This window comes from Salvelinus alpinus, chromosome 20, assembly GCF_045679555.1.
Source record: "Salvelinus alpinus chromosome 20, SLU_Salpinus.1, whole genome shotgun sequence".
Taxonomy (NCBI): domain Eukaryota; kingdom Metazoa; phylum Chordata; class Actinopteri; order Salmoniformes; family Salmonidae; genus Salvelinus; species Salvelinus alpinus.
This window is the reverse complement of record NC_092105.1, coordinates 43,705,077-43,777,165: the sequence shown is the minus strand read 5'-3', so window position 1 is coordinate 43,777,165 and position 72,089 is coordinate 43,705,077. Positions and strand designations below refer to the sequence as shown.

General features: G+C 41.9%; 1 protein-coding gene across 1 annotated transcript; it reads left to right on the top strand.

Moving 5' to 3' along the window:
• The first annotated feature begins 24,489 nt into the window (after positions 1–24,489).
• On the top strand, positions 24,490–50,732 carry LOC139546951 (protein Wnt-10a-like). The gene is made up of 4 exons (XM_071355942.1): positions 24,490–24,948; positions 26,347–26,612; positions 29,495–29,868; positions 45,818–50,732. The coding sequence occupies exons 1-4, from the start codon at positions 24,887–24,889 to the stop codon at positions 46,277–46,279; spliced, it is 1,164 nt and encodes a 387-aa protein (XP_071212043.1). The 5' UTR covers positions 24,490–24,886; the 3' UTR covers positions 46,280–50,732.
• Positions 50,733–72,089: the final 21,357 nt, after the last annotated feature.

Genomic DNA, 72,089 nt, shown 5'->3' with positions numbered 1-72,089 from the left:
GCCTACAGTAGGTAATGTCCATTATGCACATCATCAAGATTAAGTGATTTCCCCCAGATTAAGTGATTTCCCCCAGTGTCCCATCCAAAATCCCTTCTACAAGTGCTCTGTTTTTATACATTTCTGACTGGATTTGTTTCTGCAGCTGACTGTCTATACCTGTAGCTGTTGTTACGGTATGCTGCAGATTTTTTCATTTCCAGTAACAGTTCTTGTGAGACACACCATCCTCGTGCTCTGGTGGATTGTCATACATTCTCCGCCATTTCAGTGATGATATCTTATGGCCATCCTTACTATTCAGAGACCTGGGTGATGGTTTACTTCGCTCATGAGAAAAAATAACACATGTAAAGGCAATATAATGCCTTTACACTCTAACTATAAATAAGCCAGTCTCTCTGCACCTTTTTTCTTCTGTTTGGTGACTTACTGTACTGTAAATAGTTGTGGAATGGCTTGCCTTCTGAGTCTGGGGGCATGATTTAATACAGTTCTGTCTCCTCACCACACCTGTTGGCTAGTCTGTGAACGATAGCTTCTCCTTCATGGTCTTGTACTTTCTCTGGCCACAGTGCTGGATCATCTAAAACCTCAACTTCCTCACTTCGAATCTGTCCATACTCTTCCTTTCCCTTACTACTTGCTTGTTCAATCTCTTCTGTCACTCCTTCACCGGCACTGCTGCTACTCTTTAACTCCTCTTCCTCCTCCCTGCTCTCCTCTGCATCAGAGTCTGTCTGACAGCTTTCTGCTGACATTCTGCCAACCTGCAACTCTCTGGGCACTAGGAAGTGAGTTAACAAAGGGGAATTTTAGGTTTAATGTTCGCTCCTACAAAGGATACCATACTAAACATCTACTACTGAAAGAAAAAAAAAACGTTTTAATGGTATACATATCAAATAGAATACGTATTTAAGTGTGTCTAAGTCATCATGTGGCGAACTTTACAATTTAAAAATGGTCTAGTTATGCTGCTGCTGCTCCAAAACAACTGCCTCCCCTCCAAGGTCCGCTGTTTCAACTTCATGTAGTAGACACACGTTGGGATCTTTGTCTACAGCAGTAGTAGCAGTAGCATCTACGGTATGGATAGGTAGGCTACATGTTAGGTTTTAATTTTAGTCTAGCTAGCGAACAAATATCACGCAAATAGTGGGGAATGCAGTTACAGTTGAAGTCGGAAGTTTACATACACTTAGGTTGGAGTCATTAAAACTCGTTTATCAACCGCTCCACAAATGTCTTGTTAACAAACTATGGTTTTGGCAAGTCGGTTAGGACATTTACATTCTGCATGACGCAAGTCATTTTTCAAAAAATTGTTTACAGACAGATTATTTCACTTATAATTCACTGTATCACAAATTCAGTGGGTCAGAAGTTTAGATACACTAAGTAGACTGTGCCTTTAAACAGCTTGGAAAATTCCAGAAAATTATGTCATGGCTTTAGAAGCTTCTGATAGGCAAATTGACATAATTTGAGTCAATTGGAGGTGTACCTGTGGATGTATTTCAAGGCCTACCTTCAAACCCAGTGCCTCTTTGCTTGACATCATGGGAAAATCAAAAGAAATCAGCCAAGACCTCAGAAAAATTATTGGAGACCTCCACAGGTCTGGTTCATCCTTGGAAGCAATTTCAAAACGCCTGAAGGTACCACGTTCATCTGTACAAACAATAATACGCAAGTATAAACACCATGGGACCACGCAGCTGTCATACAGCTCAGGATGGAGACGCGTTCTGTCTCCTAGAGATGAACGTACCTTGGTGCGAAAAGTGCAAATCAATCCCAGAACAACAGCAAAGGACCTTGTGAAGATGCTGGAGGAAACAGGTACAAAATAATCTATATCCACAGTAAAACGAGTCCTATATCGACATAACCTGAAAGGCTGCTCAGCAAGGAAGAAGCCACTGCTCCAAAACCGCCATAAAAAAGCCAGACTACGGTTTGCAACTGCACATGGGGACAAAGATCATACTTTTTGGAGAAATGTCCTCTGGTCTGATGAAACAAAAATAGAACTGTTTGGCCATAATGACCATCGTTATGTTTGGAGGAAAAAGGGGGATGCTTGCAAGCCGAAGAACACCATCCCAACCGTGAAGCACAGGGGTGGCAGCATCATGTTGTGGGGGTGCTTTGGTGCAGGATGAACTGGTGCACTTCACAAAATAGATGGCATCATGAGGGAGGAAAATTCTGTGGATATATTGAAGCAACATATCAAGACATCAGTCAGGAAGTTAAAGCTTGGTCGCAAATGGGTCTTCCAAATGGACAATGACCCCAAGCATACTTCCAAAGTTGTGGCAAAATGGCTTAAGGGCCACAAAGTCAAGGTATTGAAGTGGCCATCACAAAGCCCTGACCTCAATCCTATAGAAAATGTGTGGGCAGAACTGAAAAAGTGTGTGCAAGCAAGGAGGCCTACAAACCTGACTCAGTTACACAGGCTCTGTCAGGAGGAATGGGCCAAAATTCACCCAACTTATTGTGGGAAGCTTGTGGAAGGCTACCTGAAACATTTGACCCAAGTTAAACAATTTAAAGGCATTGCTACCAAATACTAATTGAGTGTATGTAAACTTCTAACCCACTGGGAATGTGATGAAAGAAATAACATTTGAAATAAATCCTTCTTTCTACTATTATTCTGACATTTCACATTCTTAAAATAAAGTGGTGATCCTAACTGACATAAGACAGGGAATTGTTACTAGGATTAAATGTCAGGAATTGTGAAATACTGAGTTTAAATATATTTGGCTGAGGTGTATGTAAACTTCCGACTTCAACTGTATAATAATATCTAAATAATAGCTAATTAACTATCCATAGCTGGTAGTGGTAGCTCATCATCATCATGTTAATAATTACTGCTCTGACCGAGCCAAGTGAGTCCACAGTAGGCAGCTACTACCTACAGCTAGCAAGTTATCAAGCTAGCAATATTGGGATGGTTGGCTAGAGATGCCTGATCTGATTATGGTTATTCGCTTTAATTTTCATCACTGATTTTTTGGTCTAACATTTTTTAAGTGATAAACAAATCGTTTTCTAAACATTTAGGGGCCCATACAAAGCTAGCGCTTTAAGTATAGATGTTCAGTACCTCTGCAAACGGGACATTATTTGTCTTTTTACCTAAACATGCAAACACCATCAGATAGAATTCATAGCAAGCAGTGCACTGGAATGACATTCATATGAACTGGAATGACATTCACTCTCATGGGATGGGTGGCCAAAAATAACTAACTGAAACCCACACCCCCAATAAGCTATGAATATGACCGCATTGAGGCATATGTTTCTACAGCTACATGTGTATGCAACATGCCACTGCCTACTGTACTTCATTTTTTCATTTAACAAACAGGATAGCTCATAATCCAGTGCCTCACCAGTGCCTTTATCACAGTCAACAAACCTATAGCTTTAAAACAGCAACATTTTCTCCCAGCCTCATGGCAAAATGTGTAGAATAGCAAGATTAGCTATACAACTGCACATTTTCCTCTCTGTCCCATGGCAAAATGTGTAGAATTGCAGGAAATTTGTTTTAACACAGCAATGTTTTATCTCAGCCTCATGGCAAAATGTGTAGAATAGCATGAGATTAGCTATACAACTGCAAATGTTCATCTCTGCCCCATGGCAAAATCTGTAGAATTGCCGAAATGTAACTGTTTCATGCATGTCAGATATCAGAGAGAGGCTGAGAGTGGCAAGTTTCATCCAAATGGCACCCTATTCCTTATATATAGAGCCCGTAGGACCTCAGGCGGAGACAGTGAAGGTGCATCAAAGCTGGGACCGAGAGACTGAAAAACAGCTTCTATCTCCAGGCCATCAGACTGTTAAACAGTCACCACTAGCCAGCCTACGCCCAGTACCCTGCCCTGAACCTTAGTCACTGTTCTAGCCGGCTACCACCCGATACTCTACCCTGCACCTTATAAACTGCTGCCCTATGCACATAGTCATTTAACACTGGTCACTTTAATAACGTTTACATACTGTTTCACCCACTTTACATGTATATACTGTATTCTAGTCATGGCTCATCCTCAATTTATTTTTATTTTTTTCCTGGATTATGTGTGTATTGTTTTTTTTATTGCTAGTTGTTACTGCACTTCAAATCTGTGTACGTGACCAGTAAACTTTGATTGATTTTGATTCGATTTTTAGGACTCAAAATTAGTGCACTACATAGGCTGCCATTTACGACACACCCTATTTCAGCCTGACCTCCAGTATGTCCTTTCCAGATAAATAAACATGTAGAGTAGTGCATAGACACCACACTCTCTCTGGCTCTGACTCTCTCGCTAAAATCGAAACAAAGCACGGCACATTTTTTCAACGGCCCATGAAAAGTTGAGCTAAATTTAAAGTCTCCCCTAGGCGACACATTAGTGTACCTTCTGTGAGTCATTAAGACGGTCCTAAATAAAGTTTCACTCATCCCCAAACTATTTTTTTTGTACCGCAATGACTCGTTAATTGATTAAAACCATACTGTTCTTCCACCCAGAAGATTGCAACACAGATACAAAGGAATAACAAGGTCGGCCTAACCTTTCTATTGCACCATGCATCAGTTTAACAGCGCAGTTTCAATAATCAACATGTTTACAACATGTTTTTATAAGGTCTTGGCTTAAGACCTTAAAGAAGTTCATTCCCGGCTTTACAGAACCCTGGTATACTGTAAGTCTCTTTTTTTTAAATAAAAATTCAGCACAATATTTCTGTACAACAATCACAAAATTTCTATAGTGGTTGTTGCTATGGAAATAACAACAGGAAGGCCGAAGTATTGACCAAAGTACTGGTCTGGATCTATAGCCCACTGCAATTGTCTGAGATGTAGGCCTATTGTAGAAGTGTATTCCTCAATCATCTAATATTCCTGCATTAGCCCATAATTTCAATCTCAGGAACCGTGACTTTCTCTTATTTTGATTAAATTGTAATAATACCGATCCATTCCAAACACTGATTATTCCTCCAACTCTTAGCTATTATTTGTCTGCATGCTCCTATAAGTGGAGAGCTCTGTTCTTTTCGACATATTTTGTCTTGTAGTTTCTCCACCTCTCTTGATGTACTCTCAAGTATTTACCTATTAGCCTGTGAAATTGTTGTAATTGGCTAACCTTCTTCTCATTCCTTTACAAAACTCTCCAAGAAACATGAACTTGGCATGTGTCACGTTCGTCATACGAATGAGACCAAGGCGCAGCGGTGTATGCGTACATTCTATATTTATTTGAAGAATGAACACTGAACAAACTAACAAAACAACAAAATGAACCGTGAAGCTAATATGAATAGTGCAGACAGGCAAATCAACATAGAACAAGAACCCACGAACACAAAAGGGAAAATGGCTACCTAAATAGGATCCCCAATCAGAGACAACCATAAACAGCTGCCTCTGATTGGGAACCATATCAGGCCACCATAGACATACAAATCCCTAGACCTACAAAACCACTAGGCATACAAAAACCCTAGACAATACAAAAACTAGCATACCCACCCTCGTCACTCCCTGACCTAACCAAAATATAAAGAAAACAGAGATATCTAAGGTCAGAGCGTGACAGCATGAGCTTTTGAACTGTCGGCTGACAGTTTTCTCAGCAATATAGTGCTGTATATATCTACAAAAACTGTTAATGGTGTAAATACAGTATTGTTAATGTACATGTAGTGCAAAAGTAATGTAAATCTATTATCATAATACGGGGTTAGGGTTGGGGTTAAAGCTATTCAATTCAATTCTAATAAGTTATTGTATTCTAATATGTTTCTTTTTTCACATCTGCCAATTTTCGGATGGGGAGGGAGATGATTTTGAGAGAAGAGACATTAGATAGTGAGAGTTACCACAGCATCCTTTCTGCTATCTAGGAAACAATGCAGTACAACCTTCCACTCAAAGTTCATGGGAGATCCCCCCACCCCCTCTGCTCTGAGCATCTGAACACTAGGGGCTTTTTTTAAACAGAGATCTGTAATGAAGGACATAAATACTAGCAAAACACCCCTTAACTTTTCAAACATTTTGTTATGTTACAAGTTGGGGTTAAAATGTATTTAATCGTCATTTTTTGTCAACGATCCACATATAATGCTCTGTAATGTCAAAAAAGATTTTTTTAAATTGCAATGAAATATAAAACACTAATGTATCTTGATTAGATACACATTTAACCCCCTGAATCAATACATGTTAGAATCACCTTTGTCTCTAAGAACTTTGCATATTTGGATTGTACAATATTTGCCCATTATTCTTTAAAAAATTCTTCAAGCTCAAGTTGGATATTGATCATTGCTAGACAGCCATTTTCAAGTCTTGCCATAGATTTAAGACGATTTACAGTACCAGTCAAACATTTGGACACCTACTCATTCAAGGGTTTTTCTTAATTTTGTACTAATTTCTACAATGTAGAATAATAGTGAAGACATCAAAACTATGAAATAACACATGGAATAATGTAGTAACCAAAAAAGGGTTACAAAAATCTAAAAAGATTTAATATTTTTTATCATTCAAAGTAGCCAGTCATTGCATTGATGACAGTTTCGCGCACTCTTGGCATTTTCTCAACCAGCTTCACCTGGAATGCTTTTCCAACAGCCTTGAAAGAGTTCACACATATGCTGAGCACTTGTTGGCTCCTTTTTTTTAACCTTTATTTAACCAGGTAGACAAGTTGAGAACAAGTTCTCATTTACAACTGCGACCTGGCAAAGATAAAGCAAAGCAGTTCGACACATACAACAACACAGAGTTACACATGGAGTAAAACAAACATACAGTCAATAATACAGTAGAAAAATAAGTCTATATACAATGTGAGTAAATGAGGTGAGATAAGGGAGGTAAAGGCAAAAAAGGCCATGGTGGCGAAGTAAATACAATATAGTAAGTAAAACACTGGAATGGTAGATTTGCAGTGGAAGAATGTGCAAAGTAGAAATAGAAATAATGGGGTGCAAAGAAGCTAAATAAATAAATAAATACAGTAGGAGAAGAGGTAGTTGTTTGGGCTAAATTATAGATGGGCTATGTACAGGTGCAGTAATCTGTGAGCTGCTCTGACAGCAGGTGCTTAAAGCTAGTGCGGGAGATAAGTGTTTCCAGTTTCAGAGATTTTTGTAGTTCGTTCCAGTCATTGGAACAGTCTTTTCCTTCACTCTGTGGTCCAACTCATCCCAAATCATCTCAATTGGGTTGAGGTCGGGTGATTGTGGAGGCCAGGTCATCTGACGTAGCACTCCATCACTCTCGTTCTTAGACAAATAGCCCTTACACAGCCTGGAGGTGTTTTTGGACTCATCAGACCAAAGGACAGATTTACACCGGTCTAATGTCCATTTCTCGTGTTTCTTGGACCAAGCAAGTCTCTTCTTATTATTGGTGTCCTTTAGTAGTGGTTTCTTTGCAGAAATTCAACCACGAAGGCCTGATTCAAAGATACAAAGAAGATAGGCTTTTGAAAAAGTAACTATTCTTTATAAAATTGTACAGTTATCTTAGCTAACTGAATTGTTTACCAGTTGCTACGCAGTTACTAGGGACTCTCCTGGAAGAAGCTAGCTAGCTAACTAACAAAGAATAACAAAGAATATCTAGTTAACAGAATAAAAAAAAGACAAAATAAGGACAGAAGAAAAAGGACATCAAAGTGAAACAGTCCTCAAAAGACACAAGAGACAATAGTACAAGAAACAACCCTTCTATTGCGCTTATATTCTATTTCTATAGCTTCAAGGTTTCCAAGATGGCGTAGCAGTCAGACGTCCTTTGTCCTCGTCTTGTCTCGTGTGTATGTATTTGATGTCTTTTTGTCTTTCTTCGCATATCTTTTTGTATATTTTTTCTAGAAATTCAACTTCAAAACACTCTCCTGCAACCCGCCTCACCAAATGTGGTGCGAATCTGTTTTTTGTTAGTTTTTTTTCAAAAGTATTATTCACCTCGTATCCGAAATCCACAACAAACGCTAGCCAGAAGTTAGCCAGCTCACTAGCTAACGTTAGTATTCAGCTAACCACGGCTAGCGGTCAACAGCTATCCTTTAGCTCGGAAAGCTATCGGCAGTTTTGTACAACGCGACTCAGACCAGAGCATACCGGACCTATTTTCTCTCCATATCCCCGGATTTCTACCGCAAGCTCTGGACATTTACACCTGGATCTTGCAGCTAACTAGCTGCTATCCGAGTTACTATTGGCTAACGTCGATTCCGGAGCAAACACCAATTATCCCGGAGCTAGCCAGCTGAAGAGTTCCATCAGCCACTCCTGGGCTACAATCACCTATCCGGACCCGTTTTACTGCCGATGCGGAGCCCCACCGGGCCTTCACGACTGGAATTCCGACATTATCTGCCCGAGGGAGTTATTCAACTGGCCCCTCCATCGCGACGTAACCTGAACGCCTATCTGCTAACTGCGGCCCGCTAATCGTTAGCTGTCTTGAGCATATCGGCTGCTATCTGAACAGGTCTATCAAACAATCTTCTTGGGCCACTATAACTATAAATATTTTGACAATTGGATTGGTCCCCTCTACCACACGGAACCCACTAATCTACAGACGGAAACGCACGGGGTGGCTAAAAACAGACCTCCATCTTCTGCTAGCTTGCTACCCATGGCTCGGCTAGCTGTCTGAATCGCTGTAACCCCAACCAACCTCACTACTCACTGGACCCTTATGATCACTCAGCTAAGCATGCCTCTCCTTAATGTCAATATGCCTTGTCCATTGCTGTTCTGGTTAGTGTTTATTGGCTTATTTCACTGTAGAGCCTCTAGCCCTGCTCATTATACCTTATCCAACCCTTCAGTTCCACCACCCACACATGCGATGACATCACCTGGTTTCAATGATGTTTCTAGAGACAATATCTCTTTCATCATCACTCAATGCCTAGGTTTACCTCCACTGTATTCACATCCTACCATACCTTTGTCTGTACACTATACCTTGAATCTATTTTATCGCCCCCAGAAACGTGCTCCTTTTACTGTCTGTTCCGGACGTACTAGACGTACAATTCTCATGGCTTTTAGCCGTACCCTTATCCTACTCCTCCTCTGTTCCTCTGGCAATGTAGAGGTGAATCCAGGCCTTGCAGTGCCTAGCTCCACTCCTATTCCCCAGGCGCTCTCTTTTGATGACTTCTGTAACCGTAAAAACCTTGGTTAAATGCATGTTAACATTAGAAGCCTCCTCCCTAAGTGTGTTTTATTCACTGCTTTAGCACAATCTGCCAACCCGGATGTCTTAGCCGTGTCTGAATCCTGGCTTAGGAAGACCACCAATAACTTTGAAATCTCCATCCCTAACTACAACATTTTCAGACAAGATAGAACGGCCAAAGGGAGCGGTGTTGCAATCTACTGCAGATAGCCTGCAGAGTTCTGTCCTACTATCCAGGTCTGCACCCAAACAATTTGAACTTCTACTTTTAAAAATCCACCTCTCTAAAAACAAGTCTCTCACCGTTGCCGCCTGCTATAGACCACCCTCTACCCCCATATGTGCTCTGGATACCATATGTGAACTGATTGCCCCCTATCTATCTTCAGAGCTCGTGCTGCTAGGTGACCTAAACTGTGACATGCTTAACACGCCGGCCATCCTACAATCTAAGCTTGATGCCCTCAATCTCACACAAATTATCAATGAACCTACCAGGTACAACCCCAATGCCGTAAACACGGGCACCCTCATAGATATCATCCTAACCAACTTGCCCTCTAAATTCACCTCTGCTGTTTTCAACCAAGATCTCAGCGATCACTGCCTCATTGCCTGCATCCGTAATGGGTCAGCGGTCAAACGACCTCCACTCATCACTATCAAACGCTCCCTGAAACACTTCAGCGAGCAGGCCTTTCTAATCGACCTGGCCCGGGTCGATTAGTGACTTCCGGCGCCGAAAAGAGATGGCCGCCTCGCTTCGCGTTCCTTGGAAAATATGCAGTTTTTTGTTTTCTTATGTGTTATTTCTTACATCGGTACCCCAGGTAATCTTAGGTTTCATTACATACAGTCGGGAGGAACTACTGAATATACGATTAACGTCAACTCATCATCGTTCCTACCAGGAATATGACTTTCCCGAAACGGATCCAGTGTTTTGCCTTCCACCCAATACAATGGATCTGATCCCAGCCGGCGACCCTGTGCGACGCCGAAAAAAGGGCAAACGAGGCGGTCTCGTGGTCAGGCTTCGGAGACGGGCACATCGCGCTCCACTCCCTAGCATACTACTCGCCAATGTCCAGTCTCTTGACAATAAGGTTGATGAAATCCGAGCACGGGTAGCATTCCAGAGAGACATCAGGGATTGCAACGTGCTCTGCTTCACGGAAACATGGATAACTCAAGGGACGCTAACGGAGTCGGTGCAGCCAGCTGGTTTCTTCATGCATCGCGCCGACAGAAACAAACATCTTTCCGGTAAGAAGAGGGGCGGGGGTGTATGCCTTATGATTAACGAGAAGTGGTGTGATCATCATAACAACACACAGGAACTCAAGTCATTCTGTTCACCTGATCTAGAACTCCTCACAATCAAATGTCGACCGCATTATCTACCAAGGGAATTCTCTTCAATCATAATCACAGCCGTATATATTCCCCCCCAAGCAGACACATCGATGGCCCTGAACGAACTTTATCTGACTCTTTGTAAACTGGAAACCACACACCCTGAGGCTGCATTCATCGTAGCTGGGGATTTTAACAAGGCTAATCTAAAAACAAAACTCCCTAAATTCTATCAGCATATCGATTGTGCTACCAGGGCTGGAAAAACCCTAGATCATTGTTATACTAATTTCCGCGACGCATATAAGGCCCTCCCCCGCCCCCCTTTCGGAAAAGCTGACCACGACTCCATTTTGTTGATTCCAGCCTACAAACAGAAACTCAAACAACAAGCTCCCGCGCTCAGGTCTGTTCAACGCTGGTCCGACCAATCTGAATCCACGCTTCAAGACTGCTTCGATCACGCGGATTGGAATATGTTCCGCATCGCGTCCAACAACAATATTGACGAATATGCTGATTCGGTGAGCGAGTTCATTAGGAAGTGCATTGACGATGTCGTACCCACAGCAACGATAAAAACATTCCCAAACCAGAAACCGTGGATTGACGGCAGCATTCGCGTGAAACTGAAAGCGCGAACCACTGCTTTTAACCAGGGCAAGGTGACCGGAAGCATGACCGAATACAAACAGTGTAGCTATTCTCTCCGCAAGGCAATCAAACAGGCTAAGTCCCAGTACAGAGACAAAATCGAGTCGCAATTCAACAGCTCAGACACAAGAGGTATGTGGCAGGGTCTACAGTCAATCACGGATTACAAAAAGAAAACCAGCCCCGTCGCGGACCAGGATGTCTTGCTCCCAGACAGGCTAAACAACTTTTTTGCCCGCTTTGAGGACAATACAGTGCCACTGACACGGCCCCCTACCAAAACCTGCGGGCTCTCCTTCACTGCAGCCGAGGTGAGTAAAACATTTAAACGTGTTAACCCTCGCAAGGCTGCAGGCCCAGACGGCATTCCCAGCCGCGTCCTCAAAGCATGCGCAGACCAGCTGGCTGGTGTGTTTACGGACATATTCAATCAATCCTTATCCCAGTCTGCTGTTCCCACATGCTTCAAGAGGGCCACCATTGTTCCTGTTCCCAAGAAAGCTAAGGTAACTGAGCTAAACGACTACCGCCCCGTAGCACTCACTTCCGTCATCATGAAGTGCTTTGAGAGACTAGTCAAGGACCATATCACCTCCACCCTACCGGACACCCTAGACCCACTCCAATTTGCTTACCGACCCAATAGGTCCACAGACGACGCAATCGCAACCACACTGCCCTAACCCATCTGGACAAGAGGAATACCCATGTGAGAATGCTGTTCATCGATTACAGCTCAGCATTTAACACCATAGTACCCTCCAAACTCGTCATCAAGCTCGAGACCCTGGGTCTCGACCCCGCCCTGTGCAACTGGGTCCTGGACTTCCTGACGGGCCGCCCCCAGGTGGTGAGGGTAGGTAACAACATCTCCACCCCCCTGATCCTCAACACTGGGGCCCCACAAGGGTGCGTTCTGAGCCCTCTCCTGTACTCCCTGTTCACCCACGACTGCGTGGCCATGCACGCCTCCAACTCAATCATCAAGTTTGCGGATGACACTACAGTGGTAGGCTTGATTACCAACAACGACGAGACGGCCTACAGGGAGGAGGTGAGGGCCCTCGGAGTGTGGTGTCAGGAAAATAACCTCACACTCAACGTCAACAAAACAAAGGAGATGATTGTGGACTTCAGGAAACAGCAGAGGGAGCACCCCCCTATCCACATCGACGGGTCAGTAGTGGAGAAGGTGGAAAGTTTTAAGTTCCTCGGTGTACACATCACGGACAAACTGAATTGGTCCACCCACACAGACAGCGTTGTGAAGAAGGCGCAGCAGCGCCTCTTCAACCTCAGGAGGCTGAAGAAATTCGGCTTGTCACCAAAAGCACTCACAAACTTCTACAGATGCACAATCGAGAGCATCCTGTCGGGCTGTATCACCGCCTGGTACGGCAACTGCTCCGCCCACAACCGTAAGGCTCTCCAGAGGGTAGTGAGGTCTGCAGAACGCATCACCAGGGGCAAACTACCTGCCCTCCAGGACACCTACACCACCCGATGTCACAGGAAGGCCATAAAGATCATCAAGGACAACAACCCCCCAAGCCACTGCCTGTTCACCCCGCTATCATCCAGAAGGCGAGGTCAGTACAGGTGCATCAAAGCAGGGACCGAGAGACTGAAAAACAGCTTCTATCTCAAGGCCATCAGACTGTTAAACAGCCACCACTAACATTTAGCGGCCGCTGCCAACATACTGACTCAACTCCAGCCACTTTAAAAATGGGAATTGATGGAAATTATGTAAAAATGTACCACTAGCCACTTTAAACAATGCCACTTAATATAATGTTTACATACCCTACATTACCCATCTCATATGTATATACTGTACTCTATATCATCTACTGCATCTTGCCATCTTTATGTAATACATGTACCACTAGCCACTTTAAACTATGCCACTTAATATAATGTTTACATACCCTACATTACCCATCTCATATGTATATACCGTACTCTATACCATCTACTGCATCTGCCATGCCGTTCTGTACCACCACTCATTCATATATCTTTATGTACATATTCTTTATCCCTTTACACTTGTGTGTGTGTGTAAGGTAGTAGTTGTGGAATTGTTAGGTTAGATTACTTGTTGGTTATTACTGCATTGTCGGAACTAGAAGCACAAGCATTTCGCTACACTCGCATTAACATCTGCTAACCATGTGTATGTGACTAATAAAATTTGATTTGATTTGATTTGGTATCCTGGAAGGATATCGACCTCATCCCGTCAGTAGAGGATGCCTGGTTATTTTTTTTAAATGCCTTCCTCACCATCTTAAATAAGCATGCCCCATTCAAGAAATTTAGAATCAGGAACAGATATAGCCCTTGGTTCTCTCCAGACCTGACTGGCCTTAACCAACACAAAAACATCCTGTGGCGTTCTGCATTAGCATCGAACAGCCCCCGTGAAATGCAACTTTTTAGGGAAGTTAGTAACCAATATACACAGGCAGTTAGAAAAGCCAAGGCTAGCTTTTTCAAGCAGAAATTTTCTTCCTGCAACACAAACTCAAAAAAGTTCTGGGACATTGTAAAGTCCTTGGAGAATAAGAGCACCTCCTCCCAGCTACCCACTGCACTGAGGATAGGAAATTCTGTCACCACCGATAAATCCACTATAATTGAGAATTTCAACAAGCATTTTTCTACGGCTGGCCATGCTTTCCACCTGGCCACTCCTACCCCTGTCAACAGCACTGCACCCCCCACAGCAACTCGCCCAATCCTTCCACATTTCTCCTTCTCCCAAATCCAGTCAGCTGATGTTCTGAAAGAGCTGCAAAATCTGGACCCCAACAAATCAGCCGGGCTAGACAATCTGGACCCTTTCTTTCTAAAATTATCTGCCGAAATTGTTGCAACCCCTATTACTAGCCTGTTCAACCTCTCTTTCGTGTCGATTCCCAAAGATTGGAAAGCAGCTGCGGTCATCCCCCTCTTCAAAGGGGGGGACACTCTTGACCCAAACTGCTACAGACCTTTATCTATCCTACCCTGCCTTTCTAAAGCCATGTTAACAAACAGATCACCGACCATTTCGAATCCCACCGTACCTGCTCCGCTATGCAATCTGGTTTCAGAGCTGGTCATGGGTGCACCTCAGCCACGCCCAATGTTCTAAACGATATCTTAACCGCCATCGATAAGAAACAATACTGTGCAGCCGTATTCATTGACCTGGCCAAGGCTTTCGACTCTGTCAATCACCACATCCTCATCGGCAGACTCAACAGCCTTGGTTTCTCAAATGATTGCCTCGCCTGGTTCACCAACTACTTCTCCGACAGAGTTCAGTGTGTCAAATCTGAGGGCCTGTTGTCCGGGCCTCTGGCAGTCTCTATGGGAGTGCCACAGGGTTCAATTCTTGGGCCGACTCTCTTCTCTGTATATATCAATGATGTCGCTCTTGCTGCTGGTGAGTCTCTGATCCACCTCTACGCAGACGACACCATTCTGTATACATCTGGCCCTTCTTTGGACACTGTGTTAACAACCCTCCAGACTAGCTTCAATGCCATACAACTCTCCTTCCATGGCCTCCAACTGCTCTTAAATACAAGTAAAACTAAATGCATGCTCTTCAACCGATCGCTGCCTGCACCTGCCCGACCGTCCAGCATCACTACTCTGGACGGTTCTGACTTAGAATATGTGGACAACTACAAATACCTAGGTGTCTGGTTAGACTGTAAACTCTCCTTCCAGACTCACATAAAACATATCCAATCCAAAGTTAAATCTAGAATTGGCTTCCTATTTCGCAACAAAGCATCCTTCACTCATGCTGCCAAACATACCCTCGTAAAACTGACAATCTTACCGATCCTCGACTTTGGCGATGTCATTTACAAAATAGCCTCCAACACCCTACTCAACAAATTGGATGTAGTCTATCACAGTGCCATCCGTTTTGTCACCAAAGCCTGCGACCTGTACGCTCTCGTTGGCTGACCCTCGCTTCATACTCGTCGCCAAACGCACTGGCTCCAGGTCATCTACAAGACCCTGCTAGGTAAAGTCTACTGTATTATTGACTGTATGTTTGTTTTACTCCATGTGTAACTCTGTGTTGTTATATGTGTCGACCTGCTTTGCTTTACCTTGGCCAGGTCGCAGTTGTAAATGAAAGCTTCTTCTCAACTTGCCTTCCTGGTTAAATAAAGGTTAAATACATTTAAAAAATAATAATTCACGCAGTCTCCTCTGAACAGTTGATGTTGAGATGTGTCTGTTACTTGAACTCTGTGAAGCATTTACTTGGGCTGCAATTTGAGGTAACTATTGGTCTTCCTTTCCTGTAGCGGTCCTCATGAGTTCCAGTTTCATCATAGCATCTTTATAGTTTTTGCGACTGCACTTGACAAAACTTTCAAAGTTCTTGAAATTTCCCGGATTCACTGATCTTCATGTCTTAAAGTAATGAGGGACTGTCTGTAACGTTCGTCGTCTGAAGATGAGGAATCATCGGACCAAAGCGCAGCGTGGTAAGTGTTCATGTTAATTTATTAAAACAGAACACTAAACAAAATAACAAAGAGAATGAACGAAACGAAACAGTCCTGTCTGGTACAGACACAAAGACTGAAAACAACTACCCACAAAACACAGGTGGGAAAAGGCTACCTATGTATGGTTCTCAATCAGAGACAACGATAGACATCTGCCTCTGATTGAGAACCACACCCGGCCAAACACACAGAAATAGAAAACATAGAACACAAAACATAGAATGCCCACCCCAACTCACGCCCTGATCAAACCAAAATAGAGACATAAAAAAGGAACTAAGGTCAGGGCGTGACACTGTCATTTCTCTTTGCTTATTTGAGCTGTTCTGCCATATGTACTTGGTCTTTTACCAAATAGGGCTATCTTCTGTATACCACCCCTACCTTGTCACAACACAACTGATTGGCTCAAATGCAAAGAAAATATACACTACTGTTCAAAGTTTGGGGTCACGTAGAAATGTCCTTGTTTTCGAAAGAAAAGAATAGACTGACGAGTTTCAGAAGACAGGTCTTTGTTTCTGGCCATTTTGAGCCTGTAATCGAACCCACAAATACTGAAACTCCAGATACTAAACTACTCTAAAGAAGGACCGTTTTATTGCTTCCTTCATCAGAACATCAGTTTTCATCTGTGCTAACATAATTGCAAAAGGGTTTTCTAATGATCAACTAGCCTTTTAAAATGATAAACTTGGATTAGCTAACACAACGTGCCATTGGAACACAGGAGTGATGGTTGCTGATAATGGGCCTCCGTACGCCTATGTAGATATTCCATTAAAAACCAGCCATTTCCAGCTACAATAGTCATTTACAACATTAACAATATCAACACTGTATCTCTGATCAATTTTATGTTATTTCAATGGACAAAAAAATTGCTTTTCTTTCAAAAACAAGGACATTTCTAAGTGACCCCAAACTTTTGAACAGTAGTGTATATATATTTAAATGAGAAATACAACAACAACAAAAATACTATGTGGAAAGAAATTCCACATTAACTTTTAACAAGGCACACCTGTTAAATGAAATGCATTTCCAGGTAACTACCTCATGAAGCTGTTTGAGAGAATGCCAAGAGTTTGCAAATCTGTCATCAAGGCAAAGTGTGGCAACTTTTAATAATATGTTTTACACTTTTTTGGTTACTAAATTATTCTATATGTGTTATTTAATAGTCTAGATGTCTTCACTATTATTCTACAATGTAGAAAATTGTTTTTTTTATGATAAAATCCTTGAATGAGTAGGTGTGTCCAAACTTTTGACTGGTACTGTAAGTCAAAACTGTAACTAGGCAACTCAGGAACATTCAATGTCATCTTGGTAAGCATTTCCAGTGTATTTTTGGCCTTCTGTTGCAGGTTATTGTCCTGCTGAAAGGTGAATTTGTCTCCCTGTGTCTGTTGGAAAGCAGACTGAAACAGGTTTTCCTCTAGGATTTTGCCTGCACTTAGCTCTATTACATTTATTTTTATCCTAAAAACATCATACCCAAAACATGATGCAGCCACTACCATGCTTGAAAATATGAAAAGTGATATTTAGAGATATGTTGTGTTGGATTTGCCCCAAACATAATGTGTTGTACTCAGGACAAAAAGTTAATTTCTTTGCCACATTTTTTGCAGTATTACTTTAGTGCCTTATATTCTGTGCATGCTTCCTAGCATAGTCAGTGTAGTCAGCTCCGCTATCCCCATTGAGACTGTGTCTGTGCCTCGACCTAGGTTGGGCAAAACTAAACATGGCGGTGTTCGCCTTAGCAATCTCACTAGGATAAAGACCTCCTCCATTCCTGCCATTATTGAAAGAGATCGTGATACCTCACATCTCAAAATAGTGCTACTTAATGTTAGATCCCTCACTTCAAAGGCAGTTATAGTCAATGAACTAATCACTGATCATAATCTTGATGTGATTGGCCTGACTGAAACATGGCTTAAGCTTGATGAATTTACTGTGTTAAATGAGGCCTCACCTCCTGGTTACACTAGTGACCATATCCCCCGTGCATCCCGCAAAGGTGGAGGTGTTGCTAATATTTACGATAGCAAATTTCAATTTACAAAAAAAAAAATGACGTTTTCGTCTTTTGAGCTTCTAGTCATGAAATCTATGCAGCCTACTCAATCACTTTTTATAGCTACTGTTTACAGGCCTCCTGGGCCGTATACAGCATTCCTTACTGAGTTCCCTGAATTCCTATCGGACCTTGTAGTCATAGCAGATAATATTCTAGTTTTTGGTGATTTTAATATTCACATGGAAAAGTCCACAGACCCACTCCAAAAGGCTTTCGGAGCCATCATCGACTCAGTGGGTTTTGTCCAACATGTCTCTGGACCTACTCACTGCCACAGTCATACTCTGGACCTGGTTTTGTCCCATGGAATAAATGTTGTAGATCTTAATGTTTCTCCTCATAATCCTGGACTATCGGACCACCATTTTATTACGTTTGCAATCGCAACAAATAATCTGCTCAGACCCCAACCAAGGAGCATCAAAAGTCGTGCTATAAATTCTCAGACAACACAAAGATTCCTTGATGCCCTTCCAGACTCCTTCTGCCTACCCAAGGACATCAGAGGACAAAAATCAGTTAACCACCTGACTGAGGAACTCAATTTAACCTTGCGCAATACCCTAGATGCAGTTGCACCCATAAAAACTAAAAACATTTGTCATAAGAAACTAGCTCCCTGGTATACAGAAAATACCCGAGCTCTGAAGCAAGCTTCCAGAAAATTGGAACGGAAATGGCGCCACACCAAACTGGAAGTCTTCCGACTAGCTTGGAAAGACAGTACCGTGCAGTATCGAAGAGCCCTCACTGCTCATCATCCTATTTTTCCAACTTAATTGAGGAAAATAAGAACAATCCTAAATGTATTTTTGATACTGTCGCAAAGCTAACTAAAAAGCAGCATTCCCCAAGTGAGGATGGCTTTCACTTCAGCAGTAATAAATTCATGAACTTCTTTGAGGAAAAGATCATGATCATTAGAAAGCAAATTACGGACTCCTCTTTAAATCTGCGTATTCCTCCAAAGCTCAGCTGTCCTGAGTCTGCACAACTCTGCCAGGACCTAGGATCAAGAGAGACACTTAGGTGTTTTAGTACTATATCTCTTGACACAATGATGAAAATAATCATGGCCTCTAAACCTTCAAGCTGCATACTGGACCCTATTCCAACTAAACTACTGAAAGAGCTGCTTCCTGTGCTTGGCCCTCCTATGTTGAACATAATAAACGGCTCTCTATCCACCGGATGTGTACCAAACTCACTAAAAGTGGCAGTAATAAAGCCTCTCTTGAAAAAGCCAAACCTTGACCCAGAAAATATAAAAAACTATTGGCCTATATCGAATCTTCCATTCCTCTCAAAAAAAAATGAAAAAGCTGTTGCGCAGCAACTCACTGCCTTCCTGAAGACAAACAATGTATATGAAATGCTTCAGTCTGGTTTTAGACCCCATCATAGCACTGAGACTGCACTTGTGAAGGTGGTAAATGACCTTTTAATGGCGTCAGACCGATGCTCTGCATCTGTCCTCGTGCTACTACACCTTAGTGCTGCCTTTGATACCATCGATCACCACATTCTTTTGGAGAGATTGGAAACCAAAATTGGTCTACACGGACAAGTTCTGGCCTGGTTTAGATCTTATCTGTCGGAAAGATATCAGTTTGTCTCTGTGAATGGTTTGTCCTCTGACAAATCAACTGTACATTTCGGTGTTCCTCAAGGTTCCGTTTTAGGACCACTATTATTTTCACTATATATTTTACCTCTTGGGGATGTCATTCGAAAACATAATGTTAACTTTCACTGCTATGCGAATGACACACAGCTGTACATTTCAATGAAACATTGCCCTCGCTAGAAGCCTGTGTTTCAGACATAAGGAAGTGGATGGCTGAAAACGTTCTACTTTTAAACTCGGACAAAACAGAGATGCTTGTTCTAGGTCCCAAGAAACAAAGAGATCTTCTGTTGAATCTAACAATTAATCCTAATGGTTGTAAAGTCGTCTCAAATAAAACTGTGAAGGACCTCGGTGTTACTCTGGACCCTGATCTCTCTTTTGACGAACATATCAAGACTGTTTCAAGGACAGCTTTTTTCCATCTACGTAACATTGCAAAAATCCGAAACTTTCTGTCCAAAAATGATGCAGAGAAATTAATCCATGCTTTTGTTACTTCTAGGTTAGACTACTGCAATGCTCTACTTTCCGGCTACCCGGATAAAGCACTAAATAAACTTCAGTTAGTGCTAAATACGGCTGCTAGAATCCTGACTAGAACCAAAAAATTTGATCATATTACTCCAGTGCTAGCCTCCCTACACTGGCTTCCTGTTAAGGCAAGGGCTGATTTCAAGGTTTTACTGTTAACCTACAAAGCGTTACATGGGCTTGCTCCTACCTATCTTTCCGAGTTGGTCCTGCTGTACATACCTACACGTACGCTACGGTCACAATACGCAGGCCTCCTAATTGTCCCTAGAATTTCTAAGCAAACAGCTGGAGGCAGGGCTTTCTCCTATAGATCTCAATTTTTATGGAATGGTCTGCCTACCCATGTGAGAGACGCAGACTCGGTCTCAACCTTTAAGTCTTTACTGAAGACTTATCTCTTCAGTAGGTCATATGATTGAGTGTAGTCTGGCCCAGGAGTGTGAAGGTGAACGGAAAGACTCTGGAGCAACGAACCGCCCTTGCTGTCTCTGCCTGGCCGGTTCCCCTCTCTCCACGGGGATTCTCTGCCTCTAACCCTATTACAGGGGCTGAGTTACTGGCTTACTGGTGCTCTTTCATGCCGTCCCTAGGAGGGGTGCGTCACTTGAGTGGGTTGAGTCACTGATGTGATCTTCCTGTCTGCGTTGGCGCTCCCCCTTGGTTTGTGCCGTGGCGGAGATCTTTGTGGGCTATACTCGGCCTTGTCTCAGGATGGTAAGTTGGTGGTTGAAGATATCCCTCTAGTGTTGTGGGGGCTGTGCTTTGGAAAAGTGGGTGGGGTTATATCCTTCCTGTTTGGCCCTGTCCGGGGGTATCATCGGATGGGGCCACAGTGTCTCCTGACCCCTCCGGTCTCAGCCTCCAGTATTTATGCTGCAGTAGTTTATGTGTCGGGGGGCTAGGGTCAGTTTGTTATATCTGGAGTACTTCTCCTGTCTTATCCGGTGTCCTGTGTGAATTTAAGTATGCTCTCTCTAATTCTCTCCTTCTCTCTTTCTTTCTCTCTCTCGGAGGACCTGAGCCCTAGGACCATGCGTCAGGACTACCTGGCATGATGACTCCTTGCTGTCCCCAGTCCACCTGGCCGTGCTGCTGCTCCAGTTTCAACTGTTCTGCCTGCGGCTATGGAACCCTGACCTGTTCACCGGACGTGCTACCTGTCCCAGACCTGCTGTTTTCAACTCTCTAGAGACCGCAGGAGCGGTAGAGATACTCTTAATGATCGGCTATGAAAAGCCAACTGACATTTACTCCTGAGGTGCTGACCTGCTGCACCCTCGACAACTACTGTGATTATTATTATTTGACCATGCTGGTCATTTATGAACATTTGAACATCTTGGCCATGTTCTGTTATAATCTCCACCCGGCACAGCCAGAAGAGGACTGGTCACCCCTCATAGCCTGGTTCCTCTCTAGGTTTCTTCCTAGGTTTTGGCCTTTCTAGGGAGTTTTTCCTAGCCACCGTGCTTCTACACCTGTATTGCTTGCTGTTTGGGTTTTTAGGCTGGGTTTCTGTACAGCACTTTGAGATATCAGCTGATGTACGAAGGGCTATATAAATACATTTGATTTGATTTGATATTTCCTTTCACTATGTCATTTAGGTTAGTATTGTGGAGTAACTACAATGTTGTTGATCCATCCTCAGTGTTTACCTATCACCGTGCTCAAAAGGATATTTATTGTCTGCTTTTTTATTTTTACCCCTCTACCAATAGGTGCCCTTCTTAGCGAGGCATAGGAAAACCTTCCTGGTCTTTGTGGTTGAATCTGTGTTTGAAATTCACTTCTCGACTGAGGGACCTTACAGATAATTGTATGTGTGGTGTACAGAGATGGGATCGTCATTCAAAAATCATGTTAACCACTATGAGTTCATGCTACTTATTATGTAACTTATTTAGGCTTGCCATAACAAAGGGCTTGAATACTTATTAACTCAAGACATTTGAGCTTTTCATTTCAAATTAATCTGTAAAAAAAAAAAAAAAAAAAAAAATATCCACTTTGACATTATGGGGTACTGTGTGTCGATCAGTGACACAAAATCTCAATTTAATCAATTTCAAATTCAGGCTGTAACGCAAGAAAATGTGGAGAAAGTCAAGGGGTGTTAATACTTTCTGAAGTCACTGTAACTTCAAGACAATGATAGGTGGACAGAAGAGGTGGGATGTATCATTATAACTGACAATAAATTATATTGGGGAGTATTCAAATGAGTGAATATATAGGGCCTATCCTGCAATATGAATACAGTGTGTCAGGACAGGACACAGACGATTTCAGGAAACCGATTGCCTTGAGTCATTTGAGTAAAGCAACTCATTTTGTAAGTTAGAAGTACACTTGGCTGACTTGGGACAAAACCATTTTTTCCCCATGTCACTTATGATACATTTAATTGAACAGAAAATGTATTCGCCAGTGAATAATGGGAAACAATTAGGCTCCGTGTGTTAGAATCCTGACAGCAGTTCTGCTTGGCAGAAAACCACAGCCCACCAGATGGAAGCAGTATTTTTTGTTTTTCTTGAGCTTGCAACATCTTGCTATTTATCCTCAGAGAGGAAATGTGTCCACTGTACTGAATCTGACCTGAGGAAAGCAATATATGAGCAATATAGCAGAATAGTGACTCAGTTGTAATGGCTCACAGTGGTGGTTAACTGCAGCAGACTGAAGAAGATAGTGGGACCTTTGCAATAGAGTATATCTACCCCCAGTCTTATAGAGCCCCCCTAGTTCAGACCATATGAGCTCTTGTTGTGACTTCACATTGCCAGAATACACTGGTGGCTAAAGGTTATTATTCATATATTTTTGTTTTTTTTCACTCTCGTAAAAGCCCAAGATGAGTAATATCACATGGCTTTGAACAACTTTAGATTTTGACACAATTCACAATTCAATATCCAGTTTGTCTACAAATGAACAATCGATACGTTCAATTCACGTCTCCATCTAAACCAAAAGTTCAAGAATAGGACCAAATCGAATGAAATCAAACTTTTTAATGCACTTTTAATAAAGTTTGATTTGATTTAGTCCTATTCTTTGACTTAGATTTTTAATTGCGATGGAGACGTGAATCCAACATATTCATTATTAACTTGAAGATTACATTTGAAATCAACCAAAGCTTGAAACCCTAGGTGTCACGTTCCTGACCTGTTTTCTCTTGTTTTGTATGTCTTTATTGGTCAGGGCGTGAGTGTTGGGTGGGCAGTCTATGTTTTGTATTTCTATGTTGGGTTTTGTGTTCGGCCTGGTGTGATTCTCAATTAGAGACAGGTGTGTATCGTTTGTCTCTGATTGAGAGTCATACTAAGGCAGCCAGGGTTTCACTGGTGTTTTGTGGGTGTTTGTTTCCTGTGTCAGCGTTTGGGCCACACAGGACTGTTGCGGGTTAGTCACGTTTGTTGTTTTGTTAAATTTGTAGTGTTTGTTGGTTTGCCATTAAAATCATGAATACCTCCTACTCCGCATCTTGGTCCGATCCATGCTCCTCCTCGTCTGAGGAGGAGAACGACATTGACAGCCGTTACACTAGGCCTATAAGTATTGTCTATTTTTAGTTGAACTCTGAGTTGAATTGAAGCAATAGCGGTTGATGACTTCGCAAATGCTATTCATGGGTTTCACCTCCGTCACTCGGTCGCATAGTTGCCAATGTTGTCAATATTCTACAGACTCCGCAAGCATATATGATGCTCAAAAGTAGAACGTGTTCTCTAAATTACATTATAGGGCCTCGGGACTACAATGACATTGCTAAAGTAGGCACATATTTAGTAGGAAACAACTTTGCTGTTATCATCGTGTTGTCAAATGTACTTTAGACAGATGGCAATGTTGTCTGGCATTAGCTAGCACATTTCTCAATGAAAACCATGAATATAGGCCTAAATAGAATACTTGATATATGACTTATAAGTTCTTAGATCAACTCTCCAGTAGGAGGTGCTGCCCAGCCTATAGTTTTTTTCTGATAGTGGATATAATGTTCAAGATCTGACATTGTTTAAAATGTACCCTCAAAACAACATGTTGAAAATTGGTTACCATGATGACATAACCCTGTGGTTGAAATTTCACCCTCAAAACAACAGTTTAAATGCATGACGTTTTGCAAATCCAACGTATTTCCCATGTCACAATACATTAACAAATGAAGTTGAAACAACGTTGATTCAACCAGTTTATGCCCAGTCCCTACTGGGCACAGACATAAATTCAACATCTATTCCACGTTGGTTCAACATCATTTTGTTAAAATGATGTGGAAACAACATTGATTCAACCAGTGTGTGCCCAGTCGGTGGGTTGTCCTCCTCTGCCGCTATTAGTTACTCTGAGTGACGTAGAGGTGGGCTGGCAAAATGCTAAGTGGTGCAGTTTAGAATGCTATCAGTACAAGCAAATCATCACAAGTCAACGAGACTCCAGATAGCGCGCTATTAGTACACCCACGACTTTCGGATGTATTCCAATGCAAATATCTTGGCGGAGCTGTCGTACAATTGTGCAGATGTGCGATAGCATGCAAGCGTGTTTAGTCGTCTCTCTTCCAACGTATTATCTTCATTCAATAAGTTGACAGATAGTGCAGTCAAACTCTGTCGTTCTTTGAATGACTTGTCCTGCAGTCGTTAGGTACATCCAGCACTTTGTCAGTCTTTTATCAGTTCTCAAATCAGATCCATACTTGAGCTCAAGACCTGTCATCCTCAAAAGCGCGTCCCCCGGAACTCTGGAGTGGACAGATATTAGAGGGACATAACTTGTTATACACGCTCTATGTCATTTCTTATCTTTTGTCAAAAACAAGCGATACAATGGATTTCTCGTTCTGCCGCCTAATATGTCTTGTGATGGCAATCACTATGTTCAATCAAAGGTGAGTTGAGAAGTTTCATTTACTTACTTAAATATTTTACCTGAAGATTTCTTTGAATAGTAGTCTTTTACTTTTGCTGGTGTAGTCATTCATCTTCAATATATACTCATAAGTTAATACAATAATGAATGTGCCAGTGTTTATCTAAAGTTTGCACCACATTACAACCTACAGTTGCTACATTATATTCGGCTGTGATTTTATTTACATTTTGCAGCACCTAGCTACAGTTTACACTGTCGTCTATGTTGGCACAATCACTGTAGGTTCCTTGTAGGCATTGCTCTTGTTCACAAATCATATTGTGCAATTAAGTACTGTACAATAAATAACTCAGAGCAACTTTAACTTCACAAATCATGTTCATTTAGCATTATATGAGTTTGTCATAACTGAGTAATAAGTATATTATTGACATGATGACTAACTTTACTGTCCTAAAGATCAGACTCTTTGCATGATAATGTAATGCACATGGAGGTTTTTATGAGATGTAAGCAGCAACAACAAAAAACGATATTAGTTCCATACTGGGTCAGTGTCGGTATCCTGCTTAGGCTATTGTAATAACCCAAAGTTGATTTAAAGGGATATCAAATGTTTACTTCTGCATAACTGTTTTACTGATGAGGATGCTGTATCACAGACAGACTACATATCTATCATCATTTACATAAATGTTCCCAATGTTCCCAAGTACTTTTCTACTCAGAATCAAAGTAATGGGAATTTGCTCTTAGGAATTTTCAATGACTCTAAAAAGTTATCCCACACTTTTGAACTGAGTGTTTATTTTCCATTCTTGTTAACATGGTGTCCGTCCTCTCTGGTGACATGCCCCTTCATTCAATATCAGACTGCGAGACTTAAAGTTTGATGTCCCAGAGTGCTTTGAGACATGGTAAAATGAGTTGTAGAAATGAAATCTGTTTTTTTTATCAATGACATTTCATAAACATGTTTCTTTGATCAGTACTGGGATTACAGTAACAACTCTGCCAATATGAATGATTGCACAAATGGATATTTATGTAATGAACTTCCTGAGAATGACTGGTGTGTGTGTGTGCTCGCGCCCCCATGTGCTGCCGTGTGTGTGTGTGTGTGTGTGTGTGTGCAACAGGCAATATATTTTAGAATACATAACAATAAAATCATTAAAACTGAATTTTTCATTTCCTCAATGTACAACGTGCCACTTTTCGACCTTCAACTACTTCATGAGTCAATACTGTCAGAAACTATTTACAACCATAAACTCTCAGAAGTGTAATACTGTAAAACACCTGACTCCTGTCATGTAAATGACAGTTGTTACAAATGATTTACATGCCACAGAGGTATCAATCATGTGCTACAGTACAGACACACCTTAACATCAAACCTTCTGTGTTCCAGGGTAGATTCCAACAAGATTCTCGGGCTGAAAATCCCCAATATCGACCCCATTCTCAACGCCAACACCGTGTGCTTGACCCTGCCTGGACTGAACCACAGACAACTGGAGGTGTGCATGAGAAACCCCGACGTCACCGCCTCGGCCATCCAAGGGATCCAGATCGCCATCCATGAGTGCCAGCACCAGTTCAGAGGACACAGGTGGAACTGCTCCAGCCTGGAGACCAGGAACAAGATCCCGTACGATAGTGTGGTTTTCAAACGAGGTGAGTCACCTAACAGACAGTATGGGGTAGGGTCCCCTCCTGAGTTAAAAAAGGTGCTTCTGATTCTCACATCTGCATCCCAAGTGGCACCCTATTCCCTATAGTGCCCTACTTGTAAAACGTATTACCCTATAAAGGGAATAGGATACCATTTGGGACCTATCCCACACGTCCCCCTTTACTCATTCACTTTACACACAGCGTTTGTTGTTGGATTTCTGGCATTTGGTTATGGATGGGTATGTTTTGCCTGAGGCAAAAACAACCGTTTTTAAATGAGTTGATTCATCCGCTAAGAAATGCTTACTTTGAATGAATATTTCGTTACATAGTTGCATTATATGAAACATATTTTCTTGTACTACGTCAACAAACATACAGCGAAACGACAGATATGAAGCTATTAAGCTAATGCAAGTTTTTGTTTAGAAGCTTTTATGAGTGGGTTTTGCACATGCAGCATATTATGCATGCCCTATCTAATTGTTTGTTTGGATATCTAATTCTACTACAGGAAACATATCCTCTTTACCTCAAACATGTATCTGCTTGTTGATTTATTCTGACATACTTTATGGGGCCATATTTCTACGTTAGTCTGAATTAAAACTAGGCTACAAAGCCAGTTAGACACATAAAGTGAGCCTTCTCGAGGCCTGGCTAATGCTTTTACTCTCTGCCAGTGCAAGTGCTGTGAATTTGCTCTCAGCACTTTCCCAACTCTCAGTGGTAATACATAAACCTGTTTAGTTGGTTTCTGTAACACAAAGTGACAGTTTTCTTTAATCTTTAATTCATTTTCCCACTTCCTCAGCCATCAGTTCAGCCGGGCGTGCCTCTCACTTTAAATTATTTGTTAGATTGATTTGTTCCAGGTCTCTCGCCTCAGCCTGCTAGGGAGGAAATCTAAAACAGCATTTTCATGTCTGTGTCTCTGGGCTGCATCTAAGTGCCGTCCTCCGTCCCCCATGGAATCATGGGGAGTTGGAGAGGCGGAAAAACGACTGTGTGTGTGTGTGTGTACGTGCGTGTGCATGAGTGAGTGAATAGGGGATGATCAATGGAACGTCATCGACTATATCTTATCTATCCTCTATACCCTTGGGATGCTTTTCTTTAAGGCTTTTCTTTACAAGTCCCAATATGCATTGAACTGGGGTCATGGCCAGTTTAGGATTTGTTCAAACTTCGGCACTTTTTTTTGTCTCCAAATGTAATTTCTAATTGATACTGTATACCTATACATATTTAATAATAACAGTTACAATTGGGAGTTTTTAAATTATAAAAATGTCATCAATCGAATTCTGTCTCGATCATGTCTACTTTTTGTCATCAAAAAGTAAGAAAATCATTGTTACAAATATCACAAGTTGAAATAACACAGGATAAGTAACACTGAGCATCTCTACAATAGTGACAAATTGGGCTGTTTGTAGTAATACCGTTTTTCCTCAAACTGTAAGCAGTTGAAACAATCCCAAATCGTAATCCCCACCCGTTTCAGTAAAAAGCTGAGGGTTGGAGCTGGAGAAATGAAACCACTCTCAAATTCATAGGCAGGGCTACGGATGCAAGGACTTACCATTCATGATATCACACTTATAGTTTTAACCATGTTTTAATATAGTGTTTATTCACATCTACGACAGTTGAACTAAGGTCATGAGGCATTAATAAGTCATATTCAAGAATCAATTAGTAAATTTCATTAATTTATAAGCCTAAAAATGGATGTAGCAACTGCAGATTTCCCCTTTAATGTCTTGAGTATGTTCTACACATGTTTCTTTTACAGCACTTTGTTTTGTCTTCTGTAAGTGATTCTGAGAAGGGCTGGTTTTACAGGAACTCGGGGAGGCATGGTTACAGGCTATTAGCTCTGATCACCACTAAGGAGAGTACAGTATAGACAGACACCTGTGGTGAATATGCTCTGTATGTTACCCTGTAACCCTTGAAATGGGCAGTACTGGACAGAGAAACTCTAGGTCTATTAAGTTGCTGTAACAATGTTAGGATTCTGCACGAACAACACGAGGAAGGTCCTCAAAATCGCCTTACACATGTGAAGCCTTCTCTCAAAGATGTGTAGAATAATATGTATTTATGTGGGCGTATTTACAGTATGTACTGGCAAGTGTTGCAAAATTCTGGTAACTTTCCCAATATTTCCAGGTTTTCCAGAAATCCATGTTGGAAGATTCCCGGAATCAGAAAGCAATAAGCAGGAAATCCGAAATCCTTTAACCAGGATTTCTGAAAAAAAGAATAATTTTTAAACACTCGTACTGGTAACTTTCTGCTATTTCTTTTTGTTCTGCCTTGCTGCGTCACCCATAACATGCATGGCATGACAGAGCAGCCCATACTGGCCTGATTAGGGCTGAGACGCCGTGCGGCTGCTGTGTGTGATTTGGCAGGCAGATCAAACGGTTTCCAACAGTAGCCAGGTTAATTGTAAACATGCTGGAGAGCTCAATAAAGGGAGAGCTTTAAAGGGGATTAACAATACAGTGCTCACATCTGCTGCACCACCACCGGCCACTTCCAGCCCTGTTAATGATCACTGTCAGATCCTTATGTTGAAAGGATGGTGGGGGTTTGTTCACTCTCAGCCCCTGGGCCTGGAGACATGCAAGTGTTTGGGCTTAATTGCTATTGTCCCAGATGTTTCTGCCTCTGTTGTGCTGTGAGGAAGGGTGGGGGTTTATACGGGTACTGCAGTGTATCTCAAAAACCCATCAGGGCTCCTTGGACTTCTGTATAGCTCCACAGATAGTCATCTACTGCACTGTACTGTATGTGCAGTAGGAATCAAAAGGACTATAACAGGATAGTAACTCTGTTGTTAATCTTTTCTTTCTCTTCATCTCTTGCAGGTTTCCGAGAGAGCGCGTTCGCATACGCCATCGCGTCAGCGGGCGTGGTCCACGCCGTGTCCAATGCCTGCTCCATGGGGAAGCTGAAGGCGTGCGGCTGCGACGAGAAGCGGAGAGGCGACGAGGAGGCTTTCCGCATCAAACTGAACCGGTTGCAGCTGGAGGCCATCCACCGGGGGAAGGGCATGGTGCACGGAGTCATGGAGCACTTCCCTGCAGACCTGCCCGGGCCTCAGGACTCCTGGGAGTGGGGAGGCTGTAGCCCCGACGTGGACTTTGGGGAGAAGTTCTCCAGGGACTTCCTGGACTCGCGCGAGACATACAAGGACATCCATGCCAGGATGAGGCTCCACAACAACAGAGTTGGCAGGCAGGTGAGAGGAGGCGTTTCAGCTACTGACGAGGGCTGTTTGGGGGTGGTGGGTGGTAGGGGCTATGATAAAAAGTAGTGCACTTTATAGGAAATAGATTGTCATTTGGGATGTATTCTTAAATCATTGAGGAGTTTGAATGGAAAAGATGTTGTGGGGTAATATTTGATATGTATGCATATTATATATACAGTTGAAGTCGGAAGTATATACACCTTAGCCAAATACATTTAAACTCAGTTTTTCACAATTCCTGACATTTAATCCTCGTGAAAATTTCGTCTTAGGTCAGTTAGGATCCCCACTTTATTTTAAGAATGTAAAATGTCAGAAAAATAGTAGAGAGAATGATTTATTTCAGCTTTTATTTCTTTCATCACATTCGCAGTGCGACAGAAGTTTACATACACTCAATTAGAATTTGGTAGCATTGCCTTTAAATTGTTTAACTTGGGTCAAATGTTTTGGGTAGCCTTCCAGAAGCTTCCCACAATAAGTTGGGTGAATTTTTGCCTATTCCCCCTGACAGAGCTGGTGTAACTGAGTCCGGTTTGTAGGCCTCCTTGCTCGCACACGCTTTTTCAGTTCTGCCCACAAATTGTCTATAGGATTGAGGTCAGGGCTTTGTGATGGCCACTCCAATACCTTGACTTTGTTGTCCTTAAGCCATTTTGCCACAACATTGGAAGTATGCTTGGGGTCGTTGTCCATTTGGATGACCCATTTGCGACCAAGCTTTAACTTCCTGACTGATGTCTTGACATGTTGCATCAATATAACCACATAATTTTCCTGCCTCATGATGCCATCTATTTTGTGAAGGGCACCAGTCCCTCCTGCAGCAAAGCACCCCCACAACATGATGCTGCCACCACCGTGCTTCATGGTTGGGATGGTGTTCTTCGGTTTGCAAGACTCCCCCTTTTTCCTCCAAACATAACGATGGTCATTATGGCCAAACAGTTCTATTTTTGTTTCATCAAACCAGAAGACATTTCTCCAAAAAGTACAATCTTTGTCCCCATGTGCAGTTGCAAACCGTAGTTTGGCTTTTAATTGGCGGTTTTGGAGCAGTGGCTTCTTCCTTGCTGAGCGGCCTTTCAGGTTATGTCGATATAGATACTTTTGTACCTGTTTCCTCCAGCATCTTCACAAGGTCCTTTGCTGTTGTTCTGGGATTGATTTGCACTTTTCATACCAAAGTACTTTCATCTCTGGGAGACAGAAAGTGTCTCCTTCCTGAGTGGTTTGATGGCTGCTTGGTCCCATGGTGTTTATATTTGCGTACTATTTTTTGTACAGATGAACGTGGTACCTTCAGGCATTTTGAAATTGCTCCCAAGGATGAACCAGACTTGTGGAGTTCAAAAATTTTGGCTGATTTCTTTTGATTTTCCCATGATGTCAAGCAAAGAGGCAATGAGTTTGAAGGTAGGCCTTGAAATACATCAACAGGTACACCTCCAATTGACTCCAATGATGGCAATTAGCCTATCAGAAGCTTCTAAAGCCATGATGTCATTTTCTGGAATTTTCCAAGCTGCTAAAAGGCACAGTTAACTTTGTGTATGTAAACTTCTGACCCACTGGAATTGTGATACAGTGAATTTTAAGTTAAATAATCTGTCTGCAAACAATTGTTGGAAAAATGACTTGTGTCATGCACAAAGTAGATGTCCTAACAGACTTGCCAAAACTATAGTTTGTTAATTAATAACAGGACATTTTTGGAGTGGTTGAAAAATTAGTTTTAATGACTCCAACCTAAGTGTATGTAAACTTCCGACTTCAACTGTACTTCACATGCGACCCGTGATAAGACTATGCACTTTGTATGTTAACAAGCCTACTGTTTATCTGACTCCATAAAAATTATTCAGCAATATGCAAGAGACTATAGTTGAGTTACAGGAATAAAGCATCACGAAAAAAATAAGAATTGTCTATCAAAGGCAAATAGATGTAATTACATTGTAAAATGAATGAAGGCATTAGCTTAAGCATTAACAAGCATTACAAGACATTATCCTAGGCATGATCAGAGAGGGAGAGAGAGAGAGAGAGAAGTCAGCCTGAAAGGCCATGCCCCAAGAGTCCCAGAGGTGGAGAGAGAAAGAGAGAGTGTATCTCACCAGCTCAGGTCAAGAACAAAGAAGGGAAAGCTAAGACCCTTTTATAAGCATCTGACTTCAAAATCTGAGTTGTTGACTAATAGCATTACTGTTAAGTTAACGTCCAACCAGACGTCAGACCTACAGAATGTCAGGACAACAGAACCTCTGTTTCCCAGAGGTGTGACAGAGTGGGGGTTGGTGAGATAATGCAGCTTTCCTAAGACAACACAGAGGAAACCTTGCATACTGTTGATAAGAGTCACTTCAGGGGCTGGCCCGCCCTACAAAGACACATTACCATGAAAGCAGGTAAAGAATGAGATGATTATGACTTGAATCCTAACAGTCACGTCATTTTGAGACACAGTGTCTGATTTTATTGGCCCAGAAGTCAGTAGTTGACCTATCAATACAGATTACTCACTGATTTCTCCACATGATTCAATTGCCTTGCGAGTGTGGTCTCTTTGAGTCAGGCCTCCAATCCCACTTTATTCTTAGTAATGTTTGTAATCTGGCTGTTACAATAACACCCAAGGACGCAGCTGCGTATTATGTTCGAAAGTGCTCATAGTCGTAGTATGGTTTTGAAGATATCTATAAAAGGAAATTATTCACTGATGACGTGAAATAAATATCATAGCTGACATTTATTGGCAAACAGATGTAATTACATTGTAAAATGAATGAATTGTCGTCACCACACCTCAACTTCATGCATACATACATTTTCCTGTCATTCTTACGTTTCAAAGCAAGATGCCCCCTTATGCTTGTTGTGGATGTCTTTGACATAACTCCTGTTCAAGCGATTTGGATCTTGCAATTTATGAATGCTTTATTTAATCAACGTTCTACTACGGGCTTTCCCTGTGTAGCATGTGGCTAATAAAGAAGCTTGGTTATGATGGCCATATAGCATTGGTCTGGAATGCGAACAGTTTCCCTCAAAAAATTGGTTATACTTAACGCTAGTTTTCTTTGATTGATGTTGTGATACCATATGTGATCAATTGGAATAATATAAATGTGTTATTCCATGGGGATTTTCCCAGCCAATGGAGTTGATTTCATGGACAGATGCTTGGTGTTGACAATGGTATTATTGCTCTGGTGTAGGACAAAGTGGATGATTTGTGTCAGATTTGTGTTGCTCCAGAGATGACCAGAAGTAGCAGTATCAGGGAATTGGGTTATGGGTTAGTTCAGTATGTTTTATGAAAGAAACAAAGAAGAGAAAGTGCCCATACCTTGAAGAGTATATATATTTTTTAATATACAACAATTACTACCACTCCTACTCCTACTCCTCCTTCTACACTATTAAAACTACGACTACTACTACTACTACTACTACTACTACTACTACTACTACTACTACTACTCCTCCTCCTCCTCCTCCTCCTCCTCCTCCTCCTCCTCCTCCTCCTCCTCCTCCTCCTCCTCCTCCTCCTCCTATTCCTATTCCTCCCACTACACTATTACAAAAACAACTACTACTACTACTGCTACTACTACGCCTACTGCTAATACTGCCACTACTACTACTAATAATAATAATTATTATACTACTACTACTACTACTACTACAACTACAACTACAACTACAACTACAACTAATACTACTACTAATACTACTACTACTCCTCCTATTCCTATTCCTCCCACTACACTATTACAAAAACAACTACTACTACTACTGCTACTACTACGCCTACTACTAATACTGCCACTACTACTACTAATAATAATAATTATTATTATTATAATACCACCTTTACTACTACTACTACTACTACTACTCCTCCTCCTACTCCTACTACACTATTACAACAACAGCTACTACTACAATTACTACTAATACTACTACTGCTACTACTACTACTACTACAACTAAAACTACTACTACTACTACTACTGCTACTACTACCACTACTACAACTAAAACTACTACTACTACTACTCCAACTCCTACTCCAGCTACTACAATATTACAGCAACAACTACTACTACTACTACTACTACTACTATTAATACTAATACTACCACTACTACTACTACTACTACTACTACGCCTATTCCTACTCCTCCTACTACACTATTACAACAACTACTACTACTACTACTACTGATACTACTACTACTACGCCTCCTTATACACTATTACAACAACAACTACAGCTACTACAAGTACAACTACTAATACTTCTACTACTACTAATACTAATACTCCTACTCCTTTTACACTATTACAACAATAAAAACTACTACTACTACTACTACTACTACTGCTACTACTACCACTACTACAACTAAAACTACTACTACTACTACTCCTCCTCCAACTCCTACTCCAGCTACTACAATATTACAGCAACAACTACTACTACTACTACTACTATTAATACTAATACTACCACTACTACTACTACTACTACTACTATGCCTATTCCTACTCCTCCTACTACACTATTACAACAACAACAACTACTACTACTACTGATACTACTACTACTACGCCTCCTTATACACTATTACAACAACAACTACAGCTACTACAAGTACAACTACTAATACTTCTACTACTACTAATACTAATACTCCTACTCCTTTTACACTATTACAACAATAAAAACTACTACTACTACAGCTTCTACTACTACTAATACTACTTCTACTACTGCTACTACTACTACAACTCCTTATACCCTATTACAACAACAACAACAACTACTACTACAACTACTACTACTACTACTACTACTACTACAACTACTACTACTCCTTCTACACTATTACAACAACAACAACTAATACTACTACTCCTACTCCTTCTACACTATTACAACAACAACAACAACTACTACTACTACTACTACTACTACTACTACTCCTACACTATTACAACAACAACTACTGCTTCTACTAATACTACTACTACTAATAATAATAATAATACTAATTCTACCACTACTACTACCACTACTACTACTACTACTACTACTACTACTACTACTACTACTCCTTCTACACCATTACAACAAAAACTACAACTACTACTACTACTCCTACTCATACTCCTTTTACACTATTACAACAACTACTACTACTACTACTACTACTACCACTACTCCTTCTACACACTATTACAACAACAATAACTACTACTACTACTACTACTACTACACTATTGCAACAACTACTACTACTATTACAGCTGCTACTACTACTACTACTACTACTACTACTCCTTCTACACTATTACAACAACAACAACTACTACTACTACTACTACTACTCCTACTACTTCTACACTATTGCAACAACAACTACTACTACTATTACAGCTACTGCTACTACTACTACTTCTACTACTACTACTACAACTACTATACTATTACAACAACAACAATAACAACTACTACTACAACTGCTACTACTACTACTACTACTACTACTACTACTACTCCTTCTACACTATTACAACAACAACAACTACTACTACTACTACTGCTGCAGCTACTAGTACTACTACTACTACTACTACTACTATTACTACAACTACTAATACTAGTAATATTACTACTTCTACTACCTATTGCTACTATTGATGCACTGGACACTGATATTTAAATGACAGCAATAAGTTCTGTATGCTCCCAGGCAGCACTGTTGCCATAAACAAAAGGAGTAGTAAATTGCTCATTGTTCTACGCTTCCTCCTCAGTAATTCGGTCTTGAATCTTTCCATCAGTTACTTCTGGTTTCCTTGATTATTCAGACAAAACACACTTGTGGAGTTACTTAGCGAAGCAGGGAGAGAAAGATAGATAGAGAGCCTCAGATGATAGTAATGCTTCTCATGTGCAGCATGATAAAGCCATGCTCGGCCCTACACAGTGACCCATGAGTTTGTCCATAGCATAGCATAAATCCCTTTATATATAAAACCCTTTGGTTTTAGGAGGCTGCAGTGTTTTGACACAAATCTATCAACATAGGGAAGATAGAAAGGCATAGCTAGCTACTGACTTTTGATATATTCGACACTCAGGGTGAAATGTTGCAGGGAAGATTTCATAGTTTGGGCACATTGAAGCTCTGCTTTTGCCAGGAGGCCTATTTGGCAACAGTAGCTGATTGTGTTAGAAACATTACCTGCTGCTACTGGGAAATGCTCTGAAACTGTCAAAACCGCTTTTTGGAGACAGCTTCTTGGATCACAAGGAGAGCCAAGAAAACCGGCACTATTAACATACATGAGTTTGAAACAAAAACTTCCATTACAAGTAGATTCACAAGAGCGTCTCCAAAAAGTTGCACTGTGTCATTTAAAGGAGCTGTATCTTCAAATGTATTTCTGTAAAGCTCTATTACATCTAGTTGGAATTGAGTTTATTGTGAACCGTGTCAATGAACTCAAGTGTAGAGTATCTGAGCTGTGTTTTGACACAGATTTGACCAGCGTTGAATGCTGCAGAGTCTGTGCATCTGCTAGTCGTCTCTCAGATCAGGTTGCACAATGCTCTGGGCGTGTGGAGTGCAGTTTTCTTAGCACACCTCAAAATATCAATGCTTTAATGAGTTCTACACTGGGAGAAGAAAACAATTGAAGGTGTAAATGTTATATACTGAAGTAGTGTACAGAGACATCAGAGGTACAGTATGACTCAGGGAGTGGTGCATCGTTAGATAAATGCAGCCAGGGCAGTGCCTTGATTTCTTCAAACAGAGCAGAAAGCCCCCCAAATCAAAACAAAAACACTGACAGGTGAGGTCTCAAATAATACCTCATACCCTCTACCACCTCCCCCAACACCTCCCCTAAAAAAATGGTGTATACATGTCGCCTCATGCCCACCCTCTGGTTCTCACGACGTTCAGTCTTGTTAAAAGCTCTAATTAGTGGCTGCTGGCTGTTTGGAAACAGATGTTTAAACCCAGCAAAAGATTTTAGACATCAAACAGGGCGGAAAGTAAAGAGATTCGCCCTTCCTTCCCCACAAATACAGATTTCAGAGACGTTTATCAGGGGAGAAAAGTTTTAAAAATATATATAATTAAAAGCACATCCTTCTCATTCTGACTAATTTCTCTTTTCTTAATTTTAAACAAACGTTTAGCAAAATTTACTTCGCAGCAGCAGGTGCGTAACTTGCGGGGTAAGGGGGATCGTGACCCCCACCAATATTAGTAAAAGTAAAGAGATTCGCCCTTCCTTCCCCACAAATACAGATTTCAGAGACGTTTATCAGGGGAGAAAAGTTTTAAAAATATATATAATTAAAAGCACATCCTTCTCATTCTGACTAATTTCTCTTTTCTTAATTTTAAACAAACGTTTAGCAAAATTTACTTCGCAGCAGCAGGTGCGTAACTTGCGGGGTAAGGGGGATCGTGACCCCCACCAATATTAGTAACAAGTCAATTTACCCCCCCCCCCCCCCCCCCCCCCCCGATAATATACCATGATGAGTTTAATTGATTGGAAAACACTTCCCTACTATAAAGCGCCAGGCAGCTACTGGATTTATGTTGCTCTGCACAACAGTGACTCAGTTCCTCGTTTTATGATTGGATCCCCCCCATTGCCAAATACCATTTTGGTTGGTCCCCATAGGCAGCTGGCCGGTTCAGGGAAAAAGAGTTGAGTACTGCTTGTAAGAAAAATAGAAATTTGCAATTTCTCCTAATTTCCCTTTTCATCGGTCTGCATTGTATTTCTTTGGTCTGCAGTAACAGCTCAGCATCGCACACTCCCCTCTCACTCTTTCTCTTTGTGGTGTTTGCGCTCCAATGTATGAATGTTTAGAAAGTTTAAATTGAGTAAAAGTTCATGAACATTTCATAAATGTATTCCTATGTTGTTGTGTAACTAGCGAATTATTGGTTATGACATCATTTTGTGTAAAAATTGTTTTATACCGAGTGATGCAATGTTAGGTTGGCTATTTTAGCTAGGATAACGTTAGCTAGCTAGTTAAGCTAGTACCAAAGCTAGCACCACAGTATCTGGATCTTTCCCTTTTCAACTGTAGTCAGTGTTCACTCTAGTGAAAAAATAGCTAGTGCCCTTAATGGAGGTGCCAATGCCAAAGAAGAGAAAAGTGCAGGACATACGATTTTTGAGGGAAGTGCAGAGGACTGTAAGTAAATTAATGAATGGCTACATAGCTAGCTAGCTAGCTACTGTACCATTAATAATAGACTGGTACTATGTAGTCAGCTAGCTAGCTATACCTATTGCCAGACAGTAAATAAATAATTTAGCTAATAAAAGCAGAATCTAATTCATGTAAATAAGCTAACCCCATCATTGTTAAGGCTAGCTATTTTTGTATGTGATAATGGTATTTGGTCATATGATTATAGCAGGGTTCAAAGACAGGCAATAGAGAGAGTGAGAGAAGGAGAGCACCACCCATGTTGAGGCAGGGAGAGGACGAACAGGTCATCAGATGAGAATTTGAGTTATAAGGCATTATCAGTTCAACTCCTCATCTTTGCTGATTGTAGCCCAATTACTATAACAAAACAGTTGTTCCTTTTATTCTGAATTAATTTGGTTGTCATGGCAGGGGTCAGAGACAGTCAGTAGAGAGAGTGAGAGCACAGCCCATGTTGAGGCACAGGAAGAGAATGAACAGGTGATCAGGTGAATTTTGAATTTGAGTTATAAGGCAGTCTGGTAAAGCACATTGCACAGCAATTTACATTGCACACAGATTGGAACATTCGGTTCAACTCCTCATCTATTCTGAATGTATCCCAAGTGATATAACAAATGCTGTTGCCTGCATTCTGATTTCATTTAGTTGTCATTTGGTTGTGAAGACGTGGCTGTGCTCAACAATGACACAAAGCAGACTGAACCATGTTGTCGTGTGTCATATCCACCAGGAAAAGCTGGATACCAAAGATAGGAAAACAATATGCCAGAATTGAATTTCTGGAAGTGACAAGCTAAAACAGGTATTTGGCGTATTTAAGTTAATTGAGACTGAAGATCTGACCCGTGGTGAAGGGTACACAAATAGAATAATGGGTTTTGACATTTAAATGTAGTTAAAAAAAGAAGGGGTGTGGTGGTGATTTTCTGAACCGTGAAGAGTAACAACACAGTTTAAAGTAAAATAGAAACATATTGGCGTTTCAGTTGTGATTGGGGTATATTGACCAAATTATCAGGACATTTTTGGATGTATTCTACCTTCAAAATTCAAACAATAATTTCACAACTATATATATATAGATATATATATAAAATAATCTCCCGGGGTGAGTTGCCCCCAGACCCCCCTAGAGGGAAACCCTATTGACCCTGAACCTGACCCCTACCCCCCAATATCCAACACAAAGTTACGCCCTTGCACAGCAGTATGTTTGTGTATAATGATGTCATGATTGATCGGAACATAGTTTTGAGGTTCCCGCTGCATGATTAAATGTTTACAGTGGCTGTCGACAACATGGAGACATTTGCAATGGTAGTAGATTCCTTTCAACAATATTTTCATTGGAATCACTCAATTGGAACTGCACACCCACCACAAATGCTGACATCATTTCACATAGCATGTCTGTATTCACAGCTACGAGTACGAGCAACGTGCTAAGATCGTAGACGGACACATTTACATGTAAATGCAGGTAATTTCATGACAACACAAACTGAGCCTTTCTTCATACCTTCGGGATAGCTTGTTTGAGCGGCTGGTGCTGTGGGTGACAATTATCTTTCTGCTTTTATGTTGTATATTTAGATTAATGATGCTCTTTTTTCTCCTCTCTCTCTCTCTAATATGTAGCAGAGCTTATTACACATTGACTGTGTGCATTGTGACTTTTTGGTCTGGCCTTTGTAAATCCTTAATGGTTGCCTGTTGGATCTCCATTAGAGGCATGCAGCATCATCTGAGGAGAGGGAGCATTCCATTGGCCTCCAGAACAAATGTTTAAAGCACAGCAGGTGGAAACTGTTATGGGTAAAGTTTTACTAGGAAGGCCAAATTGGATCGGTGAATGTTGTGTACAATTAACAGAGAGTAATCCTGCACATGATTGGTGTGTAGTGGAAGGTTCTCATTTGGTCTCCTTATTGCTTTGAGATTAAAGGATTGTTTAGTGTCAATTGTTGCGTGTCTCCATCTTAACCGTTCTTTGATGACTTGTGTTTGATTTCAGCATCAGTGATGCTGAAACTTAATACGATGTGGGTTTGTTTATATTCTTTGAAATCGTGGCTTCACATCCCTTTATGGTTGCGGTTACATGTCTTTGAATGGAACGACATAAAGCAGTGTGCGATATAACTTCATAAAAATGGCTGTTTACGATTCCAGGACAGATATATTTAGCACAAATATCTTAGTAGTTGTAGCTAACTTCATAATTTAATGTCATATTTGCTAAACATTGAGTCATTATCGTACTGTTAATCCCATTGAAGACAGACAACATACCAGCAACAATTCACAAGTAAGACAGTCAACAGAAGACATTTAGGTCATAACATTTTAATAGACTATTAAATCCCATTTTTAATGACACAATAAGGATGACAGGAATAAGGGGATTAAGAATGATGACAATATTAAACAGACACAGCATTTGATAAAGGAAGGAGCAAGGCTTGTGTCACAAATGGTACTCTATTCCCTATAAAGTGCACTACTTTTGACCAGGGTCCTGCACTGTATTTGGGACAGAGACATAGTGAAGCATTTGAGTGCTCTGTAGACTATGTAATACCTAGTATTGCCTGTGGTCCTACTCTGCTACCAATATGTCTTATTTGATCTTCGTCTGAGGCTGGTTTATAGAGGAGTCTGTCTCACTCTTCCCCAATTAAAACAGCCCAGATGTGTGTTTCTAACGGTGGTCTGACAATGAATTTGGGGGCAAATACTTCAAAGTACATGTTTTTTTCTTTGCATAACTAAAGTGTTAGTTTATAAGACCTACATATGTAACACACACTTTTCAGTGAGACAGACAGTCAAAGGCCTGAGATAGACGCCTTTGGAGGATATGACCATGTGTAGTTGGACGTTAATGTTTCCTCATATAAGAGGGCATTCAAATCAAGGCGATACACTAGGATATTTTTTTTATTTGGCTGTCCCCATGGGAGAACCCTTTGAAGAACCCTTTTGGGTTCCAGGTAGAACCTAATGTGGAAAGGATTCGACATGAAACGAAAAAGAGGTTCTACCTGGAACCCAGAATGGTTTCTTCAAAGGGTTCTCCCATGGGGACAGCCAAAGAATCGTTATATATTTTTTTCCTAAGATGATACAGTTGTAATAGAGGTAGCAGCCTTTGGTATTGCTATACTGTATGTATTGTTTGTTTATATCATCTGACAGTGATTACCATGTATAATATAGTATCTGTTGTAAACATGATGGATTATTGTGTGAATATAATTTAGAGCAGGGGTCCCCAATTAAATTCAGCCTTGGGACGATTTTTCCTTGAGCGGAGTCGGAGGGGCGGAACATTGTTATAAATCATTTGTACACCGCAAATTGACAGCAAGAATCCCAAACAGATACAGTTCCTTCACAAAATATTCTTACCCCTTGACTTTCTCCACATTTTGTTGTGTTACATATATGAATTAAAATGGATTTCATTGTCATTTTTTTGTCAACGATCTACACAGAATACTCATAAAATAATGTCAAAGTTGAAGAAAAAGTAAAACATTTATTAAAACAAATAATGAAAAATAAAACACAAATATATCTTGAATAGATAAGTATTCAACTCCTGAGTCAATACTGTACATGTTAGAATCACCTTTGGCAGCGATTACAGCTGTGAGTCTTTCTGTGTAAGTCGCTAAGAGCTTTCCACATCTGGATGGTGCAACACTTGCACATGATTATTTTCTAAATTCTTCAAGCTATGTCAAATTGATTGTCGATCTTTGCCGGCAGATCTTTTCAGGTTTTGTCGTTGATTGTCAAGCAGATTTAAGTCAAAACTGTAACTCGGCCACTCAGGAACATTTACTGTCTTCTTGGCAAGCCACTCTAGTGTAGATTTGGACTTTTAGGTTATTTTCCTGCTGGATGGTGACTTCATCTCCCAGTGTCTGGTGAAAAGCAACTGAACTAGGTTTTCCTCTAGGATTTTGCCTCTGTACCTCCATTCTGTAAATGTTTTTATTCTGAAAAACTCCCCAGTCCTTAATAATTACAAGCATACCCATAACATGATGCAGCCACCACCATGCTTGAAAATATGGAGAGTAGTAATGCGTTGTATTGGATTTGCCCCAAACATAATACTTTGTATTCAGGACAAAAAAGTAAACATTTTTACCATATTTTTTGCAGTGCTACTTGAGTGTCTTGTTGCAAACATGTTTTGGAATATTTGTATTCTTTATAGGCTTCCTTCTATATATTCTGTAAATTATGCTAGTATTGTGGAATAACTACAATGTTGTTGATCCATCCTCAGTTTTCTCCTATCACAGCCATTAAACTCTGTAACTGTTAAAGTCACCATTGGCCTCATGATGAAATCCTTGAGCGGTTTCCTTCCTCTCTGGCAATTGATTTAGGAAGGACACCTGTAGCTTTGTAGCGACTGGGTGTATTGTTACACCATCCAAAGTGTAAGTAATAACTTCACCATGCTCAAAGGGAATTTCAATGTCTGCTTTTTTTACTCAACTACCAATAGGTGCACTTCTTTGCGAGGCATTGGAAGACATCCATGAGTCCATGCAACTTATTATTTGACTTGTTAAACCAATTTGCTTTTTCATTTTTAATTAATTTGTCCCCCAAAAATATTTATAATAATTCCACTTTGATATTATTGGGTATTGTGTGTAGGCCAGTGACCCCAAAAAATATACATTTTATCAATTTTAAATTCAGGCTCTAACACAACAACATTTGGAAAAAGTTTACTGTCTTTTATGTCCAATATGTTTTAATTAAATAAAATCACCTGCGTACCACCTATTGGGGAACCCTGCTATAGAGTGAGACCTGTACAAGACAGGCAGTGTTAGCAGTGAGCGTCAGTAATGAGACCAGTGTTAGGCTAGGTTGCATTCCAAATGGCATCCCTATACACTGTAGGCCAGCAATACTCAACTGGCGGACCGCGGTCCGTATCCGGACCCAGCACGGGTTCAATACGGACCGCGGGTACCCCCACAGGAATGCACAATTTATAGTCCAATATTTACACTCGTTTTGGGGAAGGGGGAGTCTGGTAGGAACAGTTGTGATGTGTAGCATGAATGTATATGTGTGTGTGTGTGTGTGTCACAGGAGGTTGGTGGCACTTTAATTAGGGAGGACAGGCTCGTGGTAATGACTGGAGTGGAATTAGTGGAGCGGTATCAAATACATAAAACACATGGTTTCCATGTGTTTGATGCCATTCCATTTGCTCCGTTCCAGAAATTATTTTGAGCCGTTCTCCCTTCAGCAGCCTCTACTGGTGCGTGTGTGTGTGGATGAGTGTATATCTGTGTGGGTGTGTGAGTGAGTGCATGTGTACTAAAGTGTGGAGGGTCAGTGCAGGTGGTCAGTCCAGTTCAAGTGTTCAGCACTGCGATGGCTTGTAGATAGAAACTGTCTCTGAGCCTGTGGAGAATTGCAGAAAATGTACTTTTAAACTGCAAAATGTTCTCTCCGCCCCATGACAAAATGTGTAGAATTGCAGGGAATGAGCTCTAAAATTGCAAAATGTTCTCTCTGCCAAAAAGAGGGGGTGGGAACAGTTTGAACAGTTTGGGGTCGCATGGGTCGCAAGGAGGGGGTTTGTTACTACGCCGATAAACGACAATATCCATCCGGACCTTTGCCACCTTGGAAATATTTGTGACCTCACTTTTTCAAATTGTACTTTAGTATACCTGCCATAGGCCATACGGCTTTGGTCAAAAGTAGCGCACTATATAGGGAGTAGGGCGCCATTTGGGACTTAGGAGTTGCTAATCAGTGGATGGCAGACACAGATATGAGCATCAGACAGTTCCTGTACTCTGATCTCTGTTCTCCCCTCCAGGCTTGTCTAGCCGCTGGTCCTATGAGTGAGATTCTAAAACACAGTCAGTCAGTTCCGTATCCAAAAGGGCTCTTTAAATCACTGTCAGCGTCTCTCGTCAGTCAGCACGTGAACTCAGCTCATGCTCCCAGGTGCGTGGTTGGACACGGCGTGGAGTAAAGGGAACAAGCTTGCTGATCTGATCATCATCACAGCACTCATGTCATGTCGGGCCACTTATGGCATGAGCAGGCAGGTCCCATTCCCAAAACTGTGAACAGCGCTGAGGTTTTATACCCGTTTTGGTTTCAGTTAACAAATCTTACTAGATAGACAGTTGATTGTGAGAATTCATTAAAAAAAACTACAGTAGGGATACAATTAGACCGGCCAGTTCAGTGTGTATCTAACGGGTTAAGTGGGTTACTGTTGTGTAATTACAGGGTGTGTATAAAGCCAGAAGGATGCAGTTCAGGGACGCAATGCGCTGATGTAAAAACAAAGCATTAAAGTATTTAGCCAGGTTTGTGATATTTGGTCTGAATGGGCTGTGATCAATAGTTGTTAGCTTTGGCCCCAGTGAGATCAGGTGTTGTTTCTCTTTCCGTATCATTCCTAATGGATGGTTCAAGTGGGTCAATTTATCACTCTCCAACTCTCATTCACACAGAATAGCACTTTCTCTCTATTCAATGGGAACACCTACAAGAGGCCCTGAAATGGAAACCCACAGCACACAAACCCATGCCTTAAAAAAATTCCTGCTTCTTCACAAAGTATATCTGCTTTGGCAACTGTTCAAAATGACCTTTAGTCTTAGAGTGGCTACGACCATGTCCTCGGCTCAAATCGTCAGAATGCTCTGTTTAATGGATCAGAACACAGCTGAATAATAAAGTGGGTTTCAACTCGTTTCTATCCAAAGGGAAAACACGTTTCGGGATCTCCTCGCTCTTCAGCAGATTCTATCTCAAAACAAAGACAGAGAAGCCAGCACATTAAATAGTCCAGTTTCACCCCAGCTCGTTTCAGCTGTGACTCACATACTGTACTAGTAGAAACGTAAATCCTCTGGCTTTCAGCAGACTAAACTTGTTTTCAATCGTCTTCATGTGTGTGTGTGTCCCAGGGCAGCTGGGTAGAGGCCTAGGAGAGAGTAGAATGTGTGAGTGCTGAAGGTGTGTGTTTGTGCTCGTGCTGTTGATAGGGGTGGGTGTAAGGAGCATCTGTCAGTGCTGAGGGTGGCCCCTTTTCCTGTTGGTAATTGGATCTAAAAGTTTATAACTCAGGCTGACAGATGAGTGCGTTGTTGAGAGAATGGGAGGTCTGGGAGTGTCGGAGGGACATCCTCAGTCGGGATGTGAACTTGACATTGTCATGAAAGAACGCTACTGCAGTACAGCTTCGGCGAGTCAGTTATTCCACGCAAAACTGCTCAATATTAGGCTAGTGCTACTCTACCTCCATATTTGTGATGCCTGTCATTTTTTTATGCCTAATTGGTTACTCAGCAATATGAAGCACACACACACCTCATTTTGGGAGAGGGGTCCAGGATCAAGTGGAAGGGAGTTCCACCACCTTAGAGTGAGAAATTGTGTAAATAAAGTTTATTTCTGTTGAACATTATTGCAGAACAGTCAAGCCAATTACTTTAGTGACAATTATAAGTCCTAAATGTTACCAGTTGTAGAATGAAAAAGGAGTCTAATCACAGTCTAGTTCACTTGCCTAATTTGATGAGTGAACATGTGTCCTACTACAGGATGGGATGCAGGAGGATGTTAACATGCAGTTCCCTGTTCCCCTCTGTGCAGGTGGTGATGAACCACATGAGACGGAAATGCAAATGTCACGGGACATCAGGAAGCTGCCAGCTGAAGACTTGCTGGCAAGTCACACCGGAGTTCAGGGTGGTAGGCTCGCTGCTCAAGGAGCGTTTCCACACAGCCACCCTCATCAAAGCCCACAACAGGAACACAGGCCAGCTGGAGCACGCCCACCACCCCACACACAGACAACTCAACGAGCTGGTCTACTTTGAGAAGTCCCCGGACTTCTGCGAGAGGGATCTGCGGTCCGACTCGGCCGGAACGCAAGGGAGGATCTGTAACAAGACGAGTCACGAAATGGACAACTGTGAAAGCCTCTGCTGCGGGCGAGGCCATAACATTTTACAGCAGACCCGCAGTGAACGATGCAATTGCAAGTTCCACTGGTGCTGTTACGTGGTCTGCGAAGAGTGTCGAATAACAGAGTGGGTCAGTGTCTGCAAATGAAGAAATGCAGAAATGTAATAATATACCTACCTTTTTTTTTAAACAGAGAAAGACTGCAATGCACCCCTTCCCTTTGCAATGGACTGCCATTTCCATTAGTAGAATGGATCGCACGAAAACAAGACTGGAATATAGCCAGTTCAAAGAGGTGTACAATCAATGTGTGCACAGCATGTGTCCAACCAACATAGTTCAGAGACTCTGGATCTGCACTGCCTTTCATCTCAGAAAGTGTTTTTAGGATAAATTAGATTAAAGATAGTGAAATACTTTGAATAATATTGATAACTGAGCACTCATTTATTTAAACAAGGCTTCCTCGAAAATGACAAATGGCGGATTTTGTTATCTCTAGACTAAAACAACTGCATGGGATTCCGGTAATTTAAGAAGAAGAAGACAAGCAGCAGTTGGGAAAAGCTAGAGATTGTTCCAGAATGTTACATCTACTCTTGCTATACGCAGAGCGACAGGTTAACCATGCCAACTCATTTCAAATGTTTTGTAATGTTTCAGGTTACAAAATGTGGCAATTCTAGATGTCACTCTGCAAAATGGCTACCGTGTCCCTCACAACAGTACATTTGTCCATACTGGTTAAAAAACAGGAAATGTGGACTAGAGTGTTGACTGTTGCAGGTGTTCTCTTGCATGGATGGAGCTGTGAAGACAGAGGATCAGAGGATCAAGCGATAGAGACATGAGTAGTTACAGTACACAGAATGGACATGAGAAACAGCCCGAGGGCAATGGTGGAGCTGATTCATGTCTGGAAGGCTGAAACAATGAAAAGACTGGGCCAGTTGGTTGGTCTATGTAAAATCGGGTCATCTATAGCCCTGCCTTCACACTACTAGTCAATGTTATAAAGCACTACCGTTATCTCATAGGTTTGACTCAATGGACAGTTAGAAATTGACTGGGTTGTGGTCCAAAATAGGGGAGGGGCGTTTTTCTATTGGGCACAGGGGTGGGTATAGTGCGTTTTTTCTCTGGTTTACATTCGCCCTTTTGCAGATTTTAATTTATGATTTCTTCCATCCTAGCCAAATGTCCTCATCTGCTTGTGCTTCCCCTATCAAGGTGTTTTGGTACTTCCCTTATGCACTACGCTTTTCCGCACGTTAATTATACCACAGGTCGATATAGTCTACCAGTCTAACTGTCTATACTGCTATCTATCCACCATTCATAGTGACAATAGTGGTAGGTGGATCGTTTGCAGGTTGACGTATATTGTCTTGTCCTGAAGGCAGAACTGAGTGATGTCCCGTTAGATTGGCCAGCTGCAAAGTCAAAATTGGCTATATTGTAAAAATGTATGAAAAATGCTTTTTGGTCTTAATTTTAGGTTAGAGTTAGAGTTAGTGTAGTTAAGGTTAGGGTTAAGTTTAGGGTTAGGTTTAAAATCAGATTTTATGACTTTGTGGCTGTGCTAGCTAGTGCAGAGCTAAGTCCAGAACAAGATTCATGACAGAAAATGTTAACCTGCGGATAGATTTATCCAGATCTGATATATGCTAAGTAGCAATCATACCACACATAACATCATTCAAATCAGCACCAATTTTCAATATAAGAGGAGATGCCAGGTGCATGAAAGAACAGTGAAGACATGAGACACGCAACTCTAAAAGCTCCCGCATTGATCTTGTTTAGGAACAATACAATTACCCTTCCTAGACTAGCCTACAACACCACAATCCAATGAATAATTGCATTATTGTTTTCAAGTGAGTACAAAATTCTACTCTAGGCTATAAACTGCAATGAAAATGTCATTTGAAAAATACCTATTATTTGAACATTTCATTCCATTAATTTCATTTGGATCAGTTCTCTCAAGTTGTCTTATAATATTGGAGCCACATATGCTCCCAGCAGGCCCAGTTATTCAGGAAAGCTTAAAAGGATACTTCGGGATAGACTTCCAGTCATTGTGCTAACGCTAGTTAGCATTGGCTCGCAAAACGACCTTTAACTTCCTTCAAACTGGACACAGAGACATACAAAATGGTATCCACGAGGTTCGTCTGACTCTGGGGAAGTATATAAAGAGCCTCATTGCCAAAATCCCAACGTGTCCCTTTAACACTGCTCTGCCTTCTCTCCGATCTGAGCGACTATTCCTCGCGCACCTAGAACCTAACGCTTCAATATAGCCTAAATATTTGTCATTTCACTGTTAAAATGTATTACCTTTTATGTGTGGCATAAACACAACCGGTCACAATGTTTTAATCTGGTTAGACTACTTCAAAAGCCTCCTTTAGGCTACTTGCGCACATTCGTCCAAAATATAATTCCAGCATCCAAACTGCAGATTGTGGTGTTAAAAACGCAAACCATGAAGTTGGTCTACTTTGTTTATTGGTTGTGGTGCATTGGTACAGAAACCTGTTGGTGAAAAACATGTTTTTATATATATAGAATTATAAATATAGCATCAACATCTTGAAAATTGGATTTCCCCCTAGCTGATGATTGTCTGCAGCCGGCTCTGATCGTAGTGTAGGTCTAATGGAACAGGCAGGGAGAGTTAGCTGTCCAAGGTGGTCGTCAAACCCTCAACATTCTGGCCCGTAGCCCTGCGTGGCACCGACTGCCACAAAAGCATGCAGAAGTGGCAAAGTCGATAGCCATGTTTTATAAACACAGATATTGTGATTTTGGTCATAAACACCATTTTTTGTTAATTCTGTGCGGGGGTGTACATTTTATTTTACAGTACAGGGGGAGGTTTGTGGGAAAATATTTCAAATGTTGCGGAGGGGGGCGATTTATTTTTCCTATGACACCTCAAGTTGGACCAGACCCCCACCCCCAGTACATTTCTAACTGTCCCCAATTAAGTTAGCTGTAAACCACCATTAAAGTTTGTACAGATGAATGGTTGATGTAAGTCCTTCCAAACCTAAAACTCAATGCAAATATATGGTTGTCTATACACTGTAAAAAAAAAAATATATATATATATTGTTGTTTCAACTAAATATTATTAAGTAGCTGGTACCACAGCTTTTCTTTGTGTGTTTACACACCTTTTCGGTTAAAGGGTTAACATTTTTAGTTGGGCCCAAACTTAGCTCCAACGTGAGAAAACCTAGGCAAAAATCCAGTCATGTTAAAATGATGTGTTTGCTTAAATTGTCTCATATGTTCATTCAACTAGAAATTATTATTTGGGCATCTTACCTAAAAAAAAACAGCTGTGGAACTATTTAAACAGACACAGTGTGTTTAACATACAATGTTTTCAACGTACATATTTGACAGACATGCTTACCTCGCGCATGTTCGTTTATAAAGTAATTCATATTCAACGTGTCCTCTGAACTCACAACCTCTTGGTTTACGGCATGCTAATCTTCCTGCTACGGCATCATGTCTGTGTCAACGACTGATTTCACCCGTACTGCTACACTTTGCACTTCAGAGTAAATCTCAGCTCTGTTAAAAGTACACTCAAGAAAAACTATTACATTTATCGTAGTGATTAAGGAGTAACATTAAAACAGAGTAATATGCTCCGCCAACGTCAGACAACAATACAGAAAAAAAGAAAAATCACTTAAATAAGTTAATCGAATCAACGATGAGAGAATAGTCAGATTAAGTGATAATTCACAAAGACATGGTGGTGTAGCAAGAGGATTGGAATGCCATCAACCAAGAGGTTGAGAGTTCAAATCCCAGGTGAATATATAATAATTCTGTAAATATACATGCACAATGTAATTATATGTTTCAAATATGTATGTTAAAATTACTGTCAGTTGCACAGACTTTTTTTTAGTTAAGATGCCTAAATAATGTCTAGTTGAATGAACATATAAGTTTTCTCAAGTTGGAGCTTAGTTTGGGCCATATATACATTTTCTGTTCAGGTAACACTTGGAATGAAAAGTTGAGTAAATGGAAAAAAGTCTGTGGAACCAGTTACTTAATAATAATTAGTTGAAACAACTAGATTTGTGGGTGTTTTTACAGTGTATCCTTGTTTGCTAATAGGTCCATTGTTTGCCTGTGCTGTGTGTTTTATTATGAAAATCGAATTTCTGCATAGAATATATCAAAATGCATTTTATCAAAGAACTTGTCAGTTAGGGTAATTTATTATGAGCAAATACATTGGGTCTGTGTTAAAAAAACACATAATATGTTACTGGTAAAATGTTAGATTATTTTGATGCAGATTAGTAGTTTGCACATTCATTTTGTTCTGGAGAATGTGTATTTTGGGGATATAACATAGCAATATGCGTTTTGTTATAAATTTATTATTTTTCATATTCGATGGTCCTGGTTATTTTCTAAGTTATTTTATTTTTGTGGATAACTTAATATTTGTAAAACAATATAGAACTAAAGTAAAAAATAATAAAAGGGACTTTAATGTGATGACAAATGAGAAGAGTACATTTGTTTAAAAAAATAAAGTGCAAAAAATGGATCTGGTCATGAGTCAGCAACTTTACTGTTGATGCACATCATCCCGACTCTTTTTCCCTCCATAGATGTTGTTGTTTGCGTGCAGCAGCAGATAACACCACTGTGGCATCCTGGCTCAGTGATGCATTCTCAGTTCCCTAGTGTAGGATGAAGTTACCAAGTCAAGTGTAAGAATGTGAGAGATATGCTTTCAAAGTAAATAGATGTGCACTATTAATGTGCAAAGTCATACAGACCTATTCGTATCTAAACACACAAGCTGAGAAAAAAGCTCTCCCTCTTTCCTGTCTTATAATAGTAGCTTGGCATCCAGTACTAGTTTGGTTAATTTTTGCCTTGGTAAGAGCTGCTTGCACTGTGAGAACATGTCGCGCCTCAAACCCTAGGTTGACATGTAGTTTTTGCAATCCGCACAGAGATATCCCCAGGCCTTCTTCAGTCGACAGTGAGCTTCATCAGCAGCCAAATTGCAGCGAGTCGATCATTTTTGCCCTATATAAACAGGCAGTACCAGAATTGAACAAACAGTACTTGTGTAAGATGATTTTAAGCTTCCCTTTGATAATTCCTTGTCTTTCAAAAAAAATAAAAAAATAGAACATTACCATTTGAATCATGAATAGGTATAATCACCCAGATAAATACTTCATAAATATCATATTAAAAGAAAGCGATCAATCGTTGGCCCTAACTGGTGCATCCCTGTCTGGACTTTTAGTTTATTTGAATAGTATCTGTTATTGATCTTGAGAGTATATCCCAAAGTTATTCTAAACTTAAAGAGTGACTGCCTTTAAAAAGAAACAAATTCCTTTGATGTGGTATCTACTGTATATGAGTCAGAAACAGTGATTCTAGTGTCAAAGTTGACTACGGAGTGTACATAGGATCATTTTGGTCAGAAAGTCAGTCTCACCTAAAAAGAAGTTTGGAACATCCGTGGGTCACAACAGATAAATGAAAGTTTGGTTTTGATTTGAAGATGTCCATTTGCCCAGTAACATGGGGTGAACAGCTGCGGTGATTGGTCTCTATCCAATAGCATAGACATTGAGACAGACCTGCCCAGCAGCTCCGACTTTGTTTACATAAGACAACACATTAGACATTTTTTTAACTTGAGAAATACTCCACCAAATACCTTAGTTAACTAAAACTTCCTCTGCAAAAATGTCAAAATTAATTACAGATTTCTTGAGTTATCTTAGATTCATTCTGGGGATTTTGAGGAAGTGAAATAGGCTTCCATGTCTACAGTGTCACATGGGGGACAAACATCATTAACCAGACACGGAATCGGTTAGGAAACACAACTCCAAGACTGAAATCTCGTTTTTCTAATGAGCAACAGAAAAACATGTGCCAATCGAAATGTTCAGTGGCTCTTAAAGTACCTAACATTAGGTTGGTGATTGAGAATGAGATTTTTAATCCAGTTGCATGAACTGGCAGATGTGGTATAAACCTCTTTATACACCAAACAAACATTCAGATGCTGCAATAATTGCACGAGGACACACTTGGACCTACATTGAACAGATACTTATCATTGCACGCACTCATTATCCAATAGCACACCCTTTCCAGCCCAGTCCCATGAAATAGCAGAAAAACCTTCAATTGCATTTTAATCAGTGTTTTTAAATGTCAGAAAACACTGCTGCCCGATGTCTGACCTTGGGGCATAGAACCTACATGCTCTGAATTAAAAACCATGAACTGTTTCACCAGTCATATATTTAATAAAGAGTTGGTGACCAAAAATGTAAGCAACTGAAAATGCTAGTACATTACTCTCCACAAACAAGCTTTGCTCTTTGTGGTGTAAAGACAGCGGGGAAAGCCAGTCGCCATAAAGAAGAGCAGAGCAAGGCTCAGAGCTAGCAGATGGAAAACAGTCTGCACTGCCAAAGCCTGATTTGGAATAAATGTTCTCTGTGCATTTTTTCCCCAAGGGTGGATCGCCTAAAGCAGATTCGAGGGACCAGTCCATACAAGCAAGGTCCCAAACAGAAGAGAGTGCACACACCACAGGTACCAAACAGAAGAGAGTACACACAGCACGTGAACTTCTGAGCAAAAGTTTTTCATGATTTCCTTTGTTGAATGCAAACACACTGCAATTCAGGGTTAATAACCATGGCATGTTTATTGAAAGTGTTACATGACTCATTTATGCTTGTTTGACCATACTCGAAAGAGCATTTATTATCACAAGAGGCCCAATTGAAACTTGTTGATCTAATTAGATGTCTACAAACAGTGATGAACTTTGACATTATCGTCAGCACGAAGACCACACGTGAGTGCTGGTATAGGTGTAGGATTACTGGTCTGTTTGACGTGTCTGACAGGAGCAAGCTCTGCTGAAGGCTGACAAACCATGAAGCATAGTCATTATTGGTTTATTACAATCCAACAGAAAACAACCCCTTTTCTCATGTTTTGACATCCAGTGCGTGGCCTATCCATCATGGCTTAGCACAGGTACGGTGTCCATATTAGGGGGTGTCCTAATATGGACACCGTACAGAGGTACGCTACTGTGGCTGCAGTTAGGGAGGAGATCACGGGGCAGTGCTCCTTGCTATCAGTACCATTCATCTGGGGAAGGGCTTGGTGATTACCAGACCCATTGTTTACGGACACCCTTCCTACGGGCACTCAGCCTGTGGTCCTGACTTGTGTGGCTGAACGGGGCCACAGGACACCTCCTCTAGAGACACACATATGTTCGTAAAGGAGTGTAGCGAAACAATCGTTGTGCCACTTTTTGATAATAATTCACATAAAAATGGACCATTCCATTAGCGTGATGGTTAATCACAGATCAGGGTTTCAACATTCCAGTAGATTTCTCCAAATTCCCAGGTTTTTGCGGAGATCCTGGCCGAATCTTCCAAAATCCTGGGAATTTGGGGAAAGCTACCAAGATGTTGCAGCCCTATCACAGATCAAGCTCAGAAGTAGCAGTGGGGAATAACAAGACACCACCACACGTTTTTATTTCTTGACAATGTCAAATATGATATTGTGAGCATTGGAGTGCTGCCCCGTTGAGTTATATGGAACCCTCCAAGCAAACATGGAGGGATGTAGGTTCCTTATAAACGGGCCATATGAGCAATCCATAGTTGACACTCATCTGAACTCAATGGCTGGGGGTTTCCAGCTGGTTCAAGCTTTCTGTGTAACACCACGCAGTTGGTCATATTAGAGAGTTAGCCACACATGCTACAATACTTTATATAATTCTAACGCCTTAGCGGGTGATGTTCAAAGACATTCATGGGATGGGCGGTTGAGTGAATCCGCCTGATGCTGCTCTAGGTGATAATAGACTGTAGCCTACTGTAACTGATCAGTGGTCTGAGAGGTGCCACAGTCAGTAAATCAGCAGACATGTAAGAGCTCAGGTCAGATCAGACGAGAACTCGCATACAGACGTTTAATCCCGTCAAGGCCCTTGTTCTCCCTTAGATTACACTGTGATAGATCACTTTGATGCACCTTTATTATTTTATTTGTTCTATATGATAATACTCTGGACTGTCATGTTTACGTGGTAAACTATAGCTTTTGTGACTGTTTTCGCGCTTTGCACTTTTGCCATTGTTGCTGGAGGTTTTGACGCAGTCGCGTCCGTCTGCTGTTTGCTCCTGCCTAAACAAAGTGTGCGCCTGTTCACAACTCTCTGCTCTCCTGCACCTGACTTCGCTACCAGTACGCACACCCGTGACAAATGCAACTGTACGTCGCGCTGTAAAAGAGTGTCCGCTAGATGACGTAAATGTAAATGAAACTTGATGCGTGCAGTATATTCATTGTTATTTTAGTTCAAATTGAGATTCAATATGAAAGAAAATACTGCGTCGCTAGCATAGGTGAAGTACGCGCTACAAACACATAGATACATACGGTACCTCACTGTACATACATACATACATACATGCATACTGTGCCTCATACATACACTACCGTTCAAAAGTTTGGGGTCACTTAGAAATGTCCTTGTTTTCCATGAAAACATACATGAAATGAGTTGCAAAATTAATTGGAAATATAGGTTAATTGAAATAATAATTGTGTCTTTCAAACTTTGCTCTCGTCAAAGAATCCTCCATTTGCAGCAATTACAGCCCTGCAGACCTTTGGCATTCCAGTTGTCAATTTGTCAATTTGTTGAGGTAATCTGAAGAGATTTCACCCCATGCTTCCTGAATCACCTCCCACAAGTTGGATTGGCTTGATGGGCACTTCTTACGTACCATACGGTCAAGCTGCTCCCACAACAGCTCAATAGGGTTGAGATCCGGTGACTGCTGGCCACTCCATTATAGACAGAATACCAGCTGGCTGCTTCTTCCCTAAATAGTTCTTGCATAGTTTGGAGCTGTGCTTTGGGTCATTGTCCTGTTGTAGGAGGAAATTGGCTCCAATTAAGCACCGTATAGAGGGTATGGCATTGCATTGCAAAATGGAGTGATAGCCTTCCTTCTTCAAGATCCCTTTTACCCTGTTCAAATCTCCCACTTTACCACCACCAAAGCACCCCCAGACCATCACATTGCCTCCTCCGTGCTTGACAGATGGCGTCAAGCACTCCTCCAGCATCTTTTCATTTTTTCTGCGACTCACAAATGTTCTTCTTTGTGATCCGAACATCGCAAACTTAGATTCATCTGTCCATAACATTTTTTTCCAATCTTCCTCTGTCCAGTGTTTGTGTTCTTTTGCCCATCTTAATCTTTTATTTTTATTGGCCAGTCTGAGATATGGCTTTTTCTTTGCAGCTTTGCCTAGAATGCCAGCATCCCGGAGTCACCTCTTCACTGTTGACGTTGAGACTGGTGTTTTGCAGGTACTATTTAATGAAGCTGCCAGTTGAGGACATGTGAGGCATCTGTTTCTCAAACTAGACACTCTAATGTACTTGTCCTCTTGCTCAGTTGTGCACCGGGGCCGCCCTCTCCTCTTTCTATTCTGGTTAGAGACAGTTTGCGCTGTTCTGTGAAGGGAGCAGTACACAGTGTTGTACGAGATCTTCAGTTTCTTGGCAATTTCTCGCATGGAATAGCCATTTCTCAGAACAAGAATAGACTGACCAGTTTCAGAAGAAAGTTTCTGGCCATTTTGAAACTGTATTCGAACCCACAAATGTTGATGCTCCAGATACTTAGCTAGTCTAAAGACGGACAGTTTTATTGCTTCTTTAATCAGTACAACAGTATTCAGCTGTGCTAACATAATTGCAAAAGGGTTTTCTAATGATCAATTAGCCTTTTAAAGTGATTAACTTGGATTAGCTAACTCAACGTGCCATTGGATCACAGGAGTGATGGTTGCTGATAATGGGCCTCTATGTAGATATTCCATAAAAAATCTGCCATTTCCAGCTACAATAGTCATTTACAACATTAACAATGTCAACACTGTATTTTTTAAATCAATTTTATGTTATTTTAATGGACAATTTTTTTTGCTTTTCTTTCAAAAACAAGGACATTTCTAAGTGACCCCAAACGTTTGAACGGTAGTGTACATACATACATACATACATACATACATACATACATACATACATACATACATACATACATACATACATACATACCTCATTCTGTCAGCTTCTTTACAAATACTTGATCTGTGCTAACATTACAGTTTGATCTTTATTACTTTTTAATGGCCTGTACCAGCATGAATGCTATCGAGGAGGAAAGAAGGATCATTTGTGGGCCATATTCATGAAATATTTGAGAGCAGGCCAGCAAGTACATGCTTTTAACACCATTTGTAACATGTTCTGGGTGACCTAAGCCGACACCACGAGTAGCTTTAGTTCCATTTTCTTGAAGGCTTTGCGAAAAGGATTATGAAGCATGCTCACCCAAGTGACTGTTCCCAATTTACACTAGCTTAGGCTCTATGGCCATGTCTTCACCAGGCAGGAGATTGGAGTGACACAAGGAGCAATCCACTGAAATATTGATTAGCGGGGTTAAATATTTCCTCACCACGAGTGCTATAAACGGATAGGAACCACAAGCTCTCGGTCCAGCTAGGTCCCTTAAGAGGGAAAGCTTTCGACTCACAGCCAGCCCACTCCACCTCCCCAGGTCCCCTTCTGTCATTAGATCAAATCTGTTCCCGTGCTCTGTTGTGACGTCCTAAATACTTCACGAGTTCTCTTTTAAAAGGGCTCCTTAAGTCACTTGTTGCATCCTTCATAGAACATCATGTCCTTTGGCCCTAATGGGGGTTGAAGACGGTGATCTAATGGACGTCGTGCAGTTTTGGGGAACATTTTGTTCGTTAAGAGTTAGTTATGTAAAGAGAGCGTGTTTGAAACATACCTAATGTCTTGAAACTCTGGAGTGAATTGGGGAAGTCCACAGATTTTCCCAACTAACTAATGGAGTTAGTAAAAAATGAAAAATGTCATTTTTCCTTTATCAGCATGGTCATTTTATCACTTTTCCTGATGGGTGACATTTTTATACAGATGCTATCTTATCCTTCGATATCATTGGCCTCTCCTCAAGGGCTAACAGTTGTTCCAGGTAGATTTTAGGACAGTTTCATCCATGATTGCATTTACACATAGGAATGTACTTAAAACGCCATTAGAAAACAGTCTTTTATCTGTGCTAGGATGCATATTTTGGTCATCTGTCTTGCATTCTCCCGAACACAGACAGCTGTAAGCATTGGTGTAACAGCCCCTTTGGCCTTCATGAGAATTCTCCTGGAGAATAATATAGTGTTTCAAAATGTTTACACTTGGGGCTGGGTTCAATCTGTATCGCTGAAGCGTTACAGATTGCGCAATCAAAGTTTTAAGGTCATTTCCAAATGAGAAGACATATTGCAGCGTTTACGTGAATGCAGTCTCCGCTAACACGGGAACATTGCCTTTAAATTTCAATCACGCTTTAACGCTGAACTTCAGCGATGAAGATTGACTCCAACCATACAGATTGACTCCAGCCCTTGGTCATCATGGAAATAATATGGTACTCCCTGTGTCCCTGGAGTTACCTCCTAAACCCTGGAACTCTCCCACCCACTGACCCTGGGCTCTACAGCTTCGATCAAAGTGATCTGCACTAAATTAGTTAAATAACCTCATCAACCAACCATTCAAAAGTTCTAAAGAATATAATTCGCAATTTCAGCATTAATAACATTAACCCTAACCCTAACCCTAACCCTAACGTTACCCTTTAATCTTAGGCTCTTCAGATTATTATTATTATTATTATTTTATTTTTTTATTGCTGACCCACACCAACCCACAAGCCACAGTTTATGGTCACCTAATATTAAATCACAGAGCTGTGGATAGTAACGTGTTTTTATTAACCGATATGTGGGGCAATGGTTGAACAGAAACAGAGCCAAGCACTTGTGAATAAACTGAGGAGCTGAACTGTCGAAGTGAAAACAATGTTCCACAGTGAAACAGTCATTTGAAGCATCTGGAGAAGATTCCAGAAAACTTGAGATGGGAATAGGTACCACAGCTACAGGACCATGTGTACTTTTGTACTTGAATGATTTTTGTGTTTTTTCTATTTTAATATAACTACGGAATGTTTTAAAAGGGCAATCTGCAATTGCGACGTCCATTTTTGGACTATTGAATGTATGGTACTGTATGTACCCCTTTGTTCTTAAATAATATAACTTATAAATGCCTCATGTGCTTAGTTCAACTCATCAGAACCCAAAATATAAGCTGTACTCCAATGTTTGTAAACAAAGTAAATGTAAACAAACACTATATAGCCTAAACATGGTTAAACAATCATTTTGACATTATGGAGGGTCAGTCTTTTCAGCCACAGCTCTGTCATGTGGCTCAGTTGGTAGAGCATGGTCCTTGCAATGCCAGGGTTGTGGGTTTGATTCCCACGGGTTGACCAGTACGGAAATGTATGTCGCTCTGTATGTTAAATTAATTTGAGAGTTCTTACATTTCTCCAGGGATGGCTCAGCTATTTATTGAAACAGGGGCGGGGAAGCACTTTGTTATTGTTTCAACTGCTGATTGCCGCCTTAAAGGAATTCTTTCAATTTCAGTACAAATCTTTACCATCTACACAACTGCATGGCCAGACGGATGGCTATTATCTCAAGTCTTTCCAACTGCAAAGTAGTAGTTCTTTAGATGAAGATTTATAATGGGACCAATGTAATGGACACACTTTGGTGCCAAAACCTGCTTTCTTCTACTGCGGTCACACTTCAAAAAGGACTTCAAAACGGACTTTACCGTAAAGAGTTTGAATTCAAGAACAACAAATCACCAGTGGTATGCCATTCCCACTCATTGGCTGACCATTAGGCCCGGGATGAATCATTTATACCTCTGAGTATCCCAAAGTATGCCTCACAATGAGGACGGTGGGATGAAGGGTGGGGGATGGCATAATATACGGTCCAAGCAGAACACAGAAGTTCTGACAAGTATTCCAAGACAAACGGTAGAACTACGGTTTTAAAAAAGTACGTGCAAACCTCTTCCATACGATTGACTTACCTCATAAAAAACATCAAATGATATTTATTATCAATAAACCATTGGTAAATTGACATGACACTGGGCTACGTAAGGCTAGATATAGGCTAATCAATAACAGCTCTTTGTTCAGAAAAAGACAAACCCCCAGGGCATTTCTGCTACCTTAAACAAAAGTTCAATATGCTCTGCACAGACCTGTAGAACTGAGTTCAGAGATCATTCCAGAAATGTTTCCCTCCTTCCACCCTGCAGATCTTTCCCAGTGAAATATGTCTAATACCGCTTGTGGCACACTATACAAGTATACTGTGAACAAGTTGAATCAGCTGTATACATTAACTGTAACCATGGAAGGCCTGGACAGGAATGTACCCTCGACGTCTCACGGGTGCCCCGTGAAGTCAAAATGAAAGTGTGTCAGTGCTAGGGTGTCATCTACCACCACCCCTCCCTCTCTCGTTTTATTTGATATGTTAGAGTCATCTCAGGCAGCGCTAGAAATGACTTGGGAGAGACAGATTGGGACATGTCTGAAGGGGAGTGTCAAGGCTTCACTGTTCCCTAATGTTGAAACCTGCCTGCTGATGTGTGTGTCAGACATTACCCGCGCCAAACGCACGGCGCCTGAATCAGATGACATAACCTTGGTCATGTGACGTCAGCATCCTACTACAGTATGCGCACGTCTTATTCACAGCGTACCATTTTAACCCACCAACTTTTGAAATCCTTGACGCCGTACCTTTTGGAGGGGTAGGGGTGGTGGCGGGAGGACGGGGTCCCAACGGACGTCATTTCTCTGAGGTGTCGTTTTTCTGACGTGATCTGCCGAGATAGTGACACGCGGCTTTTTAAAACAGCACAGGGGTGACATCTGGAACAGGCAACTTTTAGAAGGATTACGACATCAGGGTGTTCTCCTACAGATAAATAAAAAAACAAGAGGTCGTAAATGGGTGGGTGGGTACCTTGCGGGATCTCCAAACAGCCAGTGTTATAGGTATATTCCTCATCTCAATGTGGAAACCACAACTGAGCACCTGGGAGGCGTCTGTGTCATCTGACTGATGGAATACACTTAGCTTAGCTTAGCTCAATTGACATTCGAGTCGGTGGGCTATGGAATCAAAGTCAGCTCTGATAGTATCAAGAAAAGCCCCTTTACTCTCATTCACCCTGGCTGAATGTTTGATGGTTGGCACTTGACATAGAACTGATAGCTTCTCTAGGCACTTTAGTGAAGAAACGATTGTGTGTTATACAGAAAACTATTACAGAGCAAATGTCTGCCAGAGATAGCTAATTGTCCAATCTTCTCCAAGCAGGAATCCCTCTCTCCTTTTCTCTTTTCTCTGGCATTGATACCCGGTTGGTGGTTTCAAATGAAGACAAGTGAGTCACTCACTATACACTCTTTCGAAGTACGAGACAGCCGTAAAACCAAAACAAGGAAAAGCATGAGCCCAGTGCCGACTCAAAAGAGCCCTCTGTGGAAATGTGTTGTGAAGCCCTACACAGCCGAGCCTTTGATGATTTTAATCAGCAGTAACGCATTGGCAAATGAGTTTAAGGGAAACCTTAGGAATCGCACAAGAAAGACCTGCACTGGTGGTGTGCTCTTCCCACTTCCCCTTGACTGCTGGAGATCCTCATTGTCCTGCTGCTACTGCGTGACGTGATATTAGGTGAAATACTGTAAATTCATGCAAAATAACCACAGTGGAGCTTTTAGACAGATAGCTAAATACAGCTTTCAGCCGTGCAGGGACCAAACTGCATTCAGTAGATGCACCATGCATTAATAATACACTGTAGTTAAAAGAAATACGGTGTCCATATTAGGACTGCCTTATGAGAAAGGTGAAAGGTGTGCAGCAGGAGACATGGATGGGTTGAGGGTCTTTCAGGGATTGGCCCTTTATTGAGTGGCCAGCCATCCAGCCAGGATGGTGACACAGGCCGGCGAGAGGCACACGGCGTGGAGCGGAGCGGCAGCGCCGAGCACATCAGTTAGACGAGCAATAAACGCAGGTCTTTAATCTGGCTAGACCAGCTGGCCGCGGCTGACAGCACCGAGGTTCTCATTATCTCCCTCTCATGTGGTCATGCAGCTGCAAGTGGCGTGCCTCTACTACATTGCTCCCAAACAGGGGGACTTTCCAAGTAGGGGGGAGGGGGGGGGAGAGAGAGAGAGAGAGAGAGAGAGTAATCCTAACTTTGGAGTAACAGTACACAGTTTGCAGAGTCCCTTTGTTTTTACACTTGAGAGTAAAATAGACAATTTAGCTCAGCCAGACTGCAGAATCAGAAGGCACCATCTTGAGATTTGAAGTGGTTTGCCGCCTTTCATTTACAACCTGTTTATGTCACAACAGGGAGCTATCAACAATAGTAAGAATGAGAAGTTCTTCAAGGTAATGTTTTTGGAGGTGATGTCAACGTTAGGGTTTGTCACTTGTGCATCATTAAGTTACACAGGGGTTGAGAGGGAGCTACTGTGCTGCGGCTAAAAAATGTCTCCCTTACAAATGTGCCCCAGGTGATAGGTGGCCCCAGGTGATAGGTGGCCCCAGGTGATAGGTGGCCCCAGGTGATAGGTGGCCCCAGGTGATAGGTGGCCCCAGGTGATAGGTGGCCCCAGGTGATAGGTGGCCACAGGTGATAGGTGGCCACAGGTGATAGGTCTAAGGAAAGCAGTTTACCTCACATGAGAGGAATGCAAGTGTTTACATCACACATGATAATAAGTTGTGCTCTGTATCAAAGTTCATGAGATAACTTCAGATACCGACCACACCTCCAAGAGCTTTCTGATATGAGATAATATCATGAGGTGCGGTGGATACAGGACATTTTCGTTAGCCACAAAGTCTGGTCAAAACTGACAGGAGGTTTTCATGTTCTAAACTGAATCAATGGAAGTAATCTGATGGCAGCTGTGAGTAGATGACAATAAATAGACACGGAAATAAATAAATAATAGTGAATACATTCACGGTGTATATTTGCAGCCAATTATTATTATAAAGGAAGGACATGCAGGTGTGGTCTTTCCTGCTCTACGACTCATGCATGATGCATCATGCATGAGTATTGCTACTGTTTTTAATCTTTAGTCATCTCCAGAGGAACATGTAACGTCTCTCTATGATAATGATCTGCCTCTCCCAGACCCAGTCCCCACATTGATCCTTATCTGAGCTTCCATGACTAATGGGGGGGGGGGTTTCCCAATCACTTAACAGATCTAGGATCATAAATCAAAGTGATTATAAACGCTAGCCAGTCATAAGAGAACAATTTCATGGATTTGAAGCAGTAATTCAGTAGTTCATTCAAATTCGATCATTAGACCTCTCACTACAGGCTTCAGAGTCATACAAAAGTATTACTTAAATCTGAACTAGTTCTCTAGCAGATTAGTAAGAACGTTTCAAGAATGTTTCCCAGGTGGTGCAGCGGTCTAAGGCACTGCATCTCAGTGCAAGAGGTGTCGTTAGAGTCCCTGTTTCAAATCCAGGCTATATCACATCCGGCTTTGATTGGGAGTCCCAAAGGGTGGTGCACAATTGTCTGGGGTAGGCTGTCATTGTAAATAAGAATTTGTTCTTAATTGACTTGCCTAGTTAAATAAATGCTTCCCTTTATTCAGATTACAACCTCTTACTTTTGGTTATTTGAAAACAAAATCTCCAAAATATTTGTCACGGCCGTCGTCGGAAGGAGACCAAGGTTCAGCGTAGTGAGCGTACATTTTCTTTTATTTATAGTAAATGTCGCCAACAAAACAAGAAAACAACCGTGAAGCTTAACAGGGCATTAGTGCCACTAAGAAAGATAGCGGTTCTTCACCGTCTTCACCGAGTCCCCAGTAGTCGATGCACGGGCGCAGGGTCTTATCCTTCTTCTCCACAAAGAAGAACCCTGCGCCGGTGGGAGAGGACTAGGACGTATAAATCCTGCAGCTAGCCTTGGTCTCCTGTCTCGACAGCGAGTACAGTCATCCCTGGGGCGGAACGGTGCTAGGGAGAAGGTCAATCCCACAGTCATATGGTCAGTGCGGCAGAAGTGAAGTGGCCCGGGACTTGTTGAACACCTCCCGAATGTCCTGGTACTCCGCGGGAATGGAGGAGAGGTCCGGGGACCTTCGGAGCCCCCAGGAAGAAGTCCCGGGGCAGGTTGCGCTGACTTCAGACACTGGGCGTGGCAGAACGGACTCCAGCCCATGATGGCACCAGTAGACCAGTTGATGAGGACATTGTGTCGCTGGAGCCAGGAGAATCCCAATACCACGGGAATATGAGGAGACTTGATGAGAAGGAATTGAATAGTCTTGCTGTAATTCCCCTGACATCTGTAGGTTGATGGGAGTTGTAATATGAGTGACCCGGCCTATCCAAAAAACTCTCATCGGCCCCAGAGTCAATGAGGACCCGGAGAGATTTAGACTGGTTTCCCCAGAGCAGAATGGCATGAACAGGGGTGCGAGCAAGGGAAGCAGGAAAGTTCTCCAAATGGCCCAACAGAGTACTCGCTCCTACCAGTGAGCCTGATAGGACAAGAGGACACAAAATGACCAAGAGTCCCACAATACAGACAACTCTTCATGTTGATCCTGTATTGCTGTTCCGCTGACGATAGCCCAGCTCTACCTAGTTGCAGAGGCTCAGGAAGCAGTGAATCAGTCGTCTTCGGCGACTCTCATGGAAGGTCGGGAAGCCTCGGGTTCTCTCGGCAACGGGATTGTCGTGGACTTCTGGGATGACTCGGAGGCAAGGTGGAATCCCTGGACGTGCGAGCGAAGTTGAATTTCCTTTCCCTCGTTCCCTCATCCCCGTAGTCGCCCATCGATTCGGATGGTCAAAACGATGAGGGAATCGAGATCCGTAGGTAACTCCTGAGCAGCAAGCTCGTCCTTGACCTCCTCCGAGACGCCGTGCAGGAACATATTGAACAGTGATTCCTGGTTCCAAGCACTCTCCGCTGCCAACGTGTGGAAATCCACCGCATAGTCGGCCACACTGCAGGAGTCCTGCCGAAGCTGGATTAGCTTCTGGGCAGCTTCTCTCCCGGAGAACGGGGCGTAAAAAGTTCTTCATCTCTCCCACGAACCCCTCCAGACTAAGGCATATGGACAGATGTTGTTCCCATACAGCAGTAGCCCAGGTGAGAGCCCGAGGGGAAGGAGGAGGGCTGAAGCTCGAAAATGAGGGCACACTGAGCTATAAATGCCCGACAGGTGCTCGGCTCTCCATTGAAGGGGTCCTGGGGGGGTAAACGGGGCTCCCAAGAAGGTGGAGTGGCCGATGAGACGGCGCTGCTAGTAGCTGGGTTACTGAGGGGCTGTGGGGTTACCACCATGGTAGGCTGCCTTCCAGACAACCCTCGGAATTGCTGCAGCTAACTGTCCAATGCCCAGTCATGGCATTCAGCCAACATTTGGACCCCCTCCATAAGGCTATGAAGCAGTTCCTCGTGCCTTTCGATGGTGGCTCCTTGGGAGGAGATGGCACCCCGCAGCTGGCCCGGGTCTGCTGGGTCAGTCATGGCCAGTTCGTCAGGTTTGAAGGTAAGACCCAGATGCAGACTGTGTCGGAGTAACAATGTTTATTACAGCAACAGGGCAGGCAAACGACAGGTCAAGGCAGCCAGGGCAGGGTCAAGCCAGGGCAGGCAGGGGTCGATAACCAGAGTAGTGGGGGAAAGGTACAGGACGGCCGGCAGGCTCAGGTCGGGTCAGGCAAAGGTCGGTAATCCAGAGGTGTGGCAAAGGTACAGGACGGCAGGCAGGCTAATACCCTGACTACACCGCTCGCGTCGTCTATGTTATTCAATTATTGCACCAACACTGCTCGCGAGCGTCTGCGTTGCCAATGGCTAAAATAGAAGTCCTTTCTATTTCTGACGCAGATCTCGCTGCAAGTCCTGCCTCTCCCATCTCCTCATTGGTTTATAGAAGCAGGTACCCACGTGTCATCTCCTCATTGGTTATACCCACGTGGGTGATTGAAAGACGAACTGTGTTGCCGGTCATCGTGGTAATACTATGAAAGTTTAGATGCCAATCACCATATAAGTTCAAAGATGAAAAAGCCTAGAAGGAGGAGAGATGACTAGAAATGATTCGGTTGACCGTTTTATGTGTGGATTAATTGGCGGAGTAGAGGACCTTGTGCATTTCAGGTAAAATAACAACTCAATGTTTATATCCCAGGACAAATTAGCTAGCAACAGAAAGCTAGCTAAATAGGACAAATTAGCTAGCAAGTGCAAGCTAACTAGCCATAAATGTTTCATGCTTTTTGACCTGTCCGCAAAATAAATGTATGCACGATGGCGCACGCGAGCAGACGGTTTGGGTTCCGTGTAAGGGTCAGGGGCAGGCAAAGTGGTCAGGCAGGCGGGCTCAGAGACAGGACAGGCAAGGGTCAAAACCAGGAGGGCGAGAAAAAGAGAGACTGGGGAAAAGCAGGAGCTGTGACAAAAAACGCTGGATCACTTGTTAAACAAGACGAACTGGCAACAGACAAACAGGAGACAAAGGGCTGTGAGACATGGGTTTAACTCTGGACACATGAAACAGGCAAACAGAGAACACAGGTATAAATAACACAGGGGATAATGGGGAAGATGGGCGACACCTGGAGGGGGGTGGAGACAATCACAAAGACAGGTGAAACAGATCAGGGTGTGACAATGACGCTGGATTACATTTCTTCAATTTAAATTATTATGTAAAATTCTTGCAACCAATAGAATGTTAAATGGGGGATACAACCTTCCCAGCTCTGCAGATTTTGCTGCGAAGAAACAGAATCATTAGATCATTTGTTTTGGTACTATCCATATGTAGCTTGATTTTGGTCGTAGATTCAGGAATGGCTGAAGAATTGTAACATTTACCTGGAGCTAACACTGCAAATAACACTGGGTGATTTGAAAAGTTATACTGTCGTTAATCACTCAATAATATAATAATACTTTTAGCAAAAATGTTTATCTTTGATTTACAATGTGTAGAAACTATGAGAATAGAAATGTTCAGAACTTTTGTGAAATATCACAGCACATTTGAAAAATATATGGCAAATAGAAATCACACCTGGATGGTGTTCAGAGATAGATGGGAGGGGTTGAGGGAAGCTGGATGGGACTAAAAACAAACAAAATATGAGTATTGTAAAATATACTGTGTCTGTAAAATGTATATAATTATGTATAAGCTGGAAGTAGAAGCCTAAGTGTTGTTGTCCATTAGTTTACTCCAATTAGGGGAAGGGTGGTAGGGTAAGGGAAAATAATAAAGGAAAATATATATATTTTTAAATATCTATATGTTTTATAGATATACAGTATATTTACAAAATATATGGGGATTGAAAATGATGCAGACAATTACATTGATGGAAGCCACAATCTATCTGCAATGTTAAAGTTAAAACCTAAAAAATAAAAAATAAAAATATATTGAATACATGAAATATATTACATAATGTCATTATAGTAGACAAAGTAATTATCCAGATGAACTCTTTACATCACATTATTTTGGCAATACACACATACTTTAATGGTCCAATGCTAACCCATTAGCTAATGTATGCTGTCCTCATCCATTTCAAAGAATTGCCTCATTTGCAGATGTACAGTATCGTCAATAGTGGCAACCACAGCAGGCCGTGAGCCCTTAGTTCTGCCTAGCTGCATGCACATCTGGCCCTGAGGTCATTGATCTCCTATTTGATAGCATGAGGATGATGGATGCAATGGGCTCATAGGACTCACGTTTCTCCCAGAGTTCAGATGCTGTCAGGTTTGAGGCTAGCAGGGCTATGTAAAGAAGATGGGCTTTAATATCTATCACGTTTAGATGTTCTCCAGTGGCAGACAGGTCATTGGGAAGAAGCAACAATCAACACACTTGTCCACTTCTTTGATTTGTTGAAAAACATCCCTATTTTTATTTATTTCACCTTTATCTTACCAGGAAGTACCATTGAGGTCAGAATACCTCTTATACAAGGGAGACTTGAAGTTAGGCTACATTGTCAGGGTACAGTAGGGTAATGTAACGTTAGCCTGGTCCCAGATCTGTTTGTGCTATCATGCCAAACATGTGCCTAGGAGTTGAAATGATAGCACAAATAAATCTGGGACCAGGCTAATGGAATGTCAGCCGAATATGTGTTTGTTGAATAGTGTTTCTGTCTCCTTGGTGTTCGCGTAGCTATTAAAACCAATGAGGAGTGATGTCCCTGTAGTTCCACATTCCAATGGGCTTTCGTGACGCTTACAATTTAGTTTAAAATGCATAAGAGACCTCTGCATCGGGTGATAAAGATGGGTGTGACACAGTGTGTGGATTTATAAACTAGCATTCTTGTTCATTAATGCATAAAGACACTGTTCTGTTTCTCAGAACACAGGAACACATGCTCAGTGTGCATTGTGTTTGTCCTGAAAAGAAGAGCAAATCAAATGTTATCAGTCATTATATCTGCGGATATTCCGTTTGTTCTTCTTTTACGCATAATCTGTGTCCAGGAAACGGCACCCTTGTGGGTGGTTTATTCCCTTCAAAAAGGTCTGAATTAGTTACCATTCCTGGTGAAGAAGCAAACCATTAGACTACAGCAGTTATAATGGTTTCAATGTTATGGTCTGTAATGGTCTTTAATTGTAAAAGTCCAAACACACACTTTATAGGCGTTTGCAATGCTATTTTATTGGGTTCTATTAGGGTTGTCACAATATTTTAATCCCTAGTGTCACACCCTGATCTGTTTCACCTGTCCTTGTGCTTGTCTCCACCCCCCTCCAGGTGTCGCCCATCTTCCCCATTATCCCCTGGGTACTTATACCTTTGTTTTCTGTCTGTCTGTGTGAGTTCGTTTTGTTCCTCAAACCTACCAGCGGTTTCCCCCTTGCTCCTGCCGGGCCTATTGTCTAGTTTTCCCGGTTTTGTCCTTTCTGCCTGCCCTGACCCTGACCCTGACCCTGAGCCTGCCTGCCTGCCGTCCAGTATCTTTGCACCATTACTCTGGATTACCAACCTCTGCCTGACCTGACCCTAAGCCTGCCTGCCTGCCGTCCGGTATCTTTGCCCCACTACTCTGGATTACCGACCTCTGCCTGACCTGACCCTGAGCCTGCCTGCCGTCCTGTACCTTTGCCTGACCGTATTCAAATGTATAAACTTGTGTTACTTCAACATTGTCTGCACCTGGGCCTTACCTTCAAATGTGATACCTAGCCCAATTCTCTATTAACTTTTTGGACTGTGTAGGAAAACTTCATATAGGAATTGCACCACAGCCCTGTAACTTGTTGGATTATTTAAAGAGTTGGGTAGAAGCATTTAGGTTGCTAAGAGAATGCCAAATTGTTTGGTTTTGGATCAGAGGCTATTGTAACTGGGAATTTTATCAAAGCAAATTTGAGGAAAACGCTACCAACACCTTGACTGGAGCACTCGCTCTGAGAAAACAGACCACTGCTACTCAGCTTTTTGAAATGCTTACAAGGCCCTCCCCATCCTCCTTTCGGAAAGTCTGATCACGACTCCATTTGGATCCTCCCTTCCTACAGGCAAAACTCAAACAGGAAGTACCTGTGCTAAGGACATTTCAACGCTGGTCTGACCAATCGGAATCCATGCTTCAAGATCGTCTTGATCACACGGACTGGGATATGTTCGAAGGAAGCCTCTAAGAATGACATTTGACGAATACACGGAAAAGGTGAATGAGTTTATTAGGAAGTGTATAGGAGATGTACCTAAACCTAATTTGTAAAAATCCAAATAACTTCACATATCTTCATTGTAAAGGGTTTAAACACTGTTTTCCATGCTTGTTCAATGGACCATAAACAATTAATGAACATGCACCTGTGGAACGGTCGTTAAGACACTAACAGCTTACAGACGGTAGGCAATTAAGGTCACAGCTATGAAAACTTAGGACACTAAAGAGGCCTTTCTACTGACTCTGAAAAACACCAAAAGAAAGATGCCCAGGGTCCCTGCTCATCTGCATGAATGTGCCTTAGGCATGCTACAAGGAGGCATGAGGACTGCAGATGTGGCCAGGGCAATACATTTCAATGTCGGTACTGTGAGACGCCTAAGACAGCGCTACAGGGAGACAGGACGGACAGCTGATCAGTGCTCAGAATGTCCGCAATGGACTGAGAGAGGCTGGACTGAGGGCTTGTAGGCCTGTTGTAAGGCAGGTCCTCACCAGACATCACCGGCAACAACGTCACCTATGGGCACAAACCCACCGTCGCTGGACCAGACAGGACTGGCAAAAAGTGCTCTTCACTAACGAGTCCCGGTTATGTCTCACCAGGGGTGATGGTTGGATTCGCGTTTATCGACGAAAAAATAAGCATTACCACGAGTCCTGTACTCTGGAGCGGGATCGATTTGGAGGTGGAGATCGTCCATCATGGTATTGGGCAGTGTGTCACAGCGTCCACGGACTGAGCTTGTTGTCATTGCAGGCAATCTCAACGCTGTGCGTTACAGGGAAGACATCCTCCTCCCTCATGTGGTACCCTTCCTGCAGGCTCATCCTGACATGACCCTCCAGCATGACAATGGCACCAGTCATACTGCTCGTTCTGTGCATGATTTCCTGCAAGACAGGAATGTCAGTGTTCTGCCATGACCAGCGAAGAGCCCGGATCTCAATCCCATTGAGCACGTCTGGGACCTGTTGGATCGGAGGGTGAGGGCTAGGGCCATTCCCCCGAGAAATGTCAGAGAACTTGCAAGTGCCTTGGTGGTAGAGTGGGGTAACATCTCACCACAAGAACTGGCACATCTGGTGCAGTCCATGAGGAAGAGGTGCGTTGCAGCTCTTAATGCAGCTGGTGGTCACACCAGATATTGACTAACTTTTGATTTTGATCCCCCCTTTGTACAGGGACACATTATTCAATTTCTGTTAGTCACATGTCTGTGGAACTTGTTCAGTTTATGTATCAGTTGTTGAATCTTGTTATGTTCAAACAAATATTTACACATGTTAAGTTTGCTGAAAATAAACGCAGTTGACACTAAGAGGATGTTTCTTTTTTTGCTGAGTTTTTTAAAACCTACCCTAACCAGAAACCGTGGATAGATGGCAGCATTCGCGCAAAACTAAAAGCTCGAACCACCGTATTTAACCATGGCAAGGTGACTGGGAATATGGCCGAATACAAACTGTTTAGTTATTCCTTCAATCAAACAGGTAAAACGTCAGTATAGAGACAAAGCGGAGTCGCAATTCAACGGCTCAGACACGAGACATATCTGGCAGGATCTACAGACAATCATGGGCTACAAAGGGAAATCCAGCCACATCACGGACACCGATGTCTTGCTTCCGGACAAGCTAAACACTTTCTTTGCCCACCTTGAGGATAACACAGTGCCACCGACGCGGCCCGCTACAAACGACTGTGGGCTCTCCTTCTCCATGGCCAACGTGAGTAAGCCATTTAAGCGTGTTAATCATCACAAGGCTGCCGGCCCAGTCAGCATCCCTAGCCGCATCCTCAGAGCATGCGCTGACCAGCTGGATGAATTATTTACAGACATATTCAATCTCTCCCTATCCCAGTCTGCTGTCCCTACTTTCTTCAAGATGTCCACCATTGTTCCTTTACCCAAGAAAGCAAAGGTAACTGAACTAAATGACAATCGCCCCATAGCACTCACTTATGTCATCATGAAGTGCTTTGAGAGGCTAGTTAAGGATCATTTCACCTCGACCTTACCTGACACCCTAGACCCCCTTCAATTTGCTTACCGCCCCAATAGATCCACAGACGATGCAATCACCATCGCACTGCACACTGCCCTATCCCATTTGGACAAGAGGAATACCTATGTAAGAATGCTGTTCATTGACTACAGCTCAGCATTCAAGACCATAGTATCCTCCAAGCTCATCATTAAGCTTGAGGCCCTGGGTCTGAATCCGCCTTGTGCAACTGGGTCCTAGACTTCCTGACGGACCGCCCCCAGGTGGTGAAGGTAGGAAACAACACCTTCACTTTGGCTATCCTAAGCACAGGGGCCCCACAAGGGTGCGTGCTCAGCCCCCTCCTGTATTCCCTGTTCACCCATGACTGCGTGGCCACGCACGCCTCCATCTCGATCATCTCAATCATCAAGTTTGCAGACGACAAAAATAGTAGGCCTGATTACCCACAATGACAAGACAGCCTACAGAGAGGACGTGAGGTCCCTGGGAGTGAGGTGCCAAGAAAACAGCCTCTCACTCAATGTCGACAAAACAAAGGAGCTGATCGTGGACTTCAGGAAACAGCAGAGAGAGCACGCCCCTATCCACATCAACGGGACTGCAGTTGAGCAGGTGCACAATTGAAAGCATCCTGTTCCAGAACACCTACAGCACCCGATGTCACAGGAAGGCCAAGGACAACAACCACCCGAGCCACTGCCTGTTCACCCCGCTATCATCCAGAAGGCGACGTCAGTACAGGTGCATCAAAGCTGGGACCGAGAGAAAAACAGCTTCTATCTCAAGGCCATCAGACTGGTAAATAGCCATCACTAGGCGGCTTCCACCTGGTCACGTAACCCTGCACCTTAGAGGCTGCTGCCCCATATACATAGACTTGGAATCACTGGCCACTTTAATAATGGAACACTAGTCACTTTAATAATGTTTACATATTTGTGCTTTACTCATCTCATATGTATATACTGTATTCTACTCTACTGTATTTAGTCTATGCCACTCCGACATTGTTTATATATTCCTTAATTCCATTATTTTACTTTTAGGTTGTGTGAGCTTGATGCTACTTTCC

Excerpts from the sequence above, each read along its gene's own strand:
- LOC139546951 (XM_071355942.1), top strand. The coding sequence starts at position 24,887 with ATGGATTTCTCGTTCTGCCGCCTAATATGTCTTGTGATGGCAATCACT. Across the intron at positions 24,949-26,346 it reads ATCACTATGTTCAATCAAAG|GGTAGATTCCAACAAGATTC; the intron begins GTGAGTTGAGAA and ends TCTGTGTTCCAG. Across the intron at positions 29,869-45,817 it reads ACAACAGAGTTGGCAGGCAG|GTGGTGATGAACCACATGAG; the intron begins GTGAGAGGAGGC and ends CCCTCTGTGCAG.